Below are 72,089 nucleotides of genomic sequence, written 5' to 3'. Positions count from 1 at the left end.
AGGTAGTATATAAGGGCGTTCCCGAGCCCCCATGGCTATTCCAGAGAGGTGCATGGTCCTACTTCCTGGTCAGAGTGAAAGTAGGTTTATATATCTTGGTATGAGGCAGTTAGCACTGATGGTACTACTAGTTTTATTGCATGACTCTCATTCATATATGCATCGCCTATCACTAGCATAGTTGTTTGTACCTGTCGATTGTATGGGATGTCATACGGGTTTACCTGTTTGTGAATTAACCTCTTAGGCACACAAGAGCTCGGGAGGTATTGTTTGAATATTTGCGAACTCGTGGCGATATAAATGGTGGTCTCTTTTTGAAGGTATTTACTATCCTTTTTCTTATTTATCTAATTTTTTTGTGTAGGAGTTTAGTTGATACGGTCCATTGGGCCTTTATGTGATATTTGTTTTTACTTATGTTAGAAGGTTGTCACTTAGTTGTCCCCTTCATAGTGTATTGTCGTGTTTAGGTCTTGGGCTAGCGCTATTAGGTACGTTATTTGTTTCCTTGCTTGTTAAATATTTTCTCTCTTTCTTATATCCGATGCTTCTTATTGCAGGCTTCCGTATTATTCTTGTTAGTTACTTGTGATATATACTCCTTTCTCACATGTTCTTTATACTTGCTTTATCTTTGGAGCTTAGTCGGTCGATGCCCACTGAGTGCCACTTGTTGGTACACATATTATACTTCGGCACCCTGTGTCACGATCCGAATTCGGGTGTGATGACACTCATCTCAATCCACCAAGACAAGTCATCCTAAAACTCAACGGAAAGTAAATGCAGAAGTAATTGAGATAAAAAAGATTTAACTTAGTCAAAAATAAATAAATAATCTCAAAATCCCCCAAGACTGGTTGTCACATATACAAGCCACTAATAAATTACCGAAGTACGAAAGAAAATACAGTCACAATGTCTTTGTCTCTAGAGTAGGACTAAAACATAATAAAAGAGTAAGAGGTGTCCGCTAGATGGATGTAACAGCTACCTCAACACTCAAAATGATAGCCTCGGATGTGGTGGAAACACTAGGAGATCAAGCAAGTCCAGACTCACAACTTACACAAGTGTAGAAGTAAGGGGTGAGTACCAAACAATACGGTACTCAGCAAGTGGACAACTAAAACTAAGTAAAGCTCAATAGATACAAGTACTCATGTCCTCCCAACCAAACCTCCTTAACTACAACCTGCATAAAACCACCCCAGCTCTACACTTGTACAATAATAACAGTAATACAGTCCATGAATACTCATCAGTAGTCTCATCAATGAATCATATCAAGTCAAGTTCAGCATATATCGAGCAATAAAGGGGTAAATACATATTCACAAATATTAACAAAATGCGATGCAATGCAACGACATGATGCATGTCTGTCCTATCGGTACACATCCGCTGAATTACAGTTCAGAACCCATGGGGGACATTTTTGTCTATGTAACCTACCACGGAGCATGTGGCCCGACTCCTTTGTTTCATATCATTTTCAGTTTCAACGCAATATGTCAGAACCAATGCAATCAATTCATGTTCATATAATTCACGATAATAACATGACAACAACAATAATTTTTCCTATCTCACATCAACATAGTCATTTCACATATCCAAAATAAATCCATAATCACAACATATCAATTCCACCAATACATGTCATTAGTTCACCATTTTATACCCCTCATCTCCATGTTTAAGGCCAATCATACAGTCAATAACCCAGTCTAATTCTCATTACTCCCTAGTACACATAACACAGAAATACAAACATCTACAAGCTTAAACTGAGGTTTAGAAATTTACTTGCCTTAATTAATCAAGCAATCACTCTGTAACTTGAGCCTTCCCTTTTCGTTGGGACTCCAATTCAACGTAATCTAGTCAAATAAATAATCACAATAATATTTTGAAACTAACAACACCCTTATTACCATATGTCTAGCCTAGACCCAAAAAATTAAGCAAATCTATAAACACGTTTCTAATCTTGATGCCACTTAACATGTCAACTCCCATATTTTCTGAATTTCAAAACTAGAGTTAAACCTCAATTAAATTGAATAATTACTTTAAGACTTGAGCCTTTTGTAACGCTTCGTAACGATCAAAATCTATTTAAATACATAATCTTCATAAGAATACGAATCCAATGACACTCATATTGCTATATTTATTTTTGGATCAAAAATTGGGTCAAAAAGTCACCTCGAGTCATTGAAGTTAAATCTGAAATTTTCTTTCCTATTATGTTCACTCATGATAAAATAAAATCACATGTCAAATTTCAGCTAAAACGGATCGTTATTCGACCCCAAAATCAAGATTTGATGTGAAGAACCCTAGGGTCATATTTTCTTATTTCAGCGTTATTTCTCCACCAATATACCCTAAAAATATGTTCATAATCACATAAAAATTTAATGGAAAGGATGAGAATAATTACCTTGACGCTTTGGAATGAAAATCCCTATTTTTCTCTTCTCCTTTATTTTTCTTTCCCCCTTTCTTTTCTTTCTTCCTCCGTATTTTTTTTCCAGATTTTTTCTTTCGTCGGCGTCGCTGTTCTCTTTTTTTTCTCTCATTACATCTGATGGCATTAGGCCATAGATTATATATATATATATATATATATATATATATATATATATATATATATATATATATATATATATATATATAAAATTCTTTTCTTTTATTATTTATTTATCTTTTTTCCTTTTACAAACTAATTATGTATTAAAATTTACAAACCCTACTAACCTATTTTAATAAATATAAGAAAAGTGATATAGGGTATTAAATAAATTCACACTTTAGCCCATCAATTAAATTAATTCTCTAAAATTATCTCTCAACTAATTAACCAAAGTTACCGAATAGTCCAAATAACCCATTAAAATTTTACGGAAAGGGTCTCGTATGAAAGGAGGAGGACTCATTCTCAAAATGACCTAACGGGTCATTACACCCTGCAGATCATAGTACGGGTTTTCTTTGGTGATTTGAATATTGTGCGGAGCAGCTCTTGGAATTTGGAGACTTGGTGAGATCTTGACGTTCAGAGTTGCCTATCTCTTTCTATTTTGGGCTTGGACTAGTCTTTATTTTGTATTCGAAAACAGGCTGTATTACTATTACTATTATGGTATCTGTATAAACCTTGTACTTCCTTGTTTGGTTTAGTAGCTCGACTACCGACTGATACCAGGTCTTGAGGGTTATCTTATTGTTTTGTTCTCATTCTTCTTTTCATATTATTTATATTATTATTATTCGTTTCTTTCCTTTCCCTTGTGATGGTCCGTTGCCTATGGTTCCAAACTGTGGGGTTAGGCTTACCTACTGGTGGGTTGATAGTAGGTGCCATCATGATTTGAAAAATCAAGTCGTGACAATGTTGGGTGAACATTTGGTGATTATACATTGTACGATACAATGAGTGATCCAAAAAAATAATGATAGATTCAAATAATGTGTGCATTTACCTTAATTAGTATTGGAGTTGTGAGTTACAGCGTATCGTCTAAAACTAATTGCAGACTTATCTTGACATGAGTGGTTAATATGTGCATTTACCTTCCAAATATACTATGTGTGTGTAATTTTTAATGGATGGAAGAAAACCAATAGAGACAATTTAAAGATCTTCTGTGAGTTTTGAAATTCCTACACATATCTAGGTATGGGGTTTGACAATTATATTTCTCTAAATTGTCATAAGGTAATATTGTTTTTTTTTCCATCAGCAACTGTATTTATCATCATCTTCATTATCAAGGTTGGGTGAAATAGAAAATTTTGATGGCCTTAATCAACGGTATTCACTAATTTGTTCCTTCTATTTATGTATAGCTCTTTTATAAGTAATTAATTAATTGTTAATCCTTGTCATAGATCCTACGTGTATTCTGTGTAACAACTTGATTATTTTCTTGCAATTTATAAATTTTGATTGATTATTTTCATGAGTTATTTCTAGACATAGAATTATGAAATTTCTTGAAATATTTTGCTAAAAATAACTTATTATAACCATATGATTAAACAAATTATATTAGACATACTAACTTAAATTACATAAAGATACTTTTTACACACTTTTTTTTTAATTGAGTACGTCTCACATCATATTTGTATTTGAACTAAAAGATTTGGAGGGAATCTTTAGATTAAACAAGAGTATTAGAGTTATCTATATATCAGTAAATATATAGTAAGCCATGTGTAGAAAATTCTTAGATATAAATTGGCATAGAAGTTTCTTCATTTCTGTAACTACTTTCATTGTTGTTTTTAACCTTTTGATTTTCAATTGTTCTCTCATAAACTTTTAAGGTCTTGAATTAGTTATTGACCTATTTTTAAAATTTAATTTGATGTAAAAATAATTGTATCACATTTTGAGGAACTTTTTATAAGTAAAACCACTTATTTAAATAATATTTATATAAAGGGCAGCTCGGTGCACTAAAGCTCCCGCCATGCGCGGGGTCCGAGAAAGGGTCTGACCACAAGGGTCTATTGTACGCAGCCTTACCTTGCATTTCTGCCAAAGTCTTGAACCCGTGACCTCCTGACTGGTTTAATAGAAAAATCAAGTGTGGATAAACTTTTACCATAAAGAATTTCTAACAACTACGCTCAGTTATATATATTGTTGGAATTCTTTCAATCATATCTATACAAACTTCAGATTATTCTTTTATTACATCCTGTAACAAAAGATAATTAAATATAATATTAATTGTAAATAACAATAACAAAATAATAATAAATTTTAAGCATGAAATAATACATAAATGTATTCTTCAACTTGGCTTTAACTAGTATTTATGCCCTTTCCTTTTACGTGACATCAAACATGACAATTTTATCTCCTATGTAGCATCTTACGTGTATTATATCACATATGAAGCGTATGTCTACTTGTTCAATTTTATACAAATTTAAGTGCCTACTTGTGCACATCCAAAATTGAATGACATAAATGTCAACTGAAGCAACATTAAATGACATATTTATGTACTATGCCAAATATTATTTATGTCAATATATTTTACCTCATGATTTTCGTTGGATCCACTTTATTTGTAACCTTGCATTTTATTTTTGTTTTTTTGTTAAAAGAGGGACCTGGAGACCTCATATTATTAATCATAAAATGATTAATTACTTGGGTGAGTCTCTTATAATAAATAATCACTCCTTTTAAATATACTCTTTAATTATTATTATCTATAGAAATTTATAGCAATACTATGTATTTTATTAGATTTCTCTATCTCTCAATTTCTTTTTCTCTTGCGCTCTTCTCTCTTTCTTTCTTTGCACTCTTTATCTATGTGTTTTCTCTCGATTTAAGCCGAAGAACTAGGACTTATATTGTCGTCCATTGAAAAGTTAGGGCTATTTTCATAGGCCGAAGATTTGGGGTTGTTCAGTTTACTGGAGAAGTCAGTCAGTTTTTCATTTGCTACATTGGCATTGGCGGCGATTCCCATTCCGGTGACGATTATCTTAACAATCATGTTAATACTCAGTGAATATTTGAAGATACATGTTTAAAGATATAAAGGTTTGAAGATATAAAGATTTGAATATATGAGGATTTAAAGATATGAAGGTTTGAATATATGAAGATTTGAAGATATGAATATTTGAATATATGAAGATTCGAAAATATGAAGATATGAATTTTTGAAAATTGTATTAAAATTGGAATGATGTCTGCAATATATATTTAAAATTTTATATTGTATTATAAGTGTGTTATAAATTATTCTAATTGGTATCAATAAAAAGGGAGTGATGTTTGCAATATGTATTATTAATGTATTGTTAAAGAATAAAATATGTATTATATAAATTATTTTGATTTGTATGACTAAAAAATAAGTAATTTTTGCAATATGTATTAAAAATATATTATGCATGTATTATAAATATATTATAAATTATTACCTAAATTATTATGATTGATATCACTAAAAATGGAGTGAAGTCTGCAATATGTATCATAAAATTTGTTCAAAGCTAGTCCAGTCCAAACGAAGACTCAGTCCACAAAACAAAATAAAACAAAAAAGCATAAACACTATAAAAAATCAGACAAAAAGAAAAAGGGTACAAACGATTTTATCCCACTAATATCTCTCTAAGAGCTCTCACTCTTTTGTTATATCAGTGACTCGAACACACGACTTTAAGGTTGTACTTACCATCCAAGAAACTCACTCTTGTCCACAAAAATAACTAGATTTTCATTTAGCTTAATCCATCGGTGACCACCTAAAGTTGGCACCAACTTTCACTTAACACCTTAAGTATGCATTCATTTTAAACACCTCATGTCGGAATTCATTGTATCATTTTGATACTTTTTAACATTCAGTCAGAAATATGTGTAGTGTGTGTAACACACTCGCCGTTGACGTGTCAAAGTGGCGAATTAAGTGAAGACATTTGTCATTTGTACCTAAAATAATTTTTAAATAATAAATTTTGAGTAGAAAAAAAGTGACCAATAACTCAATGACATAATATTTTTAAGCCACATAATTTTCATTTAGAGAAATTAACCCCCAATCCCTCCCCTACACCAAATCAACTTTGTAACGCCTCACAATTTCTATGGTAAGGATCCAAACTATTCATCGTGAGCATATAAATTTAGACCGGAGATATCCTACTTTTACATGTGTGTTTAGGTCCATTACTAAGTGTACAAAGTGTACCGAATGTGTTTTAGGATCAAAAGGGGCCTCAAATACCAAGCCAAGTTCAAAGCTTTCCTACAGACTAAGTTTTCGCATGAGTTCATGTAAAGATCAAATTTAAATAACCGTATCTCTCAAAATATAAAGATTTAGGTGACCCATAACCTATCAAATTAAATGTCCATGAGTCTTCTTTCCAGCCACCAAGTTTGCATCAATTCGAGTTTGGAGTAAAAAGATATGACCATTTTATCAGAGACGTAGCAACCTATCAGTGTCTGACGAAAAATGTGATGGTCTGTCAAACCTGTGAAGGTCCTTCGAGTTAGCCATCACACTTAGGCAGAATGCTTATTTTTTTTGTTAGTGATGACGGTCTAGGTAATGGTCCTTCACCCAAATGATAGTCTGTCACTAAGATGACAATAAAATGATAAATTTGGCTGATTTTGGATTTCTATGAGAGTATTTTAGTCCTAAAACCTTTTAGGAGTTATCTAAATGGCCTTAAACATTTAGAAAATTAGTTTTCTTTATTAAACGTTCTCATTCTCAAAAGATTCTATGCTCAAGAACTTCAAGAAATTCAAGGCTAGGGTTCATCTTCCAAGATTTTTCTTGAGGTATGTAAGGCTATCTTCACGTGTGGGAACATCTTGTTCTTCCCCAAAAAATTTATTTTCATGGTTTTAAAGAATCCTCCATGAATGAATAAGGGTTAGGACAAAACTCCATATTCTTGAATCTTCATGCAACCCTAAGAACTCTCCATGAAAGTATTTCAATTTTTTGATAGTTCTTTTACCCATTAGTTTTCTTAGATTTTCTACAGAAAGTATAAATGATTATTGTAAGAAGAAATTATTATATTGAAAACTACTTTAATGGTTTTCTTTATGACTTCTTGATAACTCATTGGTGATATCTTGATATTTTCTAAAAAAGAATTCTTATGTTATGAACCCTAGAACTATGAGTTATGAAAGTTTTCAAATGTGAGACCTTATGATGCTATCTATGATTTTCTAACTTTATTATTATGATATGATATATATCTCTCATGAATGTCAAGCTATGATACATGAAATGTAACCTCATGATATGATGATATGAATGAAGTTTATAAACTATGGTCCTTTAATGTTATGAGTATGAGCCTTCAGGCTAACCCATGATCACATGAGCCTAAGGGATCTAAATAATTATCCGAGAAGACATAAGTCTAAATGACAAACGCTTGAAACTATGTTTGCCGATGTAAGATAAGGATCGTATCATTGGTTTGGGTGAATTCTTCTTTATATCTCTGGTAAGGGCTAGTTATGGATCCGTATAATATGTAGATGTATGTCTTATACCCAACAAGGTATGAGATGACTTAGCTGATTGGGTCACGTATGTCTCATACCCGATAAGGTATGAGATAACTTAGCTGGTTGGGTCGAGATCTGACTCCATGAACTCATATGGTGGTTTATGTTGGTTACACTATTAAACTCCCATTATGAACTAAAATATGATAAAATAAATATCCATAAGGTAGTTTGAACGATCTCATCTCTTAACCTTCCCATGTTATAACTATGACTATGACTATGTTAGCTTCTTCTATTGATCTAATATGTACGCTATGTTTTATTCCCTCATTTTACATATAGTACTATTCCATATGTACTTACATTCCTTTTGTCGGGGGCAATGCATATTTCATTGATGCAGACTCAGGTACGCAGACACGAGATCAGGCCGTTTGGTAGGTTCCATATTTTCTACTATTGGTGAGCCCCTTTCTTTTCCAGGGCTTAGTCTACATATTTTAGGAAGTTATTTTATTTTAAGGTATAATGGGGGCCTTCTCCTTTTGACATTATTCACTTATATTTAGAGACTTCATACACAGATGAATAGTTATGTTATGTTTGGACCTTTGCTTTCTTTGACAACGGTTTTAAATTTCTATGACTTACGCTATAAAACTTGTATCTTCAAATGCTTTCAAATTTATTCTTTTGCTCATAATTAGATGTATACTCTTGTCCAATGCCATATTATGGGTATGCTCGGGATAGAAATGACATCGGGTGTCGGCCACGTCCAGAGTATAGGCTCGAGGCATGACAAACTTGGTATCAGAGCACAAAGTTCAAGTGTTCTAGGGTGTTATAAAGCCTGTCTAGTAGAGTCCTACTTATGGGTGTATTTTACACTATCACGACCCAATCCCGTAGGTCATGACTCATGCCAGAGTTGGACACCCATACGTCTCCCTAATCCCAATTAGCATATTAGCAGAATAAAAAATATAGAAAGCAAATGAGTCTGCTAGATAGCACACGAATGTAGATGTAGCTCACAAAGGCCGTTAAGGCCGTCCTGGAACACCAAAATCCAAAACACATATACAGACCCCACAGAACATATACAGAACCCACAATACAAGTCTACAGACCTCTACAGAATGATAGTCTAATCATATGATAGGACAGGGCCCTTTTGTACCCTTGACCAACATGTATAAATATGCAAAAAAAAAGTTAGTACAAAAATAGGGCTACAGATAAAGAAGCATTGTCAAACAGCAGAGTGGACGTCCTAGGCAAGCGGATCGGCAAACCGAGCGTCTGTACCTACAGGCATGTAACGCATCCCCTGAAGACAGGGGGTCAGTACGGAAAATGTACTGAGTATGTAAAGCATGGACTGTAATAAATAAAGTCATAACTGGAGCAGAATGTGCAGAAAATGAGTAAAGTACCCAGAATATGAAAATGTTTATCACAAGCACAAATAATGCATGCGAAAAATAACATATGTCATATCCATCCCCATTACGGGATGCGGTGAACAAAATGTGTCGCCATCCCATCACCAGCGCCACAGCACAACAGCACAACATAACTCCAGAGTAGGAAATATCTCCGTAATAGATCATATTATATCAGATGGCCATATCATATCATCAGACATCAGCATATGTATACATGGCACAACATAACTCTACAACCCATGCATAGGGTGTACCTGCCCCCTCACATCGGGGCACGGCGAACAAGGCAGAGAAGTACACACGATCATATATATTCTGACCTGGGCTTAGTGGAAGACGCATTGAGGCATCCACGAGTGGAGTAGTGAGAAATTAAATGCAATTTAAAACATTGTCAAAGACTCAATGAAATAGTAAAGATGAATTGTCATTTGAAATTCAGGACAATAGTCATATCACTATTGATCATATCAAAAGAGCCTTAGAAATCATAGACATGAATCAAGATGATACAAAATAACTTATAAAAGTCAAGGACATTAGCTACCGGAGAATCTCTAAGAACACGAATCATGAATCACCCTCGAGACTTATGAATGGAATTACCCCCAAAGCTTATATTAATCCTTACTTAATTCTAATACATGCCAAAAGAAAGAAGGGAAATCTTTACATACCTATGTCAAACACATGCCAAGAGAAAGAAGGTAGCTTTACATACCTCTTATAGATTACCCTTAACAACATTCGCCTCGTTGTCTTTTGAACCTATTTAACATGAAAGCAATACTAAGGTTAATAACCTTTCATTTATCAATTTCCAACTCTACACCCAAGTATTCATAGGAATCATTCCCTTGTCCCTTTTCCTCGACTAGTTTATTACTAGTTCCGAAGCTACCGGAAATTGAGCAGCATCTCCCCTGCAACTTGCCCTATCCAACTGCTAATCTTAGCAGCCATATTACCAAAAACTACCAGCAGCTATATATAAAATCAAATCACTTCAATATTACTCAATACAACTCCAAACAACTAGCTAAAAACTACGATACTAAAATAGAGTTTTTAACCTTTATTTCATAAAACCTTTAACAATACGAAATGGAGGGTCGTATGGCTGCAACCAGAAGTAACCACACCCATTTTAAAACACTTACCATCCCTACAACAGCCATTCAACCATCTGCAACTGCAACACCACAATCACAACACACTACTCGACTTCGATTTAACTATAACGACTTCAATTTAGTTTGTTTCTAACGTCAAGCATCCTTATACAAGTTTTACACTTCTATACTTATTTAAGACATGTAATATACTGTATAAAAATATCATAAACTCCATTTTGAAAGGGAAAACCTTACCTTGCTCGAAACTCGCCAAAACTTGCCAAAACTCATCTCGAAAGTTCTTTTAACGCGACAAAAACTTCGTGGCTGTTTGTTAACCTTTTAGTGCTGCTACAAACCATAAATTTACATTACTAAAACTTTCATACCATCATGGTATACCTTAAATACTTAATTCACAGAATGAAATAAAAAAACTTACCTTTTTTCCCCTTGGCCGCCACTACTTTCTCTCTAGCTCTAGAGTTTCTTCTCTTCCTTTTTCCTCTTGAATTTTCTAGAGAAGTATGGAACTTATGAGATAAGGATGAAGCTAGAAGTCATAATATATATATATATATAGAGAGAGAGAGAGGCTACTGTAGGGGTGACACATGTCAACCCCTAAGTGGTGACACATGTCAAGCCCTTCTTGGGCCAACACACCACCTCCTCCAACCATGAGCTGACACATGGCATGTGGGGGCCCACCCCCTTGCTCCATCTTCTGCCATGTGGCACTTCCAGCTGCTTCCACATGGCACTCTCCCATGCTGCCATGTGTCACCTTCTTTTCCTCCTCGTGGGTTCATAATCTCATCTTACTTTACGAACCTATGTAATTCTTGCTACATAAGCTTGGAATGTACTCAAGTAGCTTAAGTATGTAATACTTCCAAGTTGGTAGCTTAAGTAAGTAAGTCAAGTCCTACTACTCATTATTTGGTCTCCAACTTCTTCTGAATTCTTACAACCCTATTTCCAATCTTCTCTATTATGGGGTATCTCCTTCTCCCTCGCTTAGAGGTTATAGATTATCCAGCTCACATGGTAACTTTTAAGAAGCTCAAGAAGCTTTAAAAAGCTCAAAGAAACTTAAGAATCCTTCCAGAAACTTAAGAACCTTTCAAGGCTTAAGAAGCGTTTCAAGTTACAAAAGTATGGGGTATAACATCCTTCCCCCCTTAGAATATTCATCCTCAAATGTGAACCAAAAAACCTCCTCAAGATCTTATACATACTATATGGAGAGTTTCTCTGTTCTACTGCAATAACATATACTTTCATCGAGCACTCAATATCAGAGTTCCAAGGTTGGAATTACCTGTAGACGTAGAGAATAGGTATGGGTACTTGTGTTTCATTTCCTTTTCAGCTTTCCAGGTCACTTCTTCACGATTTTCATTTCGCCTCAACACCTTGATAGAAACTATGTCCTTAACTTACAACTTCCTACTCTACCGATCCAGGATGGCGATAGGTTGCTTCTCGTTAGTTCAGATTCTTCCATGGTCCTTTGCTTAGATTTGGCTCCAATTCTCCTGTTGCATGTTACATTGCAATTCTTGCAATAATGTGCAAAGGTACTCACCTTATTCCCAAGATTTACCTTAGCGTCATTTTGCTAGTTTTTAGGTTCCGCCTTGCCCTCTCCTCTTTTATCTTACAATCGGTATTGGGGTGGATCTTTAGTTCAACCATGACCATGTTCTTTTTGGTAATTTGATTTAACTTCTCTTTGTATTTCTATGTAATGTATCCAAAATATCATAACCCCCTTTTCATCATGTACTCCTCCTCTTGGTCTTATGCTATATATATATATATATATATATATATATTCGTAGGTTGCACAACTACTTTTATACCACCGATATGAGGTAGACGCAGTCTTTTCATTTCCTGGTCCATTTTGCTTTATATATTGCCTTCACACTGGAACTTGCTCGCGCTGGCGCTATTATTTTTTACCCTTTTTCCTTCCTAGGTACTTGTTTGTCTCCTCATTTCCTACCGTAGGAGATTTTCTATTCTTTCTCCTTGCCACTTGTATGTCACCTCTCAGCGGCCAACAACTCTGTTGCCATATCTTAATCTTTACTCAACCATGGACTTGCTACCCTTTACATGGTCCTTAGATCGCTCAGTCTTACTCTCTTATTGTATTTACCCCTTTTTGTATGCACCCATCCATTTATTGCTGGCCTTCAACCCTTGCTAACTCGTGCCCGCATGGGATCTCGCTTAAAGTTTAAGCGTTCCCATTAACATGTGATAGTGTCAGTTGACTTTATCTCACACTTGTATTTCTCCTGTCCACTTCCCCTCTTTAGGTGTACCCATGTCATCCTCTGTTTATTTTCAAGTGCTCATACACATATGATTCTGTTCCAACACATTTGACATACTGCACCATATCTACACCTTCTGTTCATCTATACTTTAGGTTGCCCCAGTAAGAAATCTTAATACAACCATGGAGTGCTTAGAATTCTCGATAAATCGTACCCAATCTAGTCCAAGCACTAGTACTCAAGTCATATAATTAATGTAGTAGTTTATCAGAGCCACATTCCTATCTTCCCTATCAGTGATTAGCTAGCGCCCCTAACCATTTTAACTTCTCCATTCAGAAGTACTTGTACTCCAGTGACCTGTGTTTCTAGCTCTGCTACAACACTATCTTCATCCCAGTGGATACCACTTGTTCCTCTTAATGGACTCATAATGCATAAATGGTGTTTCAGAGCTACCCTCTCATCCTTGAGAAGTCTTTATATTTGCCACGGCAGAGTCACATATCCACAATACTTCCTTATATCTCATAAGCATTTATCCTTGTCGGGTACTTGAGGTTAACTTCCAATTCTTCTCAGTCCCATGTCAATTTTACTTTAATACTGGTCTTATCTTCTCGCCTTTTCGTACAACACCTTCAGTTCATAGCTATCTATTCCCTTTTACGTCCGACACTCGTACTTAATTGATCACGTCTATCTTAAGTGCTCCCTGTAGTATTCCTTCTACCCTTCCAGTCCATGGCCATTTTTGTGCTCGAGGAGTTTCATGTTACCCCTATATTCTTGGGAAAAATCATTCCTTGTTATCACCGACCCCTCTGAATCCTTCTAGTATGTTATCCAATATATGAAGCACATGATTTTGGACAGCCCATAAGTTCATGTCTTTCGTCCACTAGTTATTTTAGTCACTTAATAACGAATAAAAGGTTACCATAAAGCATCCTTTAACCACTACCAGAAGGAAATTAAAATCCAATAAGCACCACAATACCGTTTAGTGCCTAACACGTGTGATTTCCCTCCAGGTTCATTCTTGAGTCATGAACAACTTATCTAGTTCACCACTAATGGTTGAGGGTTTTGTGTTTTCCCACCAAAGTGGAACCTAATTGCTGGACACCTTGCCCTCCAACAGGAGTTTTCCTCCGACATAAAACTTCCTAAGTAAACATGGGGCCCCCTTACCAGTAACACGGAGGGTACCCCTACAACTTTAGTTCATCATAATAGAGGTACTCGGTATCAACTTCCAAACCATATGATGAACCTGTATCTCATTCCCTTATTATTCCAAAAATAATTTTGATAGAGTTTCCTCTATATTCCTTCCCATCCCAAACCTGTACTCAGGAAATACTAGCAATGCCACGCAAGGCCAATGTATATATACATGCATATCATATCATATCACAACCATAACGCCTCACAGGGCCAATATATACATAGGTTTTTAGCATCTCATATTACAGCCACACAGGGCTTCCTATCTTAAGTCGAAACCAAAATGACAAATTGCCCCATATAGCCAACAAAACTATACTTATCACTCTCCTACCTATAGTCGATCAGTTCCCAGTTCGACCCGGTGGCCTAGGAGGTAAAGTATACTCCCCATCTCGATCTGGTTGCCATTTGCTTGTCTGTCCCTCATCATCTTCCTCACTTGAATCCAAAAGACATCAATAGCCAGGTAATTCCTAGTTCACTGATGACCAAGATAGAGGGCTCAAATATACCGTAACACTTACCGTAGGAGCCGGCCTGACATAGTGCTCGGTCATAAGAGCAGCTGGCGTGGCTTCTAGAACCACTTCTCTGGTCATCAGATGCTCTGGGTAACCTATTTTTGGGCCCTCCGAGGGATCGGTATCCATAAAATAATTAGGGTCTTTAGAGGGATCAGTCTTAATCAAATAACTGGGGCTCCGCCTGCTTGGTCCTAGAGCCTGAGGTCCTATGTGTACCCTAAGGGCCTTCTCTACACCCCTTCTACTGTCTAGAGCTGGTCTCTTCATTTTCCACCACAGCTTGTACCCACTTGCAAGAAAGGAGGTCAAAAACAAGCTTTGTTTACAGGTATAGCCGCACACATAATAGTCTACTAGGGAGGGATTATCCTGATAGACAGCTTTATCGCATGATCTAAGACAAGAAAGAAAGGTAACATCCTAAATATCTTGTAGCCTCCTGTTTATAGATGTGGTGCATAACACATTGATAAACAGGACTCTACTAGACGTGGTCCATAGATATTCCGAGGACCAAACAGCTCTGATACCACTTTTATGAGGACCCAATCTCGTAGGTCGCAATTCGTGCCCGAATTGGACACCCATACGTCCCCTTAATCCCAATTAGCATATTAACAGAATAAACAAATATTGAAAGCAAATAAGTCTTCTAGATAGCACACAAATGTAGATGTAGCGCACAAAGGCCGTTAAGGTCATCCCGGAACACCAAAGTCCAAAACACATATACAGACCCCATGGAACATATACAGAACCCACAATATAAGTCTACAGACCTCTACAGAATGATAGTCTAATCATATGATAGGACAGGGCCCCTTTGTACCCTTGACCAACATGTATAAATATGCAACAAAAAAGTTAGTACAAAAATAGGGCTACAGATAAAGAAGCATTATCAAACAGTAGAGTGGACGTCCTAGGCAGCGGATTGGCAAACCGAGCGTCTGTACCTGCGGGCATGTAACGCATCCCCTGAAGACAGGGGGTCAGTACAGAAAATGTACTGAGTTTGTAAAGCATGAACTGTAATAAATAAAGTCATAACTAGAGCAGAATGTGCAGAAAATGAGTAAAGTACCCAGAATATCAAAATGTTTATCACAAGCATAAATAATGCATGCGAAAAAAAACATATGTCATATCCATCCCTATTACGGGATGCGGTGAAAAAAATGTGTCGCCATCCCATCACCAGCGCCACAGCACAACATAACTCTAGAGTAGGGAATATCTCTGTAATAGATCATATCATATCAAATGGCCATATCATATCATCAGACATCAGCATATGTGTACATGGCATAGCATAACTCTACAACCCATGTACAGGGCATACCTGCCCCCTCATGTCGGGGCACGGCGAACAAGGCAGAGAAGTACGCACGATCATGTATATTCTGGCCCGAGCTCAATGGAAGACGCATGAGGCATCCACGACTGGACTAGTGAGAAACTAAATGCAATTTAAAATATTATCAAAGACTTAATAAAGTAGTAAAGACAAATTGTCATTTGAAAATTAGGATGATAGTCATATCACTATTGATCATATCAAAAGAGCCTTAGAAATCATAGACATGAATCAAGACAATACAAAATAACTTATAAAAGTCAAGGACATTAGCTATCGGAGAATCTCTAAGAACACGAATCATGAATCACCCTCGAGACTTATGAATGGAATTACCCCCAAAGATCATATTAATCCTTACTTAATTCTAAGACATGCCAAAAGAAAAAAGGGATAACTTTACATACCTATGTCAAAAACATGCCAAGAGAAAGAGGGTAGCTTTACATACCTCTTATGGATTATCCTTAACCACGTTCGCCTCATCATATTTTGAACCTATTTAACATGAAAACAATACTAAGGTTAATAACCTTTCATTTTCCAATTTCCAACTCGACACCCAAGTATTCATAGGAATCATTGCCTTGTCCCTTTCCCTCGACTAGTTTATTACTAGTTCCGAAGTTATCGGAAATCAGGCAGCATCTCCCCCTATAACTTGGCCTATCTAACTGCTAATGTTAGCAGCCATATTACCAACAAGAAACATCAGCTATATATAAAATTAAATCACTTCAACATTACTCAATACAACTATAAACAACTGGCTAAAAACTACGATATCCAAATAGAGTTTTTAACCTTTATTTCATAAAACCTTTAACAATATGAAATAAAGGGTCATGTGGCTTCAAACATCAGTACCCACACCCCTTTTAGAACACTTTCCATCCCTGCAACATGCCATCCAACCATCTGCAACTGTAGCACCACAGTCACAACGACTTTAATTTAGTTTGTTTCTAACGTCAAGCATCCTTATACAAGTTTTCCACTTCCAGCCTTATTTAAGACATGTAATATACTGCATAACAACATCATAAACTCTAATTTGAAAGGGAAAACCTTACCTTGCTTGAAACTTGCCAAAACTTGCCAAAACTCACCTCGAAAGTTCTTTTAGCACGACAAAAACTTTGTGGCTGTTTGTTAACCTTTTGGTACTGATCCAAACCATAAATTTATATTAATAACACCTTCATACCATCATGTTATACCTTAAATACTTAATTCATGGAATAAAATCGGAAAACTTACCTTTTTCTCCCCTTGGCCGCCACTACTTTCTCTCTAGCTCTAGGGTTTCTTCTCTTCCTTTTTCCTCTTGAATTTCCTAGAGAAGTATGGAACTTATGAGATAAGGATGAAGCTAGAAGTCATAATATATATATATATATATATATATATATATATATATATATATAGAGAGAGAGAGAGAGAGAGAGAGAGGCTACTTTAAGGGTGACACATGTCAATCCCTAAGTGGTGACACGTGTCAAACCCTAAGTGGTGATATGTGTCAACCCCTAAGTGGTGACACGTGTCAACCCCTAAGTAGTGACATGTGTCAACCCCTAAGTGGTGACATGTGTCAAGCCCTCATTGGGCCAACACACCACCTCTTCCAACCATGAGATGTCATTCGGCATATGGGGGGCCCACCCCTTTTCTCTAGCTCCTGCCATGTGGCACTTTCAGCTGCTGCCACATGGCACTCTCCCATGCTGCCATATGTTACCTTTTTTTCCCCTTGTGGGTTTGTAATCTCGTTTTACTTTATGAACCTATGTAATTCTTGCTACGTAAGCTTAAAATGTACTCAAGTAGCTTAAGTATGTAAGAATTCCTAGTTGGTAGCTTATGTAAGTATGTCGAGTCCTACGACTCATTATTTGGTCTCCAACTTCTTCTGAATTCTTACAACCCTATTTCCAATCTTCTCTATTATGAGGTATCTCATTCTCCCTTCCTTAGAGTTATTTGATAGCATTATAGATTATCCAGCTCACATGGTAACTTTTAAGAAGCTCAAGAAGCTTTAAGAAGCTCAAAGAAACTTAAGAACCCTTCTAGAAACTTAAGAACCTTCCAAGGCTTAAGAAGCTTAAGAACTGTTCCAAGGTACAAAATTACGGGGTATAACACACACCACACTTAAATCAGGAGGCTACAAGACATTTAGTAGATGTTACCAATTCTTTCATACTCTAGATCATGCAATAGAGTTATGCCATAAGAAACTTATTCAAATTTTTGTGTTGCTCAAAATATGTCCAATTACCCCTCATACTCAAGATGTGGGAAATGCGACTGAGATGGTTTGGACATGTGAAAAGGAGAGACACAGATGCCCCAGTGCGGAGGTATGAGAGGTTAGCCATGGATGGTTTCAGAAGAGGTAGGGGTAAGCCAAAGAAATATTGGAGAGAGGTGATTGGATAGGACATGACGCAATTATAACTTACCGAGGAAATGACCTTAGATAGGAGGGTGTGGAGGAGCCATATTAGGGTAGAAGGCTAGTTCATAGTATCGTTATTCTTCCTTAGTAGTAGGCTTATTAGCGCACTATGATTCCCTGTGGTCTGATGTCTAGTATTATTTATTGCCTTCATTACTTTTGTTACTTTGATTATTCTATTTTATCTGGATTGCTTTTGCTTTTGCTACTTGCTATTTTCCTTCAAGCTTTGAACTTTTTATTCTTATCTGACTTCTTCTTTTTGATTCTATTTTGATTTTTCTGAGCTGAGGGTCTTTCGGAAACAGCTGTCCTACCATGGTAGGAGTCAGGTCTGCGTACACTTTACTCTTTCTAGACCCCACATTGTGGAATTTCACTGGGTCGTTGTTGTTGTACCCCTCATACTCAAGTGATAAAATATTAAATCTCAAATACTTATTGATGAGTTACTCTTATATAAAGTCATCAAATAGTAAAGGGACTGCACAAGGGCTTGAAAGGAGCCCCTTAGTATGCTTAAGTTTATTGATTTAAAAGAATGTACTCTTATTCATATGAATCATTCATTTGATCCAAAGCAAGATGTGCTCTCAGAATCTCTTCTCTAACCTTATTACAAATGATACCCTCAAGGTAGAAGTTATGTCTCCAAATGCTTGGGTGGTGTTATCACCCGATAGACTGTGATTTGGTACATTATAAGCTATAAGTAGTAGAATGATCCTAGAGCTTGAAATATGAAATTAGAAAAGTAGAAACCAAAAAATTAAGAATGGTGGTTGATTAAGGCATGTAGCTATAGTTATGTATTTATGAGGCAAATAATGGGTGATAAGTCAAGTCCCTTTATTTTTACTAAAGAGTAATGAGTTTTATGTGGATTTTGTGGTAGAATGTAGAGAAGGAGTTATTGGTTAAGATGAGTTAGAGTATACCTGAATCAAGAAGGGAGTTTATGATGAGGTGTCATTATGTTATTAAAGATCAAGTATAGGTTTTGAACAAAAAATAAAGTAGCTAGGTTTTAACAGATTTAGGCTATACCTTATGATATTTCATGAAGGGAGAGCCCCATGATATTCAGAGGACTATGAATCTAATTACGCAAGGAAGTATAATGAATGGATAAATAGTACTTAGGTTGTGAAAGAAAATGTGATGATATATTGTAATTAGGTAAACTGTGAGATAAATATTGATTACTTGTCATAAGGTCTTAGTGGACTGGTGTTTCTCTATTTTATCTAGTAGTTGTAAATTAATATAGTTTGTGAGAAGTTGTGTTGATCTACATGTTTAATACTAGATACTAAGCTTGAATTTTATGATCATTATGATAAAAAATATATGGCATTATGAGGGTGATAATATTAGTTTTTATATTTGCTCTAGCAGGCTTGACTTAGCGTATATGAGAAATTAAGATGTTAACTTGCCAGGAGTGTGATATTACAAGTGCGGCATGTGTGACTGTAATGACCCTCCAAGTCATTTCTTCCTTTTCTGATCTTTTCAGTATTTAGAGCTTTCCTGTAGTGACCCCAAGTCATTTATGACTTATCTGCGTGTAACACCCCCTAAAATGTTGTATGTGGTGTTTCAATTCTCAATGGAAATGATACTTCTTCTGTATTATGGGCATAACTTTTCATAAAATAGTTCAAATTAGGTGATTTAAATTTTTGAATAACCCAACGGCATTACCTACAACTTTCATGAAGACCATATCTTAAGATTCAGAGGATACATAGGTCAAATAAATTAATTTTTGCAACATATGGTGCTGTGATGAAATAGAGTATTTTTAAAAGAAAAATCATATCTCATGGTAGGATTCTCCAAATTGGTTTATTCTTCAACGAAATGAAAGTATACTTCTAGATCTACAATTCATATGAGACACCCAATCCTAATTAAGAAGTTATCTTGCTCAAACGTAGCTCCAAAAAAGGATATTCCATTATAGGAAGATTCATCTCACTAACCATGAAAACATCTAGATCCATTTGACATCACCATGACATCAATAGTCCTCCATTTGACATCATTCATGAGATCACAATCCTCCATTGAATTTTCAAGATCATCCTTTATAATTATTTTTATTTATTGTTAGGTCCCTCCTCCAAATCTATAAATACCCACCTTATTTTCTCATTTTATTCATCAAGCTTTCTCAAGCAATTCTTTTCTCTATAAACTTCTTTACTCATTTTCAAATATAGTTTTAGTTTTTAGTAGTGTAAAAATACTATTCTGGTAATTCTTATACTCCGGGTAGTACAAAAAATGCTCCGGCGAAGAGAAAAGGCTAGGGGTTCAAGAGTGGTCATTGAGTTCTTCAATTCCGAGTAAAACTTCAAATTTCAGGTATGTAAGACTATTCATAGCATTGGATTGAGTTCGTCCATGCTCCCAATATTTAAATTCATCGTAATTGAGTTATAGTTGAGTTTTACCCAAATCTTGAATTCTAAATGAATTAATTCTTGTTCTATTAAGTTAGATATATTTATGGATTCAGATTATTATTATTTTTATCTCTCATATTATTGGAATTATTATTCATGGCTACTTTTCCATGAACCCTAATTAATTTGATGGTCATGAATATTTTTACACGTATTTAGAGTAAAGATGTTGGCTTTTAATATTTATTGATAAAAAGAGTGATTTGAATTAATACTATATATGTATTTTATTGAGTTTTGAAAGAGCAAAAGAATTGAGTTTAAATGAATTTGAGTAAATGATATTTTGAGGAAGATGTTTTGATGAGATGTAAATAATTTTTTGAAGTGTTATGATTGATGAAGAAGTAATAATATGAGTTTGATGTTTTTCCAATAAGACTAGATGATGATGTTAATATGAGCATATATTTTGAGAGTAGTATTGAGCACCGAGTTGGGTAAGAGTTTAATTGACTCAAACCTTAGAACTACGTAGCCAGCGTAGGATGAAGGCTATACCTCTTAGGTCCCAAAAAGAGGACTTTGATGATTGGATCCAAGATAGTAACGTCCTTTACCCTGGCAAGGTATTGGATGGATGTGGCAACGACATTTGATATATGTCCTTACTTTCCTTCCATTTTATATACTCGTACATTCCATGTACTAACGTCATTCAACCTATATCATTTTATGATGCAGATACAGGTGTTAGAGATCCTCAACAGGCGCATCGTTGAAGATCATTACTTTTTAGCTATTTGCTGAGTCCTTTTTGTATTTGGAGAAACTCTTTATCCTTTTATTATTTTTGAGTATTATGTTTCTTTTGAGGTAGCCATGGGCATTTTATTGGCACCATCTGATAGTGTTAGATGCTTCATAGATAAATTTTGATGATGTAATTGGAGTAGTACTCCTTTGAAACTACATCTTCTAAGGATTATTTTTTTTGTTTGATGTTGATGATGGCGATCCCACATAAGTATTCTTATTTTTACTTAAGTTTTCCACTGATGAACGAAGGAGTGATGAGACCAAGTGGTTCTCTCAGAGGCCAGAGATGATTTTTGAGTGTCGGCCACGCCTAAGGTACCCTCTCAGGGCGTGACAAACTTGGTATGAGAGCACAGAATTCAAGAGTTCTAGAGTATCTATGAAGCCATTTCTGGTAGTGTTTTGCTTATGGGTGTGTAGTGTACCACACTTATAATCAGGAGGCTATAGGACATTAGGAATTATTTCACTTTTTTCATAATCTGAGTTCTTACGATAGAGTTTAACTCTATAAAACTTCCTTTCTAATTCATACGTTTATATGTTGCAGACCATGCCTCCTAAATATACACCCAATCAGAGAACCGCTGCCAGCAATGAGGTTCTACAGTCAGAGATGCCTCCACCGAGGACTAGGGGCCGACCTACAAGGTCTGCTGGGGTACCTTAAATACCTACTATGTATACCACTCCTACTTTGGAGGTAGAATTCAGAGGATCTATTGCCATGCTCACTCAACTGGTAGCTGCCTAGATGGGTAACCATAGTTCACCAACTCCTATCTCTATCTCTCAAGAGTCGTCTTCCACCATAAGGATTAGAGATTTTCTGAGGATGAACCCGCCAGTCTTCACAGGGTATAAGGTTGATGAGGATCCTTAAAATTTTATTGATGAGATATGGAAGATCTTGAAAGTGATGCATACTACCTAGGTTGAGGGTGTTGAGTTGGTTTTCTACCAGCTCAAGGATGTGGCGAACGTATGGTATAACCAGTGGGAGAAGAGTTGCGGTGAGGATGCTAGACCTGCAGTTTGGGATGAGTTTGAAAGCACTTTTATTGACCACTTCTTTTCTTAAGAGCTACGGGAAGCAAAAGTTGAGAAGTTTGTGAACCTCAAGCAAGAGAGCATGACTGTAAAGGAGAATAGTTTAAAGTTTATTCAGTTGTCAAAATATGCCAATTCCTCATATAAGGTACAAGATGAGAAAGTTTGTCTCTAGCCTAGGCAAACATGTAAAGAGAGAATATAAGGCAATGCTAATCATTTCTGACATGGGTTTTTCTAGATTGATGGTGTATGCTCAGCAGGTTGAGGATGACAAGAAAAATGATTGAGAGGAAGCAAGGGAAGGGTAACAAGTCCTTCTTTCAGAAAAGATCTTCTAATTATGCACCTTCTTCAACAAGTTCTTTTACATCTAATTAGAGGTTGCTGAGTTACTTGATCTGGGTGCTACATTATCTTTTGTGAGTCCTTACTTGGATAGTAAATTTGAGATCCTTCCTGAGTGTTTTCTTGAGCCTTTTAGCGTGTCTACTCCTATTGGTGAGTCTATCTTAGCTGAGAGAGTCTATAGAGATTGTATTATGTCAATCTATCATAGGAATAACATGGTTGACTTAGTTGAGTTGGACATGGTTGATTTTGATGTGATTCTTGGTATGGACTGACTTTATGCTTGTTATGCCTCAGTTGATTGTAGGACCCAAATTGTCAAGTTTCAATTTTCAAATAAGCCTATGTTAGAGTGGAAGGGGAGTTTTGTAGTGCCTAGGAGTAAATTTATTTCCTACCTTAAGGCCAGAAAGTTAAACTCTAAGGGATACATATATCATATAGTCCGAGTCAAAAATATTAATGATCAAGCTCCATCTCTTGAGTCAGTTTCCATTATGAGTGAGTTTCCTGAAGTTTTTCTTGAGGATCTACCAGGAATCCCTCCTGATAGAGAGATAGACTTTGGTATTGATGTCATTTTTATACACAACCTATATCCATTCCTCTTTATATGATAGCTCCCACTGAGTTGAAAGAACAGCTGAAAGTCCTCCTAGATAAGGGATTTATTAGGCTAAGTATCTCACCTTGGGGAACTCCTATCCTATTCGTGCAAAAGAAAGATGGGTCCCTTAGAATGTGAATTGATTACCCGCAATTAAACAAGGTCACTATAAAGAACAAGTATCCTCTCCCTAGGATAGATGATTTATTTGACCAACTTCATGGTACCACATGCTTCTCTAAGATAGACTTCAGATCAGGCTATCATCAGTTAAAAGTGAGAGAATGTGATATCCCGAAGATGGCTTTCCAAACCCGCTATGGTCATTTTGAGTTTCTTATTATGTCACTTGGATTGACAAATGCTCTTGTAACTTTTATGGACCTCATAAACTGGGTATTTAAGCCATACCTGGATACATCTGTGATTGTATTCATTGATGATATTTTGGTCTACTCTAGAAGTAAAAGTGAGAATTCTAACTACCTAAGGATTTTTATTCAAACTCTTAAGGAGAGGGAGTTGTATGCTAAGTTTTCGTAGTTTGAGTTTTAGGTTGCGTCTGTAGAGTTCCTAGGCCATATTATATCTGGTGATGGAATTCAAGTTGATACTCAAAAGATTGAGACTGTTAAGAACTGGCCCAGACCAATCTCTCCAATCGACATAAGGAGTTTCTTAGGTTTGGCCGGTTACTGCAGGAGGTTTATTGAGGGATTCTCATACATATCCTCACTATTGACTAAGCTGACTTAGAAAAAGGCTAAGTTTCAATAGTCTGAAGCTTGTGAGAAAAGCTTTCAAGAGTTGAAAGCTAGCTAGATTGACTACTGCTCCAATACTCACCCTACTCGAGGGAACGAATGGTTTTGTAACCTATTGTGATACTTCCAGATTTGGATTGGGATGTGTATTAATGCAAAAAGGTAAGGTCATTGCCTATGCCTCTAGACAGCTTAATACTCATGAGAGGAACTACCCCACTTATGACCTTGAGTTGGAAGCTGTGGTGTTTGCTCTTAAGATCTGATGTCACTATCTTTATGGTGTATATGTGGATGTATTTATGGACCACAAGAGCTTGCGGTATATATTCAGTCAGAAGAAGCTGAACTTAAGGCAAAAGAGATGGCTGGAATTGCTCAAGGATTATGACATGAGCATTCTCTACCACCCAGGTAAAGCAAACATAGTTGTTGATGCTCTAAGCAGGTTATCCATGGGGAGTACGGCCCATATGGAAGAGGAAAAAAAGAAGTTGGCAAAGGAAGTGCATAGACTTACGTGTTTAGGAGTTCATCTTATTAACTCTAGTGAGGGCGGTATAATAGTCCGGAATAGAGATGAATCATCTCTAGTTGCAGAGGTGAAAGGAAATCAAGATTAGGACCCCATTCTCCTTCAACTGAAAGATGAGGTTCACAAGCAGAAGGTAATGGCTTTTGCCAAAAGGGGAGATGGAGTGTTGAGATATCAAGGGAGATTATGTGTTCCAAGTGTTGATGGCATTCGAGAGAGAATTATGGTAGAAGCCCATAATTTCCAGGTATTCTATCCATTCAGGTTCAATAAAGATGTACCAAGACTTGAGAGAAGTATTCTGGTGGAGTGGAATGAAGAGACATATAGCAGAGTTTGTGTCTAAATTCTTGAACTGCCAATAAGTTAAAGTTGAGCACCAAAGGCCTTATGGAGTGGCTCAAAATATAGAGATCCCATAATGGAAGTGGGAGATGATCAACATGGACTTCATTACTGGTTTACCGTGAACCCGCAAACAACATGACTCTATTTGGGTAATTGTGGATAGGATGACAAAATTGACTCATTTCTTGCCAGTTAAGACTATGGACACCACAGAGGATTATACCAAACAATATCTTAGAGAGATTGTTAGACTGCATGAACTCCTTTGTCTATCATCTCAGATAGGGAAGCTCAATTTACTACTCAGTTTTGGATGTCATTTCAGAAGGGTTTAGGTTCAAGAGTGAACCTTAGTACTTCTTTTCATCCACAGAAAGATGGCCAGGCAAAGCATACGATACAAAATTTAGAGGATATGTTAAGAGTCTGTGTCATCGACTTCAAAGGTAATTGGGATGATCATTTACCTCTTATTGAGTTTGCATACAATAATAGCTTCCATTTGGGTATTCAAATGGGTCCTTATAAAGCTTTATATGGGAGGAGATGTAGATCACCAATTGGTTGGTTCAAAGTTGGTGAAGCTGAGTTGATTAGACCAGACTTGGTTCACCCAGCTATGAAGAAGGTGAAAACCATCCAAGAGAGGTTGAGGATTGCTCAGAGTCGCTAGAAATCCTACACTGATGTTAGAAGGAGAGATTTGGAGTTTGAAGTGTATGATTGGGTATACTTGAAAATTTCACCCATGAAGGGTGTGATGAGATTTAGAAAGAAAGGAAAGCTTAGTCCCTGCTACATTGGTCCCTACATATTGTGAAGAGGGTTGGTAACGTAGCCTATGAATTAGAGTTGCCCCTTGAATTAGCAGCTATTCATCTCGGATTTCACATCTCTATGCTTAAGTAGTATTTGTAAGATACTTCACTTGTTGTCCCGACTGAGAGCATTGGGGTGAAAGAGAGTTTGAGTTATGAAGAGATTCTAGTCTAGATTCTTGATCGTCAAGTTTGCAAATTAAGAACTAAGGAAATGGTATTTGTCAAAGTCCTATGGCGAAATTAATTTGTTCAAGAGGCAACATGGGAAGCTGAAGAAGATATGAAGGCAAAATATCCTCATCTATTCATGCCTTCCAAGGAAGATATTCAAGGTAATATTCCTTACTTCTAGCTTTGAGTCAATTTGTATTCTTGAGTTTGAGTCATTGATTATTTCAGTATATGTTGTTTGAACATTTGAATATTAGAGTTTTTGAGAAATTGATGTCTTGATGATATTCGTTATTCATGTCCCCTAGTTTCATCTTCATTTGAGGATGAATGATCCCAAGGGAGAGATATTGTAACACCCCCTAAAATATTGTATGTGGTGTTTCAATTCTCGACAAAAATGATATTACTTTTGTATTTTGGGCATAATATTTCATAGAATAGTCCAAATTAGATGATTTAAATTTTTGAATAACCCTAACGGCATTACCTACAAATTTTATGAACCATATCTTAAGATTCGGAGGATACGTAGGTCAAATAAATTAATTTTTGCAACATATGGTGCTTTGATAGAATGGAGTATTTGTAGATGAAAATTCATATCTTATGGTAGGATGCTCCAAATTGGTTGATTCTTAAATTAAATGAAAGTATACTTCTATCTCTACAATTCATATGAAGATACCAAATCCTAATTAGGAAGTTATCTTGCTCAAACGCAACTCTGAAAAAGGGTATTCCGTTAAAGAAAGATTCATCTCACCAATCATAGAAAAATCTAGATCCATTTGACATCACCCATGACAACAATAATCCTCCATTTGACATATTCCATGAGATCACAATCCTTCATTGAATTTTCAAGATCATCCTTTGTATTATTTTATTTATTGTTAGGTCCCTCATCCACATCTATAAATACCCACCTTATTTTCTTATTTTATTCATCAAGCTTTCTTAAGCAACTCTTCTCTCTATACACTTCTTTACTCATTCTCAAATATAGTTTTAGTTTTTAGTAGTGTATAAATACTATTCCGATGATTCTTATATTCCGGGTAATACACAAAATGCTCTGACTAGGAGAAAAGGCTAGGGGTTCAAGAGTGGTCATTGAGTTCTTCAATTTGGAGTAAAGCTTCGAATTCCAGGTATGTAAAGTTATTCATAGCGTTGGATTGAGTTTGTCCATGCGCCCAATATTTAAATTCATTGTAATTAAATTATAGTTGAGTTTTACCCAAATCTTGAATTCTAAATGAATTAATTCTTGTTCTATTGAGTTAGATATATTTATGCATTGAGATTATTATTATTTTTTATCTCTTATATTATTGGAATTATTATTCATGGCTACTTTCCCATGAACCCTAATTGATTTGATGGTCATGAATATTTTTACACGTGTTTTGATTAAAGATGCTGGCTTTTAATATTTATTGACAAAAAATAGTGATTTGAATTAATACTATATATGTATTTTATTGAGTTTTGAAAGAGCAAAAAAATTGAGTTTAAATAAATTTGAGTAAATGATGTTTTGAGCAAGATGTTTTGATGAGATGTAAATAATGTTTTGAAGTGTAATGATTGATGAAGAGGTAATAAGATGATTTTGATGTTTTTCCAATAAGACTAGATGATGATGTTAATATGAGCATATATTTTGAGAGTAGTATTGAGCACCGAGTTGGGTAAGAGTTTAATTGACTCAAACCTTAGAACTACGTAGCCAGCGTAGGATGGAGGCTATACCTCTTAAGTCCCAAAAAGAGGATGTTGATGATTGGATCTAAGATGGTGATGTCCTTTTACCTTGACAAGGTATTGGATGGATGTGGCAACGACATCGCTTTGTTGTATCATCACTAGCTCATAAGTGATGGTTGTCGGTTAGAGAAACTCGCAACTGAGTAAGCATTGCTTTTTCTTCTTCTTCTTCTTCTTCTTCTTCTTCTTCTTCTTCTTCTTCTTATTATTATTATTATTATTATTATTATTATTATTATTATTATTATTATTATTATTATTATTATTATTATTATTATTATTATTAGTATTATTATTATTTTTAAACTTAATTTACATATTGATTTTGAGATGATATTGAGTTCTGAGCCGAGTCTTCCTGAGAGGAGTTTCTTGATATCTGTCTTTACTTTTCTGCCATTTTACATACTCGTACATTCCATGTACTGACGCCATTCAAATTATATCATTTTATGATACAGATACAGGTGTTAGAGATCTTCAACAGGTGCATCGTTGAAGATCATTACTTTTCAGCTATTTCGTGAGTCCTTCTTGTATTCGGAGGAACTCTTTATCCTTTTATTATTTTTGAGTATTATGTTTCTTTTGAGGTAGTCATGGACATGTCATTGGCACTGTCTGATAGTGTTAGATGCTTCATAGACAGATTTTGATGATGTAATTGGAGTAGTTCTCCTTTGAAACTACTTCTTCTAATAATTATTTCTTTCATTTGATGTTGATGATGGCGAGCCCACATAAGTATTCTTATTTTTACTTAAGTTTTCCACTAATGAACGAATGAGTGATTAGACCAAGTAGTTCTCTCGGAGGCCAGAGATTGTTTCTGAGTGCTGGCCACGCCTAGGGTACCCTCTTGGGGAGTGACACAACACTGGCAGTTCAATCGCCTGGTCATTCGTTTGAGTATTCTGCTCGCTTCTCTATTTGGGAGCTCTTAGAGTTTGAACTGTTGACTTTGGTCAAAACTCTATAAAAATGACCTCATAATTGAATTTTGATGGTTCCATTAGCTGCGAAATAGCCAAATTAGGCTAGTAGCATAGTTGGCATGAGTATCGAGGCAATCGATGCCAGTTTGGGGCCATTAGGCATTTTAGCCTTTAAGTTTTAGCCTAAGGTTGACTTTGGTTAATATTCTTGGTAAACGCACTCGGAATGAAATTCCGTTAGCAAAATTAGCTCTGGATTATTGAGTTTGGTCTAGAACAATCCTTTGTGTAGTTCCCGAGGCTGTTGGACTCATTTTAAGCCTCCTTGTAGAATTGACAAAAATGATGCATGGATGTGGGATTCACTTTTTTCTTGAAATGAACTTTGATTGAAATTTTAACTCGTCATTGAGTCTGGAATGCTGAATTTGGTGGGGTGGCATAGTTTTTTTGCATGCATAGAATTCCAAACTAATCCTGAGCACCTCATCGAAGTATTTTTCTAACTCCAAACTCAGCTGATGCAGCCCTTGTTGGTGCATCATGAATCATTCTTCATGTTCGCAAACCTGGTCTTCGCGATCGCGAGGAATAGTCCAGTAAACATTCGTATTCACGAACTTAGTCTTGTGATCACGAAGAAAGGTCAGGCTGGCCATCGCAATTGCGAACCTGGTCCTTTTAATTAAGGATCAACTTATTTTCAGCCCGACCCCTCCACTTGTTCTTGTGATTATGGGAGCTAGAAAGCTCCGAATTGAGTGATTCTAAGTCTTGGAGCTTCATTTTGGTTGTAGCTACATGGTGGAGTGTCCATGGGAGCATGAAGATTATCGATTTGAGGTAAATGCTGCTGCAAAAAGGCTGCCCAAGCTTAGTTAGGGCTTTAATTGTGAAATTATTTGTTGGGTTATTTTCTCTTATTTTGAGCATCGATTTGTCCCTATTTTGGGGTACAAGCTCAATAATGCATTTAGAACCTTTTCACGAAGTCATTTTTAGGATTTACATGTGGGTCCCATAATCTCATTTTTGACCTAATTTTGGGTCCGTCTCCAAAAAATACAATTTTGATGTCAAAACATTCGTATTGATGAGATGATCAATATTTTGAGAACGTTGAGGCATTTGGAGTCATTTTTGGAGTGAAACTCTATCGAGAAGTTAATTTAGAGCGCGCATGTTCGTCTTTGAGGTAGTCTTTTGATTGAGCTTCATAAGTTGTTGTTTAGTATAAATAGCTCATAGTTTGGATTGTATGTGACGGGTTAGGATCAATTCCAATTTTGTGTTTCTTATTCCCGATGTGATCCTTATGCTAGGTTTTTTATGAGACTTCTAGTCTAGTGGGTTGAAATATTGATTATGGCTTGGTTTGTTCATGATTAGCCTATTTTAGGGGATTTATTGATGTTTATGGTGTTTGGCAGATTTGCACCTTAGAATTGATTTTGGGATGAAACTTAGTTGATGTAGCCGTTGTTGGTAGGAATCTCTTAGACTTAGTGTCCTTCTCTATTGTAGCACCTATTTTGAAGCCTTAGTGTAGAGATTACCTCCAGTTGGGTCATGTGAATTACTGTTGGATCCTATTTCTGGATTTAGAGCTAGAATCCCCTATGCTTTCTTTTGCCATTTGGCGGGGTTAGCTGTATTTGAAATCTCTAGGTTGTATTCTCAATTTTATCTGGAGGTATTGATTGACTAGCTGAGCATCTGTTTCCTCATTTCCTTCTCTTTGTTACCCAGTTAGGGTTGAGTTCTATTTTGGGCCTTATGATTGAGTTAGAGGAGTAGAGTTGAGTTTTAGGCCTTGATTGGAGGTCGATCGCATTTATTAGCCCCATTTTCATGATATAGAGGGTAAGGTATTTGTGGTGCCATTATTGTATGTGATTATGCATGTTGTTTGGGTGTTGGTAATGGCATGCATTATATGGGATCATTGTTTTCTCATGGATGTAGTCGACCCCGATGCATGCATTGGTTTTTGGCATTGATTAAGAACGCTAGGTTGTAACCCAAACTATTTATATTGATATTTGAATGGGGGGTCGTACTACCTTTATTACTACTATTTTCAGTAGACTGGAGGTATCAAGGATGCACTCATTTTTGTGATACTAGCCCAATCATAGAGATTTCCAACTATTTCTATATTGATTTGACTTTTTTATCTCTGGTTACCATAAAAGATCAAACTTTGATGATTGAACATATAGATAGATATCTATTTTGATAAAAGACTTGGATCGGAACCAGGCAGGTATATAGGGGCATTCTCGAGCCCCCCATGACATTCCTAGAGAGGCGCATGGGTCCTACTTACTGGCCGAGACTAGAAATATATATATATATATATATATCTAGGTATGAGGCATTTGACACTAATGGTACTACTAGTTTTATTGCATGACTCTCATTCATATATGCATTACCTATCACCAACATAGTTGTTTATACCTGTCGGTAGTATGGGATACCGTGTGGGTTTACCTATTTGTGAGTGAACTTCCTGGGCACACAGAGGCTCGGGAGGTATTTTCTTACTATTTGTGAAGTTGTGGCAGTATAAATGTGGTCTCTTGTTTGAAGGTAGTTACTGCCCTTATTCTTATTTATCTAACTTTTATGCAGGAATTTAGGTGATACGGTCTTTTTTAGGTGATAACTGTGTTTACTTCTGTTAGTAGGTTGTCACTTAGTTGTCCCCCTTCATAATGTGTCATTGTGTTTAGGTCTTGGGCTAGCGCCACCAGGTACGTCCTTGGTTTTCTTGTTTGTTTCACATCTTCTCTCTCTTTCTTATACCTAATGCTTCTTATTCCAGGCTATCATATTATTCATTTTAGTTACTTGTGATATATATTCCTTGCTTACATGTTCCTTATACTTGCCTACTGTTTGCTTGACAACTTTACTTGAAACTATGTGTATGTGTTTATCTCCCTTAGGTGATTTCTTTTAGTAGTGGATCATATTGGTTTTACTGTAATGTGGTAGTAGTGGTAGTGTTATTCCCTGTGAATATTGAGCTAGTTGATTTATCTGGTGGATTTTTGTTTAGCCATTCTAGAATTTTCTTGGTTTTGTCATTTCCCTTCTTAGTTTGCCCCTAGCGTGCTTCGCTGGGGTGAGGTTGTTGCCGAGAGAAAGGTGTGTCAGTAGTTGTGGCCCTTGTGTTCTACTGTAGATCTCGTTCATCGATTTTTTCTTTGTTCGATTTCCTATTCTTAGTTCCTAAAGTGGCAAAGTTAAGGTTTACCCTTCGGATTTGCTGGGTTGTCTCTTCGTGGTAAGTTTGATGGTTAAATTATCAGTATCAGATGGTTATGTTTGAGTTAGGAAGGCTAGAGCTGGAGTTATCCCTAGTTATTTTATGTATGGTGATATTTTAGCTTGAAGCATTAGGTAAAAAAGGTTTTGTTCGGATTCATGGAAGATATAGAGTAATATTGTTATGATCAACCAGCGATTAGCTAAAAAGGGGTGATTGTGGAGCGAGAAAATTCATACTGATGAGTCATGGTTTATCAGATTGGCCTTGGTGTGCTCTTATGACTTATGGACTTTTAGGTGGTTAATCATTACGTCTGAGAAATTTTAGTCACAGGCTTGTTTTACCTTACAACCAGAACTACCTTTAATCTCGGTGATTCTGTATTGTGCCTTGGTTTAACCGATAAATTACAGCGGGTGTGTCTGATGGTTTAGGAGTCGGATTGTTAATTTGGGTCTTCTGTTGTGGTGTGCTTTGACTAATTCAGTATTTAGCTTCCATGGGCGAATGGAATTTCTCTTAGAAAGCTCAACCTCTAGATGACGTCAAAGTAGTTCATGGAATCTTTTATTGATTTCTTATTCAAGGTACGAGGTTCGTGTGTGTCATTATGGTTAGCTGGCAGAGTTCCTTGTGGTGTACCTTGTAGTGGTTCAGCTCTATTTGGGTTGCTTCTAATGGGTCAAGATGTTTAATCACTACCTGCCAGCTCAGTTACACTTGGATTAGGGTGGTTAGGTCAGATTTCCACTTGTGGAGTGATACATGGACTCATGGTAGTAGTTCTCAATTTCTTTGGGGTCAGATTCTTATATTGGTTCAGTTTTCTTGAAGCTCTGTTGGTACCAGAGTGACATTTGAGTTGGTCTCAGTGCAATATTTTTACTCGTGAATTTGGTTATCCCTTGGGGTAGCCTGTCCAACTTTGAAATAAAGATTCAGACTCAAGTTAAGTATTTTAGGAGTCATTGGGTTAAAATATGGGCTTGTGCCCTAGGTTAAGTGGCTTATTTTGAGTTCTTGTCGCTCTTTGATGTTCAAGTGGTGCTTGCATATCCTTCGTGGTTATTTGGGCAATGTTCAGATGGTGCTGGAGGCTGCTATTATGGTTTAGAATGGGTAGTATACCCATGATGACTAAAGATTCTTGAGTTTATAGTATAAAAGAAAGAATTTGACTTGGGAGTTATTTAGAATCTTCTCTTGTCTGTTGGTCACCTAATTCTGAGAAATCTGTGTGGTTTTGGTTGATCTCGAATTAGTTTGTTGCGTTCAATTGAGTTTCTTCTTATTGAGTGGAAGTCGGTATCAAAATAAAGGAATCAGAAGTTGGTTTGAGTTTGTGATTGTGCATGTTGTTTGGGTGTTGATGATGGTATGCATTGCATTGGATCATTGTTCTCTCTCAAATATAGTCGACCTTGGTGCATGCGTTGGTTCTTGGCATTGATTGAGAAAGTTTGGTTGTAACCCAAATTATTATTGATTTTCGAATGGGGTGTCGTACTATCTTTATTACTACTATTTTTAGTAGACTGGAGGCATTGAAGATGAGCTCATTTTTATGATACTGGCCCGCTCGTAGAAATTTCCAACCCTTTATATACTTATTTAAATTTTTATCTCCGGTCAACGCGACAGAGAAGACTTTGATGATAGGACATACAAATTGATATCTATATTGATGTAAGACCTGGATCAAGACCAGACAGGTATATAGTGTTATAACCCATATTTTGCATATTTGAACATTTTGGGATAATTGTAATAAGTTAAGGATAATGCTATGTTTTAATCTTGTTTGATACATAAGTTGGTTATGAAAATTTTGGATGTGGAAATATTATAAAAGGTTTAGGGCAAAATTGGAATTTTACATAAGTGGTTATGAAATTTTTGATGTGGAAATATTGAAAAAGGCCAAGGTAAAAGTGGGAATTTTAAAAAAAAACTTAGTTCATGAATTACCCAAAAAAAGATATATGGACTAAATGATTGGGCTTGGAATTTTTGGACAAAAAAAGACAAGAGAGGCCCAGCCATAAGGAGTGGCCATGGTCCAAAAAAAAAATAACCCAAGCCCAAGAAATTCATCCATGTGATGAATTAATAAAAGGGCCATTTAAATCATAAAGTTCCATGAAACTTTCAAGACGAGTTAAGAAGGGAGAAGAACAAAAGAAAGAAGAGAAAAAAAAAGAGAAAATCGGCCAAGCCTAGGGAAATTTTGGTCCTTGAAATCTTATCCCAAAAATTATTTTCTTCTAGTATTTCCACTAATTCAAGGGTCCTCTATAACGTGGTGTAGTTATTTCGGAAGATAGGGCGCTTGTTTCATAAATTTAGCACCTTGGTCAAGTGAAGAAGTTAGGAAGAAAAATGTAAGAATTAATCCCTTTTTAATATGTTATGAAGGCTTGTTTACGTTGTAGTATCTAGAAATGGGTAGAATTTATGGAAATATGGATGTTTGCATGGTGGGTTGCATATATGTATATGGCCGTATATATGTGTTATGGTAGGGGCAAAATGAATTAAATTTTATGTAGTATTCTAGTAGTAGTTATTGTGGATTTTATATTGGAAATGGAAGTTGAATGAATTTGGTTGAAGTTGGAAATGTGGCGTAGGGTGATGAGACGGAAATGAATTAATTTTGTTTAGTATATTAGTTGGGTTGTTGTGATTCTTATAATGTAAATGAAGGTTAAATAGTTTAAGTCGGCCTTGAAATGGATTGTAGGGAATTATGTCATTTTAGCATGATTTTATGATATTATGGAAATGAAGTTGTTAAAGTGTGGATTGTTGTTGTTGATTATGAATTTAAAAGTAGAAAATGCGTCGTGATAGTTTTGTTGCATATATAGAGATTTCGGGTGAAATATGGAATCGGTGAATATTGTCTAGATTGCTTGGAATATTTTTGGCCTATGCTTGAATGATCTTAAATTAATATAGGAACATAAAAATGTTAATATTGATTTGAAAATACAAAGTTGGATTGGAAGTTGTAGCACTATTTAGAAAAAAAGACAACTTATGTTACGATGCATTTCAAATTGATTGTTGATGTTATTGGTATTGTTGTTGGTATGGTTGTTGACATTTTTTCCTAGTTGAAATCTCCGGAATGTTATATGTATAGGGAAGATGCTGCCCAAATTTTTGTAGACAAGTATTGGTTAGGATTGGATTCTTAACGCCTTATAATTAGTATTTGGTAAATGTGGCTAATTGTAGATTTTGGAGGAAACGGGATTTGAATTTGGACAAGCGTAAAAGGCCAATAAGGTATGTAAAGCTTTACCTTTCCTTTTCTTGGTATGTCCTAGGTGTAATAGGTTTGGATATGAGCCTCGGGGACGACTCTACTCTTCGAAATTGATGCCTAAATTTGCCTCATTTCCATTCAGTAAAATTGAATTAAATAGTTATGAATAGTTTGGAAAAATTGCCTAAACATCTAGAACTTGTACAAATAGGACCCGACTACCTTAAAACTCTTATAAGTAACGTCATGAAGTTTAACACACACACGTAATTTGTGTACGCCACCTCATTTGGCCCGAGGTGGGCCCACTATTCCCGAACTTTTCTTTGTTATTCTATTTGATTTATATTGGGTAGAATTCAAAGAAAACTCTTTGCTACTCTCCTAAATATTAAATGACGGTTATTTTAATTATTCCATTGAGCCCCATAATATATTTTGAAGTATGGAAATGAATTCAGAAAGACTATTTTGATATAGATCATCATGACATCAGAAAGACATGTACTATGATTATTGCTTAATTGTTTTGTATATGATTTGTCACCGGAGTTATGCTATCGAGTCTTTGTAAATATTTTGTATTTTATATTGCATTTAGTTTCTCATTACTCCACTCGTGGATGCCTCAAAGCTTCCTCCACTGAGCCCAGGCCAAGATATGTTATCAAGCGTACTTCTCTACATTATTCGCCGTGCACCGACGTGAGGGGGCAGGTATGACAGGTACATGGATTATGGTGTATGTTGTGCCATGTACACACATGGTGATATCTGGTATATGATATGATATGGCTATTTAATATGATATGGTTTATTACAAAGATATTCCCTATTTTGGAGTATGTTGTGCGGTGGCGCCAGTGACGGAGTAGTGACCATGTTTTGTTCACCGAGTCCCATAATGGGGTCCGCTATGGCATATGTTGTTTTGCATGCATTATCTGTGTTTATGATAAACATTTTGATATTCTAGACATTTTGCTCATTTTTTGCACCGGCTGTTTGGGTTATTACTTCATTTATTACAGTTCATGCTTTATATATTCGATACATTTTTCATACTGAACCTCGTGTCTTCGAGGACTGCGTTACATTCCCATAGATAGAGACGCTCGATTTGCCGACCCGTTTGCTTAGGATATCCACTCTGCTGTTTGGTAGTGCTCTTTTATTCGGAGCCCATATTTTGGTACTAACTTTTCTATTGTCTATTTGTACGTGTTGGTCAGGGGGTACGACAGGGCCCTATCCTGTCCTATGACTAGGCTATCGTTCTATAGAGATTTGTAGATATTTTTTGTGGGTTCTGTATATGATCTGGGTTTTTGTATTCCATGATGGCCTTATTGGCTTCCATGTACTATATTCGTTTAGCGATTTTATGTGACTTCCATATTTGTTTATTCTGCTAATATGCTAATTTGGGCTAAAGGTACGTACGGGTGTCCAATTTGGGCACTAGTCGCGGCCTACGCGGTTGGGTCATGAATAAAGTGGTATCAGAGCAGTTTGGTCTTTGGAATATCTACAGACTGTATCTAGTAGAGTCCTGTTTATCAGTGTGTTGTGCACCACATTTATAAACAGGAGGCTACAAGACTTTTAAGATGTTATCTTTCCTTCTTATCTTAGATCGTGTGATAGACATGTATTATTAGGATGATTTTTCCCTAACAAAATGAATTATTATGTTCCAGTGATGCCTCCGAAGAGAGCGACGGCTAGCTAGAAGGGAAAATCAGCAGCGCCCGGTGAGGCTAGTCAGGCCTATGGAATTACCAGGGCCCGACCTCAGCGTGAGCTGGAGACTGTACCCCTGACAGCCAACTCTGCGACACCTCCAGTATTAGAGGAGATTAGGGAAATCCCAACTGTAGATCAAAGGGCGACTTTACTACCAGTTTTTGGTGCCCCAGCACCCGAGCCTCTAACTCCACAGCCAGGAGCTAAGGATAGGGCTATACGATGCGGTCCAACTATTGACCAGATTGGTGGCAGGTCAGGAGCACAAATACAATTTAGGTGGTGATCAGGTACATAGGACAGATAGTTCGAGGGCTCGTGAGTTTCTGACCTGCAATCCTCCAGAGTTCTTTGGGACAAGCCCGAGGAGAATCCCCAGGGGTTCATTAGGGAGATGCAGCGTACATTACATCTGATTAAAGTTTCTATGATAGAGTCGGTTAAGTTTGCCTCGTATAGACTGCACGAGGTAGATGTTAAATGGTATGAGTCCTAGGAGTTATCTAGAGGCAGAGTTGCTTCTCCAGTAGTATGGAATGAGTTTACGGAGGCTTTTCTCAGTATTTCCTGCCTCTTGAGATGCAGAGAGACAGAGCAGACAAATTTTTACTATTGAGGTAGCGAGGCCGCAGTGTTCACGAGTATAGTATAGAGTTCGACTCATTGGCCCAATATGCACCTACTTTAGTAGCTAACATGACTGACAGGATATATAGATATGTGATGGGACTAGATCGGTATTTGGTTGATAGTTGTTTGGGGATGGCCGCCTAGCCAGGGATGGACATCGCCCGTGTACAGGCACATGCTCAGGGCATGAAGGATAGACATAGAAGACACCAGTCCGACCAAGATTTTGGCAGGAGTTAACCCAAGAGGGCCATATCAGCTGGGTATTCTGGAGAGTTCCAGAGCAGGCCATCCTAGAAGTAGGGTAGCAGACAGCCCACCCATCTAGCATAGAGTATGTCTCCATAGTTCTCAGGCCAGAGATCAGGTGGAACCGGACATTTGGGAGCAGGTCCGAGCTCTAGGGCTTCTAGTTCGCAGCTAGATAGAGGCTCTGGTCAGATGAGGCCACCCAGGCCTCATTGTTCTTATTATGGAAGATATCATCTAGGAGAGTTCTACCGTGCTATAGGGGCTTGTTTTTCTTGTGGCCGTCAGGGCCATACGATGAGAGATTGCCCATATAGGGGTAATTTGGGCATTGTAGCTCAACCTACTAGATTAGATGCTAGATCATCGTCTTCTTCGGTAGCTATGCACCCTATGGGGTAGGGTGTGTCTACACCAGCAGGCCACGGTAGAGGCCATGGTGGGATCTCTGGTTCTAGCGGTCCTTCAAACCGTACTTATGCTTTAGCCACCCGACAGGATCAAGAGGTGTCTCCATACATGATCACAGGTACATTGTTGATCTTTTCCTAGATTGTATATGCATTAATAGATCTAGGCTCTACATTACCATATATTTATCCATTGATTGCTGATAAAATTAGGGTAAAACCCAAACCGATAGAACCAAACAAAGTAGCTACTCCAGTAGGAGATTCTATTATAGCAAAGCAGATATATAAAAATTGCTCGGTAATTATATATGATCGTTACACTAAGGCAGACCTAATAGAGATGGAGATGACTGAATTTAATGTGATTATAGGTATGGATTGGCTATCTTCCTGTTATGCTAATGTTGACTATCAACGGAAGGTAGTTTATTTCTAATTTCTGGGAGAACCAGTGATTGAATGGGTAGGTAATACAGCATCGCCGAGAGATAAGTTTATTTCATACCTTAAGGCGAGAAAAATGATCAAAAAAGGCTATATTTATCACCTGGTTCACGTATAGAATTTGAAGGCAGAAGTGCCAACCCTCCAGTCAGTTCCAGTAGTTAATAAATTCCCAGATGTATTTCTAGATGAGCTTCCAGGACTTCCTTTCGAGTGGGAGATAGACTTTACTATAGATGTGCTGCCGGATACCCAGCTGATATCTATTCTGCCGTATAGAATGGCACCTCAGAATTAAAAAAAACTGAAGTAGCAGTTGAAAGACTTACTGGAAAAAGGCTTCATTAGACCTAGCACTACGCCTTGGAGAGCCCCGGTATTATTTGTGAAGAAAAAAGATAAGTTGCTACGGATGTGTATTGATTATAGGCAATTGAATAAGGTAACCATAAAGAATAAATACCCGCTCCCCAAGATTGATGATTTATTTGATCAGTTGCAGGGTGCCAAGTATTTCTCAAAAATAGACTTATGATCAGGTTATCATCAGGTGCGGGTAAGAGAATCAGATATTCTGAAGACAATATTCCGGACCCGATATGGCCATTATGAGTTCAGAGTGATGTCTTTTGGGATGACGAATACCCCGACGGTATTCATGGACCTAATGAATTGGGTATTTAAACCATTCTTGGATATGTTTATGATTGTGTTTATTGATGATATTCTAATTTATTCTCGATCAGAAGAAGAGCATGCAGATCATCTGAAAGAGGTACTTGCAGTACTCTGACACCAGAAATTGTATGCTAAATTTTCTAAATGTAAATTCTGGTTGACTTCTGTGACATCTTTGGGACATATTGTCGGGGCTGATGGTATTCAGGTAGATATATAGAAGATCGAGGCCATAAACAACTGGCCTAGGTCGATGACACCCACAGAGGTGCGCAGCTTCCTAGGATTAGAAGGATATTACAAGAGATTTGTAGAGAAATTTTCTTCAATTTTTGCACCATTGACAAGATTAACTCAGAAGGGAGCCAAATTCCAGTAGACTGATGCCTGTGAATGAAGCTTTCAGTTATTGAAAGAGAAGTTGACTACAACTCCAGTTTTAACTCTTCTTAAGGGACCAGATGGGTATGTTATCTATTGTGATGCTTTGGGCATGGGAATCGGGTTTTTCTTAATGCAACACGGCAAAGTTATAGCTTATGCTTCCCGGCAGCTTAAAAAGCACAAAAGAAATTACCCTACTCATGATCTGGAACTGGCAACAGTGATTCATGCTTTAAATATATAGAGACACTATTTATACAACATTCATGTGGATATCTATACAGATCAAAAGAGTCTTTAGTATATTTTTAAGCAGAAAAAATTGAATTTGCAGCAGAGGAGATGGCTGGAGTTCCTAAAAGATTATGATGTCAATATTTTATATCATTCTAGGAAGGCCAATGTCGTGGCAGATGTACTCAGCCATAAGTCCTTGGGTAGCTTGGCAGATGTTCCACTAGAAAAAAGAAATAGTTCATAAAATTGGTCAGCTAGCCAGTCTTGGAGTTTGCTTGGCTGAATCTGAAGGTATTGGGGTTTCAGTCTGAGAACTTGCTGAATCCTCTATTATAGAAGAAATAAAGTGACATCAATACGAAGATCCTATTTTGGCACGGTACGGAGATGCAGGTCTTGATAGAGAAAATACCCCATTCAAGATTACATTTGATGGGGTATTATTACACAAGGGCAGGTTATGTGTGCCTGACGTTGCCGAGCTATAGCGAAAGGTTATGGGCGAGGCATATTATGCCTAATATTCTATTCATCTGGGGACAACAAAGATGTACCATGACCTTAAATGTTTATACTGGTGGGATAGTATGAAAATAGATGTTGCAGAGTTCGTTACCCAATGTCCAAACTATCAACAGGTCAAGATTAAACACCAAAAACCAGGTGGATCATTACAGGAGATGGAAATCCTGACGTGGAAGTGGGAGATCATTAATATGGATTTCATTACAGGTTTACCTCATACTCTACGGAAGAATGATTTGATATGGGTTATTATTGATAGGTTGACTAAATCAGCCCATTTCCTCCCGGTTTGGATCACTTATTCTACTGAGGATTATGCCAGGTTGTATATTAAGAAGATAGTAAAGCTACACAGAGTTCTAGTATCCATTATCATCGACAGAGGTGCCTAGTTTACAACTAATTTTTGGAGATATTTTTAGGAAGGATTGGGGACCCAAGTTAGCCTTAGTACAACATTTCATCCTTAGTTTGACGGGTAGGCCGAACGCATTATTTAGATACTAAAAGATATGTTGCGGGCCTGTGTTATTGACTTTAGAGGTAGCTTGGACGATCATCTACCACTTGTTGAATTTGCTTATAATAACATCTATCATTCTAGCATTCAGATAGAACCGTACGAGGCACTGTATGGAAGAAAATGTAGGTCACCTATTAGCTAGTTTGATATGGGGGAAACAAAGTTAATTGGACTGGATCTGATTTAACAGGCAGTTGATAAGGTGAAGCTTATTCAGGAATGATTATTGGTGGCTCAAAGTCGGCAGAAAGCATATGTAGACAACTGGCGTTGACCTTTAGAGTTCCAAGTAGGTGACTGGATATTCTTAAAACTGTCACCTATGAAGGGCGTCATGAGATTCGAAAGAAAAGGGAAGCTTAGTCCGAGGTACATCGGACCTTATTAAATCATTTATAAAGTAGGTAAGGTTGCCTATGAGTTGGACATGCCAGCTGATTTAGAAGTAGTACATCCGGTATTCCACGTGTCTATGCTTCACAAATTCATTGGCGACCCTTCTAGAGTATTTCTCGTGCAGGACATTCAGGTGACTAAAGAGTTGTCCTATGAGGAACAGTCGGTGGCTATCTTAGATCGCCAGATAAGGAGATTGCGCACCAAAGATGTGCCCTATGTTAAAGTACTATGGCGCAATAATCACCGAGAAGAAATGACTTGGGAGGCTGAGGAAGAAATGAAGAAGAAGTATCCTCACATATTTCCTGCACCCACAGGTAACCTAAACCCTTTATTTACCTATGTTGGTTAATCAATAAATTATATGAAATAGTCGTAAAAAAAGTCCTCCCTAAGATATTCATAAACCCCTATAGGATCAGTTTAACATTCGGGGACGAATGTTCTAAAGAGGGGGAGGATGTTATAACCCGTATTTTGCACATTTAGACATTTTGGGATAATTGTAACAAGTTAAGGATAATGCTATATTTTGATCTTGTTTGATACATAAGCTGGTTATGAAAATTTTGGATGTGGAAATATTAAAAAAGGTTAAAGGCAAAATTAGAATTTCACATAAGTGGTTATGAAATTTTGGATGTGGAAATGTTGGAAAAGGCCAAGGGAAAAATGGAAATTTTTAAAAAAACTTAGTTCATGAATTACCCAAAAAAAAAGAAGATATATGGACTAAATGATTGGGCTTGGAATTTTTTGACCAAAAAAAAAGACAAGAGAGGTCCAACCATAAGGAGTGGCCATGGTCCAAAAAAAAAACTCAAGCCCAAGAAATTCATCCATGTGATGAATTAATAAAAGGGCCATTTAAATCATAAAGCTCCATGGTACTTTCAAGACAAATTGAGAAGGGAGAAGAACAAAAGAAAGAAGAGAAAAAAAAGAGAGAAAATCGGCCAAGCCTTGGGAAATTTTGGTCCTTGAAATCTTGCCCCAAAAATTATTTTCTTCTAGTATTTCTACTAATTCAAGGGTCCTCTATAACATGGTGTAGTTATTTTGAAAGATAGGGCACTTGTTTCATCAATTTAGCACCTTGGTCAAGTGAAGAAGTTAGGAGGAAAAGGTAAGAATTAATCCCTTTTTAATATGTTATGAAGGCTTGTTTACATTGTAGTATCTACAAATGGGTAGAATTTATGGAAATATGGAAGTTTTCATGGTGGGGGTGCATATATGTATATGGTCGTATATATGTGTTATGGTAGGGGCAAAATGAATTAAATTTTATGTAGTATTCTAGTAGTAGTTATTGTGGATTTTATATTGGAAATGGAAGTTGAATGAATTTGGTTGAAGTTGGAAATGTGGCGTAGGGTGATGAGACGGAAATGAATTAATTTTGTTTAGTATATTAGTTGGGTTGTTGTGATTCTTATAATGTAAATAAAGGTTAAATAGTTTTAGTCGGCCTTGAAATGGATTGTAGGGAATTATGTCATTTTAGCATGATTTTATGATATTATGGAAATGAAGTTGTTAAAGTGTGGATTGTTGTTGTTGATTATGAATTTAAAAGTAGAAAATGCGTCGTGATAGTTTTGTTGCATATATAGAGATTTCGGGTGAAATATGGAATCGGTGAATATTGTCTAGATTGCTTGGAATATTTTTGGCCTATGCTTGAATGATCTTAAATTAATATAGGAACATAAAAATGTTAATTTTGATTTGAAAATACAAAGTTGGATTGGAAGTTGTTGCACTATTTAGAAAAAAGACAACTTATGTTACGATGCATTTCAAATTGATTGTTGATGTTATTGATATTGTTGTTGGTATGGTTGTTGACATTTTGGCCTAGGTGAAATCTCGGGGATGTTATATGTATAGGGGAGATGCTGCACAAAATTCTGTAGACAAGTATTGGTTAGGATTGGATTCTTAAAGCCTTATAATTAATATTTGGTAAATGTGGCCAATTGTAGATTTTGGAGGAAACGGAATTTCAATTTGGACAAGCGTAAAAGGCCAATAAGGTATGTAAAGCTTTACCTTTCCTTTTCTTGGTATGTCCTAGGTGTAATAGGTTTGGATATGAGCCTCGGGGACGACTCTACTCTTCGAAATTGATGCCTAAATTTGCCTCATTTCCATTCAGTAAAATTGAATTAAATAGTTATGAATAGTTTGGAAAAATTGCCTAAACATCTAGAACTTGCACAAATAGGACCCGACTACCTTAAAACTCTTATAAGTAACGTCATGAAGTTTAACACACACACGTAATTTATGTACGCCACTTCATTTGGCCTGAGGTGGGCCCACTATTCCCGAACTTTTATTTGTTATTCCATTTAACTTATGTTGGGTAGAATTCAAAGAAAACTCTTTGCTACTCTCCTAAATATTAAACTACAGTTATTTTAATTATTTCATTGAGTCCCATAATATATTTTAAAGTATGGAAACGAATTCAGAAAGACTATTTTTACATAGACCATCGTGACATCGGAAAGACATGCACTATGATTATTGCTCAATTTTTTCGTATATGATTTGTCACCGGAGTTATGCTATCGAGTCTCTGTAAATATTTTATATTTTATATTGCATTTAGTTTTTCACTACTCCACTCGTGGATGCCTCAATGCTTCCTCCACTGAGCCCGGTCCAGGATATGTTATCAAGGGTATTTTTCTACATTATTTGCAATGCCCCGACATGAGGGGGTAGATATGACAGCTACATGGGTTGTGGTGTATGTTGTGCCATATACACACATGCTGATATCTAGTGATATGATATGATATGGTTTGTTACGGAGATATTCTCTATTCTGAAGTATGTTGTGTGATGGCGCCAATGATGGGGTGGCGACCACATTTTGTTCATCAAGTCCCATAATGGTTCCGACTATGGCATATGTTATTCTGCATGCATTATCTGTATTTATAGTAAATATTTTAATATTCTGGACATTTTGCTCATTTTCTGCACAGGCTGTTCGGGTTATGACTTCATTTATTACAGTTCATACTTTATATATTCGGTATATTTTCCATACTGACCCTCCTATCTTTGGGGGATGCATTACATGCTCGCAGGTATAGACACTCGATTTGCTGACCTGCTTGCTTAAGACATCCACTCTGCTGTTCAGCAGTACTCCTTTATTCGGAGTCCATATTTTAGTACTAACATTTCTATTGTATATTTGTATGTGTTGGTCAGGGGTACGACGGGGCTCTGTCCCATCCTATGACTAGGCTATCATTCTGTAGAGGTCTATAGATATTTGTTGTTGGTTCTGTATATGATCTGGGTTTTTGTATTCTATGACGGCCTTATTGGCTTCCGTGTACTATATCTGTTTAGTGACTTTATAGGACTTCCATATTTTTTTATTCTACTAATATGCTAATTTGGGCTAAGGGTACGTACAAGTGTCCAATTTGGGCACTAGTCGCAGCCTATGGGATTGGGTCGTGATATATAGGGGCATTTCTGAGCCCTTCATGGCGACCCCTGAGAGATGCATGGGTCCTACTTCCTAGTCGGGACTGGAAGTAGGTGTATATATCTTGGTATGAGGCACTTAGCACAAATGGTACTAATGGTTTTATTGTATGACTCCCATTCATATATGCATTGCTATCACCAGTATAGTTATTTGTACGTGTTGATAGTATGGGATATCTGGGTTTACCTATTTCTAAGTAAATTTCCTAGGCACATAGGGGCTCGAGAGGTATTGTCTTACTATTTGTGAAATTGTGGCAGTACAATGGGTGGTCTCTTGTTTGAAGGTAGTTACTGCCCTTGTTCTTATTTATCCAACTTTTGTGTAGGGATTTAGGTGATACGATCCTTTGGGCCTTTATGTGATATTTGTGTTTACTTTTGTTAGAAGGTTGTCACTTAGTTGTCTCCCTTCATAGCGTGTCTCCATGTTTAGATCTTGGGCTGGCGCCACCAGGTATATCTTTGGTTTCCTTTTTTGTTTCCTATCTTCTCTCTCTTTCGTATACCGGATGCTTCTTATTGCAGGCTTCCATATTATTCTTGGTAGTTACTTGTGATATATATTTTGTGCTTACATGTTCTTTATACTTGCTTTATCTATGGAGCTCAATCGGCTGATACCTATTAAGTGCCACTTATTGATACTCATACTACACTTCTGCACCCTGCAGATCATAGTACAAGTTTTGTTTGCTGATTTGGATATCGTGCTGAGTATCTCTTGGATTTTGGAGACTTGGGTGAGCTCTTAGCATTCAGAGTTGCTTGTCTCCTTTGCTTTTGAACTTGGACTAGTCTTTATTTTATATCCGCAGATAGTCTGTTACTATTATGTTATATGTATAAACTTTGTACTTTCTTATTTTGTTTAGTAGCTCGACTACCGACTAATATGAGGTCTTGCGGTTATTTTGTTGTATTGTTCTCATTCTTCTTTTCTTCTTAATATTGTTATTATTAATATTATCATTATTCATTTTTCTTCTTCTGCTTGTGATAGTCCATTTTCTATGGTTCCGGACTGCTGACCTAGGCTTACCTATTGGTGGGTTAATAGTAGGTTCCATCATGACTTAATAAATCGGGTCGTGACAGTGACCCTTAGATGAAAAAATGAATTATGGTGAAGTCAGGAGATAAAGAAGAGTCTTAATATGTGTACCAAAGAAAATATATGTAGTTATTTGAGGCTCTATGTTTGTGATTTTTTTTATGTGTGCCTAGCTAGTCCTTGATTTACCAATGTAGAGTAGGCTAATATAAGCATTTTATGATATCCATAACAGTTAGGTCTAAGGAGTTATATATAGAAGATGATTAGCCTCCTATTATAGTTTAAGTTTTCTTTAGTTAGATATATAAACTTAGAAGAGGAGTGTTAAAAGGATAAGAAGAAGAATTTAGACCATAAGAGGTAGAAGAAGAAGCTATGTAAGAGTGTGGTTATGGAAAGATGACTATAGAGATAGAAGGAATTTAAGAGGAGTATCTCATAAAGAAGTCCTAGAAATGATTTTGCATCTACAAAAATAGTCTAATGGGAGATTTTAAGCATTTTTGTGCATAATGAAGCCACGACCATGCAAAGTCTGTGCTTATAACTTTGTACAGAGAATCGGTCTACAAACCCAGGATGACAACCTTCGAATTAAGGGGGAGATAATGAGGTAATAAACCAAGATAGGTCTTGAGTTTTAGGTAGTGATGAGTTGGCCAGGATGAGACATTGATGCATTTCCATCTCAATATATTCCTTCTACTTCAATCAAGATAACATCTTACTCTTGTCTTTCTTATCAACTTCATACCTATGGCTCGGGGTTTCATTCACTTCATATTGATTTATGTACATGCTTAGTTCCTGCAATGAGAAGCAATAACTTCATTCATTTATCCCAATTTTACTCCATGAACGTAAGAATTTCTAGCCCAGTGTTATACGAATCATACTATATGCATAGTATGATCAGTCCCATAAACTCGTGATATACCCTAAATGTCTAGTGAAATCATGCTACATCATGTATGTTCTTAGATCAGATTTCTTGAACTACTCATTCCTATGATCTCTTTGCTCTAAAGTCTTATGTACATCTGCTCATAATGATAAAGGATGGCTATGTTACTTCTATGCTCCAAATGAATCTCTTTTCATGCTTTTTGAATTCATTGTATGAAGTACTTATGCTATCGTACTCTCTTTCACATGCCCCATCTTGGATGACCAGGTTATGATAAGAATAAGTTATGATTGAACAATGTCTCATTCATCCCAGATTCTTATGTACAAGATAATGCTTCATATATGTCCTATGTATATGATCAAGAGCTATACCCCTATTCGTATTTTATATAATTCATAATCCTGGTCTATTACTCCCATCTATGAAATGAAAAATGAGTATAAAAAGAAGTTAGGTAAGGAAAGAGATATGAGAGAATAGATATTACCTCGTAGTGAATATTATAGTGTGCTTTTTCCATCTAAGCTAATAAGTATGGATGACGTAAAGATGAGGTTTATTTAAGTGTAACAGTTAGATGGAAATATATTGCGTGTTTCTTTATAGAAATATGTGTGATTGTTTATTGTTGTAAGACCTCGAAAGTTGAAAAGTCAGAAAATAGAGTTGGAAAGAAAATTCTCAGAAAGTTGCAGCTTTTGGACTTTCTACGAGGCCTTAATGGGATGTATAAGACACCATGGCATGTGGAAAGTGATTGTGGAAGCTGTCTGAAAAGGGTGATAGTGGGAAGGGGTAGTGCAGACCCTTTTGCAATTGTGAAAGGAACCACGACCCATGATGGTGTCCCGTGGAAGTGATCGGGAAGACGAAGATATAAGGCGAGCCCACGAGAGGGTCTACGACCCGTAGAACTTCTAACGAACCATAGAATGGTACGTGAAAACCCAACCTTAGGGTCCTAAACTCTCCATTATTCATGAGATTCCCCACGACCCGTGGAACCTTTGACGATCCATGAAGGGGTTTATTGAAGGCAATCCCTCAAAGCCCAGATTCCCCCTCCAACTCATGAGCCACTTCAAGGACCGTAGAGGGTTTAATGGTCTATAAAGGGCGTCCATCCAGGTGACCCATTCAATTATTTTCAAGGGGTGTTTTGGTCTTTCCATAAATTTAATATTGTATTTGGATGGTAAATAGGGTTAATTCCTATTCTACTAACTACCCCAAAACCTCCAAAATCCCTCATTCACTCTCATTCACCCTAACCAAAAATCATCTCTTTAGAATTTCTCTCCCAAGTCCATCTTCTTCTCTAAGTTAACAACTCAAGGATCTTCAAGTTCAGGTCTCCAAGTTCCAATTCCATTTAGGTCTTCGATTAACATAGGTATGTGGAAATTTCATCCATGGATCCTTTTCATCTGTGGAGTCACAAGGTTTTCTCAATTATCTTTTCATGAACTTCTCCTAAATTCTAGTTTTAATCAATTTGCATTAGGTCACTTCATTTATGATTTTATTAAACTTCAATGATCTATTCATGCATGATTTTAATTTAATTACATATTTTCAATGAAATTTATAAGGACCCATGCATTATGCTATCAAATTCAAGTATGAATTATGAATTTATGTCACGGCCCAAACTAGGGCCTAGATGTGACATGGGATTAGGATTTTTGAAGAAACCCCAACCAAGCCTCTTACCATATCATAAGCATACATAAGGTAACAAATAAGAGGAAACTCATAAAACTCTAAGAATGTAGCATAGCTAGAATAAAGTAAGATGACATACACTCCATACTGATATCCAACATGCCTCTATATGACTATATAGGTGGGCACACAGGAAAGAAGTGACACAACATGAAATAGTCTGAAAACATCATCATAGTCTAGAAATGACAATAAGAGAAAAGATAAACTTGGTTTGGCCTCGGAGAATGAGGACTCACCACACTAATTTTTAATAGATCACTAACTAGCCATGGGAAGAAGATGGAGCATTCATTCCTACATTATGATATAATGTAGGCAAAGAAGTATGCATTAGTACGTTTGAATATACTAAGTATATGAGAAGTATGAAATGCATGACATAAATATGGTTGTGCAATGACCAAGCTTTAAAACATCATAAAAATCCTTTAAAAGCATTATAAGACATAATACATGGTCAATGCAACACTCATAAGTAAATCATAAGTAGTCATAAGAAGTATCAATACACAATAAACCATAAGAGTATCATATAAAAGTAAAGAGAGGATTAGTCATTTAAAGCATTATGAGGACTATACATATGTTGGAGATATCCGTAACCGACATTAACACCACGCGAGCTATAACATGAAATCCCGATGTATTGCCCCATCAAAAAAGGGCCCAGTATTTCTTGTCAGGACATAAAGGCATTATCATTATTTGACCGGTTACTCGCCTCTAGTCCTTGAGATTGGGTACTCGCCTCTAATCATTGAGATTGGGTACTCGCCTCTAATCTCTTGAGATTGGATACTCACCTCTAATCTCTTTATCTACAATGGCACGCAGTAATGGGACATTCCACTCAGTGTTAAGTACAACTCTCAATGGAATATCATTCATAATAGACATATATCATAAGAGTAGCTCATATGCCATCATTCATTACTTTTTTATGAGTCATACATAGGCCTTGATAATCATTCATAAAACTTATTCATAACAGTAGTTCATCATCGTGTGATTCATATAATGTGGGTGTAGACCTTCCATCATTATGAATCATTTTCATAAAAATATCATTAGGGTCTTAAGTCACCCTTTTCTATAAAACTTGCTTGAAATATTATTAAAAAATTATTCAAGACCTTGTATCAGTCGTTCATAATCATTCATTGAAAATTCTTCGAAATTCATGATCAAGACTTATACTTGAAAATATGATGAAAACATGAATATGATCAATTGACTTAGAAATCATGAAATTGGATTGAAAACATGCATGATCATATACTGTATATCAACCCATACATAATTCATGAAAATAATATCAATTGAAAGTATAATGAAAAATACCCATAATCCATATCGTGAACCCAAAAGATCAATGTAGGAAAATTAATAGAAAAACTTTTCAATTCCATGCAATAACCATCAATTTACATTAAAATAGATGCATAATCATAATTTGAATCATAATACATATAATTGAAGTAGAGATCATAAAACCCATAAAAATACATACTTGATTTGATAAAATAAAATAGAGAATTTGTTGGGCTCCATGGTTGAAAGTTATACTTGGATGAATTACCCACATACCTTGAATGAGAAGATCAAAGAAGCTTGACAAAATTTGGACTTTTGATGGAGAACATGAGAGAATTCCTAATGGAGTTTTTGAGAGATTTTGTAGAGAGAATTTTTTGAATGGATGAATTATGGTAGAATGAAGAAGAATAGGGGTTTAGGTTAGTTTATACAGTCGAATTAGGTCCTAAAAATATCCAGATTCACTAACTAATATTTAGGAAAATGCCTAAAGTGTCCCCACTTAAATATTAAATTCAGACGAAAAATTTAACATAGTTTGCGATGCAGACTTATTCCTTGACAGACCAATTTTGAGCGAATGAGAATTTGACCTGGTTTTGAATTGGAGGAAAATATTTACTATGGGGGATTAGGACCGCTATGCGGACTGGTCGCACACTCTTCTAGCAAAGCAATTTTTTGAAAAATTTATCTTCCGAGATACTTGACCTAAAAATCCTCTGAAGCCATTGTTGCAATGCTTAATGTTATAATAACATATTTCAACCTTCAAAAACACAGGATATTATAATTTATGATCATGGAATTGATGAATTCTTATGTATTATTTATGAAAGCAATTTATTATTATTCAAGTATGTTTTCAAGTATAAAATCATGAATTGTTAAACATTTTCTCATATTATGCAAGATGTCATGATTTGGATGCTTAGAAAGGTAAGTATCCACAAGTTCAAGTTATGATCATGGTTTTCAAGGAGCTATTCTTATGGATTCTTATGATGTATTTTCATGATGTTGAATTGGTTGATTTAATTTTTCTAATGACTATGTTTTATGTCTTACATTAGGATTAACTTAGCACAGCGTGAACTTTGTGGTGGGGATCCACAAGGAAACCTTAGTAGCAACCCTTAATTCCAAAACTACGTGCCACTGTAGGTGCTTTTCTGGCTTAGATAGTGAATTCACCTATACCTCATGTTATGTTTTTGGCCCTCCTCAAACACTACTCTAAACTTTGATTCCACATCATACAACCTACAACTCGTTACACTCTTTTTCTTTTGCTTTTTTCTTTTGCTTTGGGTGTGGCTTTTATTTGTTCATTTCACAATATTTTTCTTCTGATTTATACCTTTTAATTATATCTCAGCCAAGCACCCTTTTTTCTTCTTTTTGTTCTTCATTATCACACCTCTCTTTTCACACCTTTTATTTCTTGCTTTTCTTTTCTCATACCCCTTCTCTTCTTTCTTTCTTCTCATAGTAGCCACCCTTAACTTAGGCTTTTAGCCTGAGTTGAGGTTCACATTGTCCTAGGATAGACCAGAGCCAAAACAAAGAATTACAATTAGGGATAGAGACATTTGAAACATGTGTTTTTGAATCAAAAAGTTCTTTTAAAAGGCTAAAATTTTTGGTTCAAAGGATAAAACAGTCTTTGGTTGTTTCATTTAAGGCCAAGTAGACTGATTCAACAATGGCCTATGATCCTTTCCTAATCAACAATTCAATTATCATAATACGACCAATGGGACAAGTTCTACATTGACACAAATAGTCCGAACACACAAAATACCTCACACACACTTTGCATGTAGTTTCATTATCAATTTTCAATGTTTGGTTCATGTTCCCATCTAAGTCATGTGTTATCATATCAGCTTACATCATGTCATACAAAGATCCTACATAGTCAATGTATCGAAGAAGCAGTCATAACATTTTAAATAAATTTTGGAGTGGTCTATTTTCCATTTAAAACTTTCTAGCCATCATACCATAACACAGGCAAGAAAACCCCAAGGATTTAATCGAGTGTACTTAGAATTTGCCTAGATACTCATACATTCATGACCACCTCACCCTACTCAAAAATCCTTGCATTGTCCTCAATGCAATACAACAATAAGTAAAAAGTGTGGGGGAGAACAAAAAGAACTTGTGGCGCATATGCGCCAAAGTCTATATAGTGGCATCCAGGTCTATCGGTGTGGATCCCAGTATAGTTGCATGTGGTACCATTACAGTTGTGAGTCATCATGAGAGTCGACTTGTGAGCTCAAAGCTCCAATAGAACATTGCCTTTCCTCTTCATATTGCAGCTCCTTGGTCATTATAGATGCCTGTGTGGCCTCCTCTAGATCATGGAGCTCCTTACTCTTTCTCTTTCTACCCTTAGCCATGTCCTGAGTGTCATCATCTGTACAAGGTCATTATTCTCTTGATACCTCTGACTCATCATCCTCAAACAAATTAAACAATATTGGTGCTTGGACAACTGGAATAAAAAATGATGTAGGAGCTGGCGTGGCCAAAGATGTGACCTCGGCACGTAGTGCTCCAACCTCTGTCGGGATAGAAATGATGCCAGCACTCGAAAAAGACTACAGCGTCTTACTAACTCTATGCTCAAAAGCATTAATACATGCAAAAATATGCCTCTATCAATCAGCCAAGGCAGCCTTAAACTTTGCCGCTATGCACTCTTCTGATTTAGTAATAACCTTTTTAACACATGGTTTGAGCAGCAGAATCAACTGTCCAAGTAGGGTTTCTATCTGCGTTTGTCGCTACATCAAAGTCTGGAGTGCTTCAATCAAGATAATGACCAATCCTGTGGTCTGTGGACACAGCGTAGTAGCAGATGGGACTGTTTAGGTAGTCGGGAAAGCTTTATATGGCTCCATGGAGGGTGTATCATCATCTGGAAAAGTTATTGGATTATCTTGTGTAGGCTGTTGGATGCTCTCAAAGTCAGGTATTCTCATCTTTGGATGTAGAGCATGCTGTTTTCTGATAGGGCTTGTATCATCCTAAATAAGCCCAAGGTCTATTGTCATATTCACTCTAATCAATGGGTCAACCCCTGCAATTATTGGGAATATGGCATCCCGATAAAATACAAACATAAGACAAGAAAAAGGATCGTGGTGTTCTACCGAATGGCTCACTCATGTATCCCTGCAATGATGATTTTAATGATGTCCACCTCATATCCCTCCATCTAGATAACAATGATTACTGGCCGATTCGGAGTCAAGTGATTATTGGCATTGGTCGGGCAAAGTTTGTGACGTATGATAGCCTACCAAAACTTTGCTACAAAGTTCAAAGATGCTCTCTTGATCGAAGTCGGGTGTGATACCCAATCCGCTTCTATGCCATGCTCCGCTATATAACCAGTCACCCATCTAAGTAGATTTTTATGTTGCATCGGGTCCCTCATGGCATTTTTATCCCCTACCACCATTATTTTATGATCAAACTCAGTCGTTGGGGCTACCGGTGGGAAGTTGGGGCCATAGATGACCGTCGTACTATCTCCTCAGACAAATCTACCGGGACCTCCCAGACCAATATGGTCAAAACCACCAGCTGCTCCAACTCCTTTACCTTAGATGGAGCCATCTATTTTATCATTGCTATGTACAAGGCATAGAACTCACGCACCATGGCAATGTTGTAACTACCTAGATGCTCAATCATCCACTCTAATATATGGCAATAATATAAGTCACGGATCTCCGGGACTGCCTCCTAACTAGTAGTGATAACACACGGCTCCTCAGTAATGGGTCTCTTGAAATTTTGATGATCGTTCCTCTCTTTCCTCATCTTATAAAAGTCAAATAGCACTTCAACACACCAGTGGTTTGGTTGTCCTTCGATGTGGTATGGTATCGAGGAATGCTCGGGCATTGAATTGCCCTCGTACACTAATCCTGAAGTAGATTAGGGTATGGACTCATCATTGCTCTCTCTTGCCTCAGCTGAATCCCCCTCTTCAAAATGGGGGGGGGTAGATGCTGCTAACGAATGAGGAAGGGAAGAGCCTACACTTGGTTTCAGCACCGAGATGATTTGTTTGGAGCCTTTTACTTTGGATTTCCACACAAGGGTGTATTAGGGTCATGAGAGTACTCCTCGGAACCACTAAGTTTGACATATATTGGCGCATCCCGAATGCATTGTTTTAAAGTTTCTGTGACTTCTTTCTTTGAAGGCTTTTTCTTTCCACCACCCTTCTTCGGTGTTCGTTTGGGAGGCATTGTACCTGAAGAGTAAGAGTTAGTACATAAACATAACAAGAAGAACAAGAAAGGGAAAAAAAATTAACTAGGAAACTTAATATTTTTAGGTCTACGAAAAGGTATCTATGAGCCTTAGAAGGGTCTACAACTCGTAGAACAAACTCATAGACTCAAGCCTGCAGGTTTTGGTCTAAATCTTGTCTACAAATGGACCTTATAACTCGTAAAAGTCTCTACGGATTGTAAGGGTCACTTATAGACTCAATTCTATGCCATCGAGTTTTGGTACTACTTGACTTGTACGAGTCGACCCTATGATTTGTAGATAAGTCTACGACTCGTAGGATGTAGTCATGCAAGTTAAGTGTCCAAACACTTAGGTACTATAATTTTATCTTTTAAATTGCTGGTTCCAATTGATAAGCCGTAGAAGATTCTATGACTCATAATTAGACTCGTAAAGCTCATTGCTTGTGAGGGTTTAACCACTGATCTAGAGGTCTCATTTATAAGGAGTAAATACAAATCATAGAAAACCCTTATCTGAAAAATTTGCAAATTCAGTGATTCCCCTACAAATGCAGTTCAACCACAAGTTCAATATCCCTCTCTTATTTAATTCATTAAATTTAAGCAACAATTTCATAAAAGACCCAGTTCCCCAATTCAATGCCCTAATTTTGTAACACCAGTTCCTTTCGACCCACATCAATACGAAGTCAGTTAAAACTCATCCTTAGATGCACATATCATGGGGAGGTAGACTTACTAGAATGAAGATCTAATCCTTTTGAGTTTGTTTTCAAATTAATATTGTGAGGCACTTGGGAACTGAATGGAGACATGTGCTTTGAACAGAGTGGTGTTTGTGTAAGGTGATAAGGAATAATGGAGTTTCATAAAGGTGATGAGGGATGGAGTTTTGGTACAGGGGTCGTTTGGATGTTGTTGTACTAGAGGGAATGGTTTTGAGAAGAAGAAAGGAAGGGAACATTTAAATTTCACGTCTTTTATGTGTTTTAATAGTGGAAATTTAACTGGATGTGGAAAATAGCTTGTTATGACTTGTAGTGGTTTCAACGAGTCATAAACAAGCTTCGTTATTTCCTTTAATATATGAAGGGGTTTAGAAAACATACCTGGAGTCTACAAGTGTAGTCTATGAGTCGTAGATATTTCTACAAGTCGTAGAGTACACTTGTAGACTTAAAGCTACTTCGTGTTCTGTTGATTTGAAGTTGACAAGACCAGTTTACGAGTCGTAGAAATATGTACAACCCGTAAAAACAAACTCGTACGCCTCTCGATTGCTTTTTAATTTCTAGTATTTTCATTTCGACATAGGTATATACTCATATTTTGACGTATTTGTTTATACTTTTTATGACTCTAATTTAACACGGACCCTAACATAATCTATGCTATCCTAAAAACTGATAAGTGAACATAAAAACAAAAAAAATTAAACAAACAAATATCTTGGGTTGCCTCCCAAAAAGCACTTGATTTAACATCGCGGCATGACGCATATATGCCTAGTTACTCAGACTTCACTAAGCTTTCATGCTTCCATAGTTTTGATCTCTTCCTCTGTACCCATGTATGCTTTAATCCTTTGACCATTAACTTTAAACTTCATACCATCCTTTTTTTAAGTTCGACTGCACCATGTGGAAAGACTTGACCCACTCAGAGTGGTCTTAACCATTTTGATTTGAGTTTGACAAGAAATAAATGTATCTTTAAGTTGAAATGAAGGACTAAGTTCCAGGTGCAAATATTTGCTTTTCAATCTTTTGGTCGTGGTACTTCTTCATTCGCTCTTTTTACAAGGCTGCGCTCTCATATGCATTTAGGTGAAACTCATCAAGCTCATTTACTTGATTCATTCTTTTCTTTGATGCGGCGTTCCAATCCATATTCAACTTCTTCAAAGCCCACATAGCTTTATTTTCTAGCTCTACGGGTAGAAGGCAAGATTTCCCAAAGACAAGTTGATAAGGTGGCATACCTATTGGAGTCTTGAATGCAGTGCGGTATGCCCATAGAGCATCATCAAGCTTCTTTGACCAATCCTTTCTATTTGCGCTCACCGTCTTTGCAAGTATTTGCTTAATTTCATGATTAGAGACTTCAATTTGTCCACTAGTTTGTGGATGATAAGGATTTTTTATACTATGTCGAACCCCATACTTTTTGAGTAATACTTTGAACAATCGATTGCGAAAGTGGTAACCTCCATCACTAATTATTGCCCTTGTTGTACCAAATCTTGAGAAGATATTTAGCTTGAGAAAGGTGGTGACACTTCTTGCTTCATTGTTGGGAAGTGCAATTGGGAAGTGCAACAACTTCTAACCACTTAAATACATAGTCAACCATAATAAGGATGTACTTCATTTCACTCAAACTCATAAAAGGACCATGAAGTCAATTTCCCATACATCGAACAACTCAATAACTAGAATAGGAGTGAGTGGGAGTTCATGTTTCCTTCAGATTCCTCCTACCCTTTGACAAAGGTCACAAGACTTGGCGAACTCATGAATGTCTTGATGTATTGTTGGCCAGTAGTACCCACATTGTACAATTTTGTAAGCTATCCGGATACCACTATGATGACCTCCAACAGGCGATGAATGGCATGCCTCCAAAATACTCATCATCTCATCTTCGGGTATGCAGAGATGAATAATACCATTGGAATAAACACAAAATAAGTATGGTTCTTCCTAAAAGAACTTCTTCACCTCGTACATGAATTTACAGCATTGGTGGACATTTAATTCAGACGGCACTATATGACTTACCAAGTAGTTAGCAACATCGGCAAACCATGGAATCAAGTCGTGTGATGCTGCCAATACTTGTTCATGTGAAAAGGTTTCATCTATCTCAACTCCATCTTCCAACTTTAACATTGCCTCTTCTTCAAGCCTAGAAAGATGGTCAGCCACTTAATTTTCAGTTTCTTTTCGGTCTTTCACTTCGAAGTCAAACTCTTGTAACAATAATATCCAATGAATAAGTCTCAGCTTAGCATCATACTTTGCTATGAGATATCTCAATACTACATGGTCTGTGCGTATAATGACTTTGGTGCCCAACAAGTAGGATCTAAATTTCTCGAAAGCGAATGCAATGTAAAGCAACTCATGTTCGGTCATGGCATAGTTTATTTAAGCAATATTAAAGGCTTTAATAGCATAGTATATTGGATATATAATCTTCTCACGCCTTTGTCCCAATACTACGCCAAGTGCTACTCAACTAGCATCACATATGAACTCAAATGATCGCTCCCAATCCAGTGCAATAATGATTAGAGCCAATACTAACCTTTGCTTCAACTCTTCAAATGCTTTTAGACAAACCTCATCAAAAACAAACTTTGTCTCTTTCTCTAGTAATTTGCATAAAGGATGAGCTATTTTGGAGAAGTCTTTGATAAAGCGATGATAAAATCTGGCATGTCCCAAAAAGCTTTGAATGTCTTTGATGGAGATGGGAGGGGGTAACTTTGCGATTACCTTAATCTTTGCTTGATCTACCTCAATGCCTTTGTTTAAAATCTTGTGACCAGCACTATGCCCTCTTTCACCATAAAGTGACACTTCTCCCAGTTGAGCACAAGGTTTCTCTTTTCATACCTTTTTTGTACATCTTTGAGATGAGCCAGGCAATCATTGAATGAGTCACCAACCACTGAAAAATCATCCATGAAAATTTCAGTTGTATCTTCCACCATATATGAAAAGAGAGAAATCATATAACATTGAAAGGTCACCGGAGCATTACACAATTCGAATGGCATCCTTTTGAAGGAGAATATCCTATATATATATATGTGAAAGTTGTCTTCTCCTGGTCTTTGTGTGTTATAGAGATCTGATTGTAACCCAAATATCCATCAATAAAACAGTACCATTATTTCCAGCAAGATGGTCAAGCATTTAATCCATGAAAGGCATTGGAAAATGATCTTTTTCTGTCCATGAGTCTAGCTTGCAATAATCCATATACACCCTCCAACCAGTGACAGGCCTCATTAGAATGAGTTCATTCTTTGTGTTTGGCACCACACGAATACCACCCTTCTTTGGTACACATTGGACAAGACTTACCCAATTACTATCTGCAATTGGGTAAAATAACTCCAACATCTAACCACTTGATGATCTCCTTTTTAACTACCTCTTGCATAGGTGGGTTGAGACGTCATTGGTGTTCAACACTTGGTTTGAAATCCACATGAATTAGATTTTGTGAGTATATATGCCTGGTTTTATGACTATGATGTCATTTATGGACCATCATGTTGCTCCTTTGAAATGCCTCAAGCTAGATGTAAGAGCTTCCATTTTCTTTTGGTGAAGATCGGCATCTATTATGACCGGTAATGTGTTGTTCGGTCCCAAGAATGCATATTGCAAGTGAGATGGTAGCGCTTTAAGTACCAAAGTTGGAGGTTCCTCGATGGATTATTTCACTAGCGGGGTTGCTATATTTTTCAAGTCCATGTCGAGTCTCTTTGATGCATGATTGAAAGTCCTAAGGACATTTAGTGCATAAACTATCTTATTATACTCTCTGATATGATCTTTATCAAAGTTCATGATGATAATAGTTAGAGATTCAACACCCAATCTCTCCTTAATATGTATTTTTGGTTGCAAATCATCAACAACATCAATCACGGACACAAATCGTATGTCAATGTGATGCTTCCTTGCTTAAAAATGTCGAAAACCACTATTTTATTATTTATTCGAAACTTCAGTTGGCCCATTTGCATGTCCACCAAAACACGTCCAGTTGTCAAGAATGGTCTTTCTAAGTATACCTCGTAGTCAAGAATGACGAAATCAGCAGGGAATATGAATGATTCGACCTTCACTAGAACATTATAAATAATGCCCATGGGCTTCTTCACAGTACGATCTACCATCAAAAGCCTCATTGACATCGATTTGGGGCTCCTAAGCCCCGTTGTTGAAACACTACTAGCGGCATCATGTTAATGCTAGCACCAAAGTCGCACAACACTTTTGCAAAGTTGAATACCCCTATGGCACATGGTAGGGTGAATGTGCCTGGGTCTTCTTTCTTTTTCACGAGTGAGCGAGTGGCGATTGCGCTGCAATGATGTAAGTTATTAGCCGTTTTAAAATTTACCGTTCTCTTCTTTGTGACAAAATCCTTCATAAACTTGGAATATCCAGGCATTTGTTCTAGTGCATCTATCAAAAGAACATTCACCAAAAGTTTTTTCAACATGAAAATAAACTTAAAAACTTTCCATCTTTGACCTTCTCTTTCAATCTTTGCAGAAAAGGTGGAGGAGGTCGTAGCATTAGAATTGGAGTTAGAGTAGCATCTTTCGCATTGCTTGCTTTCTCACTATGTTTTTTTCTCCTTTTTCAGGTTGTTTGGTGCTTAGCTCTTCACCTACTGCTTTGATTTTCCTTTCTGTTTCATCTTCACTAACAGCAGAGTCGTGTGCATAATCCTCAAGTTTTGGCATAGGTGGATCCATTGTTTGAATGCCACTTCGGGTGGTCACAACCATGCATTACCCATTATTCTTTAGATTTTGAATTGTATTACTTGGGAGAGTTCTTTTATGGCGTGGATTCAAAGACGATGAAATCTACCCCAATTGTTGCCCTATAAACTTTAAGGATGTAGAGTTGACTCAAATTTTTGATTCATTCCGAAGAGATCATTGTGTATCTCCTTAAGATTATCTTCTGTTGCGTCATACTTTTTCATCATCTTTGTCATCATGTCTTTTATTCTTACAAGTCCAGATACCCCATCTCAATTTTCGAGAGAGATGTATGCATCACTCTTGTTGTTATCTCTCCTTCCCTAATCACCTTCTTTGTCTTGCCCGTTGTGGCAATCATTGTATCCATTCCGGTTGTAATTATTCTCGCGATTGTAGTTCCTTTCATGATTATAGTTGTTGCCGTAGTTGTAATGTCCCTCTCTATTTAGGTTGTTATAGTTCCGACCTTGATTTCTTGACCTTGGCCCCAAAAATCCTGGTTGGATGCTTGGGTGTTAGTCCAAAAAACCCCAACTTGATCATTCACATAGTAAGCATCTTCCTCATATCCATAATCTTCATAACTTGGTTCCCTACCTTGATGGTCGATTGCATTGATTTTCTCTAGTCCCATGTTTTTGAATGCCAGTTTGATTTTCATTTATAATTGAGCGAGCACTTGTAGTACTTCTTCGTTTTGTATCTTGGAACCTTGATTTATGCTAACAGTAAAAGAGCTTTATGAAGTTTCCATATCCCTAGTGCTCAAGCTCGTTTGGTCTTTGCAACACGATCAAATATCTCTGTAGCCTCTTAAAAAGTGTTAGCCAAGAATGTTCCGTCAGTGATGGTATCTGCAATAACTTTTACATTATTATCAAGTGCGCAGTAGAATATATCAAGACATGAATCATCAGAAATTCTATGATTAGGCACACTTCGTAGATACTTTACAAATCTCTCCCAAACTCCATTAATTGATTCTTCGGGTATCTGTTGAAAATTATTGATTTGTTCTATTAGTTTTAACTTCTTGGACAATGGGAAACACTTCTCCATATATGTATTGTGTAATTCATCCCAAGTTTTGATGAAATTGTATGGAAGCTCGGACAGCCAAATTGTAATTTTGCAGTAAGTGATAATAGAAAAACACGCAGTCTGATGACATCCATAGCTAATCCTAGGTCACCAACAGTGCTCTTGCAAATATATACCATATTATGGAGATGAGTGTGCGGATCCTCGGATGCCAAGCCAACAAACAGTCCTCTACTATGAAACATTTTAATCAGCCCACTTGTGATGCTAAACATAGTTCCAGACGGCAGTGGAGGTAAAACAATAGCACTAGTAGTTTCGATGGTGTCAGGGTTGACCCTATAGTTATTCCATATGCCGAATTTAGGGCGCTGTATGGGTGGTGGATGTTGTCTTGCTATTGGTTGATTGTTAAGAACATTATGTGGTTGATGTTGTGGAGGATGTTATGGTGCATTATCATGTTGCCCTCCAAGATGTTCCTCGTCATCACCAAGTGCATGTTTATCGTTGTTATTGTTGTTTCTCTCCATCGTACGAAGCGTTCTTTTGATTTCATGAATAAAAGAGAGTTAAGGAAATGCCTTGACTCCTCGTATTTGTCATGCACTAGGACTCAAAACCTATTTTAGTACAAAGAAAAAGAAAAATAACGTAAAATAAGGAAATAATGACTAAAAATCAAATAACAACAATTAATCTAATCTAAAAGTTGTATTCCCTGGTAACGGTGCCAAAATTTGATACGCTCAAATTACACCTCCCTAAAGAAGTATAAAGAAATCGTTGATCAAATATAGAACCTAACAAAGGTTAGGGTCGATCCCACGAAAAATATTGTTTAGACTTTAGATTAATCGTTTATTATTTATTTTAGTAATCAATTTATTTCGGTAAATAAAGGAGGGATTTTTATAAAAACTAATTAACAAATAAAATAACAAGCATCAACGAACAAAGTAACAGTTTTAATGTGGTTTAAATCAATATGAAGTGAAACTAGGGTTTTATGTGTTCCCCGCAAATCCTTAACTAAGTAGACCTTTTTAATTAGTAATCTTTTCCTAGTGTGTTACATGTAGAATCGGTAAGTTTATTTCACCTAAGTCCTTGATCCGGCAAATAAGTGAATTTCACTATGCAACGTGATTCGTCTACGAGTGTATGCTTTACTAACACTTACCAATGATCCCAGATTTAGCTATCCCTTGATCTGTTCAAGCTAATTAGATGAGGATGATTAGCCCCAAATCTCATTGTTTTATCCCTTTTCTCATATGTTACCTCCTTGATCCGACAAGCTAGGATAAGGCAAGTTCTAACGTTGGCCACCATTAAAAAGAATTCAAAATGAAGGGAAAAATAATACATGCATGCACACTATTTATGCATTACTTTTTATTAAGTTCTACATTATTAATTTTTCATGGTTCCCACAACCCTAGTTGTGGAATTAGCTTGTCATAACTATCTAATCACAATCAATAATATTTAGGTTAAAAGAAACCATGAACTTACATTAATAATTGTGAGAATCCAAAATCTTCAATAAAATTTAAACGTAAAATATCGATAACAAAAACCAGAATTCAAGAATAAAAGCCCAAAAATAGTTCAAGCTCTATTCTCAAACCCAAAATGTGCATAAAGTAAATTAAACCTAAGAAGTGTATTTATAGACAAATAATCCTAAGTAAATATGAATTTGGAAAACATAGGAAATTATAAGTCAGTTTGGGCTCTACGACTCGTTTCTACGAATCGTAATAACTTTGATGAGTCGTAGACCCAACTCGTAATCAATCACATTGCACTGCGGAACTCTTCTTCTTCACGACAGCTTTCTACGACTCGTAACTCTGAGAATGGCTCATCAACTGGGGTCATAGACACAGTCCTGGTTTCATCATCAGTACTTCTTCTATGAGGTGTTCTAAAACTCGTAAAAATGTGAACGAGTCCTAATATTTACTCGTTATCTTTTACTTTGCCTTCAATCTTTCACTTCTACTTGACGACTTTAACTGACCACTCGTAAGGATAAGAAAAATTCATAGACTATACCCGTCCACTTCAACTTTAACTTCATTCCTCTTTTCTATTTAGATGATTGATACCTATGACCCATAGAAATAACTACGAGTCATAGGATTGACCCGTAATCTCCAAAACTCCTCACTTCAATGTTGTGATTCCTTATTCAATTCTCCGAATCAGTTTCCTGCAAAATAAACATAACTTACATCAAATTTGGTAACAATAACTTTAGAAAACATGCAAATTCTCAAGTTTAAAGCATTAAAAGTACTGTAAATCCACGGTACATCAGTTAGATACTTCTATTTATCTGATATGTACATTATGTTTCATTCTTCCTTTTTAAATACAGTACTATTCCATATTTACTTATGTCCCTTTTGTGGGGGTGCTGCATCTTTTATTGATGCTGACTCAGGTATACAAATACAAGATCAGGCCGCTCGCTAGTTTCCATATCTTGTACTATTGGTGAGCCCCTTTCTATTTCTGGCTTAGTCTACATATTTTAGGAAGTTATTTTATTTTAAGTTATACCAAGGGTCTTTTCCCGATTGACATTATTCAGTTATGTTTAAAGGCTTCAGAGACAGATGAATAATTATGTTACGTTTGGAATTTGTTTTTGCTGATGGTGAATTTAAATTTCTATGACTAAGGTTATGAAATTTGATCTCCTATGAAACTTGTATCTTCAAATACTTTCAAATATATTCTTCTTCTCATGTTTAGATGTATGCTCATGTCCAATGTCATGTTATAAGTACACTTGCGGAGTAATGCCATCAGTGTCGACCACGTCAAAGGCATAAGCTCGGGTCGTGATAATCTTCTTCATCCCCAACCTCTCCCCTACCCAATTCATATTCACCATTACCCAACCCTAATACCTCCCCACCTAGTTCATCTTTTTCACTCCCTATAATGACCCTCGAGATTTTTTCATCTTTTCTTAATATTTTCAGCATTTAGAGCTTTTTTGTAGCGACCCAAAGCAATTTATGACTTGCTGGTACTGATCATTTGGTTGCCTAGTTGTTCGTTTAGGTTTTATGCCTATTTTCCTATTTTGGGGCTCTAAGAGTTTTAATGGTTAACTTTGGTCAAAACTCTAGAAAGACGACTTCAAAGAAAAATTTTGATGGTTCCATCAGCTACGGAAGGTCCAAATTAGGCTAATAGCATGGTCATCATGAGTATCGAGGCAATCAATACAAGTTTGGGGTCATTTGGTGCTTTAGTCTTTAAAACTTGGCCTAAGATTGACTTTGGTCAACATTCTTGGTAAACATGCTCAAATTTAAATTTTTTCAGCGTGGTTAGCTCTGAAATATCGAGTTTGGTCTAGAATGACCTTTCGTTTGTGTTACGAGGCTTTTAGTCTTGTTTCGAGCCTCTTTGTAGAATTGGCAAAAACATTATGCTTGGGTATAGGACACACATTTTTTGAGACAACCTCAGATGGAAATTTTAACTGCCCCATTGAGTTTGAAATGTCAAATTAGGTGGGGTAGCATAGTCCGTTTACATGCACAAGATTCTGAATGAATCCTGAGAACCCCGTCGGAGAATTTTAACTTGGTCAAAATGTTGTTGCAGCACCTTGCTAGTGCAGGCCACACTTGGCCTTTGCAATCGCGATGCTTCCTGTCGTGATCGCTACCCTCTACTCTTTAGGCCTTCGCGATCGCGAGGTCAATGCCTCGATCACAAAGGGAAATTTCCTTATAGCTCGCGATCGCAAGCATAGTGTTCCACAATCGTGATGCATCATTTGTCTGGTATTTTAATTTAAGACCAGACGCAAACTCATCCCTGACCTCCAAATTCATTCTTCGTATTTTGGAGCTAGCGAGCTCCATTTTTGGCAATTCCAAGTGCATTGAGTTTGTGGAAATTGTGGGTACGTGTTGTTAGGTTTGGGGAAGCATGCAAGGTGGTGTTTTGAGGTAAAATCTGTCCCAAAGTGTCTTCCCTAGCTTAGGTTTAAGCTTTAATGGTGAAATATATTGTCAGGATGATTTCTCTCATTTTAAGCATTGATTTGTGCCCCATTTTGGGGTACAGGCTCAATAGTACGTTTAGAACGTTTTCACAGAGTCATTTTCTAAATTTTTATCGCAGTTCCCACAATCCTATTTTAGACCCAATTTTAGGTCTATCTCCGAAAAATACAATTTTAGTGTCAAAGCATTCGTATTGACAAGGTGATCAATATTTTGATAGCGCGGAGGCATTTGGAGTTTTGTTTGAGCGAAAAGCTACCTGGAAGAGGACTTGGAGCGCGTGTGTTCGGCTTTGAGGTAGGCTACGGTCTCCTTTCTTTTGATTGAGATTTTTGAGATAGTGTATAACATAAATTTCATGTGGTTCGGAATGTATGTGACAGGATAGGCTTGATTCCTAGATCCTTGGTTCTTTGTCCCGGTGTGAGCCTTAGGCTAGGTTGCCTTTGTGAGACTTCCAATCTAGTTAGTAAGATTGGTTATTATGCCTTAGTTTGGGCTTGGTTAGCCTATTTTAGGTGGCTTGATTGATGGTTATGGTGATTGGCGGATTTGCGCCTTAGGATTGATTTTGGGATGAGACTTAGTTGATGTAGTCATTGTTGGCCGGAATTTATGAGGCTTAGTGTCCTTCGCTATTATAGTACCTTTCTTGAAGCCTTGGTGTAGTTATTTCCACCCGATTAGGCTTGTGATCTACTATCGGATCCCATTTCTGGATTTAGAGCTAGAATTTCCTATGCTTTCTTCTTACCGTTTGTCGGGGCTAGCTGTGGTTGTATTCTCGGGGTTGTATTTCCAATTAGATCTGGAGGTTTTGATTGACTAGATGAGCACTGTTATGCCCTATGTTTACCAGGGTTAGATAAAGCACAACTTATAGACTCTAAAAGGATTAATCATTGTATAGAGTCGCCACCTAATTTATTAAGAAAAATAAGGAAAACCTATTTGATGCATGGCATGTATGATTCACGTTTCAATCTGTCAAAAACCAGTTTAGATTCTAGGTAAGGGTTTACATTATTCTTAAGGGAAGGTGTTAGGCATCCTTCGAAATCCACAAAATATGGTACCCGGTTAGACTTAATTTATTAAAAAGGGAGGAGGTAAAATTATTATTTGCAAATATAATACCTATATATATAAAGAAATATGTACTAAAATTATATAAAAATATATGTATAAAAGAGTGTATCAAGTAAGTAATGTGTATTATCGTCAATTATGTGTATGAAAATATGAGATAGACGATATAAATGTATATAAAAATCGGAAAAGGGCCTAAAATTTCCCTCAACTATTTGAATTTGTACAAAATTACGCTCCATCCACCTTTTAGCTCCCAAATACCCTTGATGTAAATATTTTTGCTCAAAAATACCCTTATTTTTAACGGTCCACACTCAGAAGGTGGATGAAGGGCAATATTGTACCAAATCTCATAGTTTAAGGGCACTTTAGGCCCTTTTTCATTAAAATAATTTAAAATTACTTAATATATGGCTTATATGATTGGCTTAATTTTGGATTCTATAATAAATTAAAAATATAAAAAAAAAAGCTTAGTCCTCTACTCTCTATGAAATGAAATTTTTCTCATATCCTCATCTCCACCCCATCATGATAATGATACAAATTAAATGAATATGAACATATAAGTTCATTTCAAGTTTGAGTCCCTGATATCCTAATTAAGATTAATAAATTTAAAAAAAAGAATAAAAAGTGGGAATGAACAATATATTTGGATAATTGATAGAAGATTTTATATTAATCAAAATAATAAAAAAATTAAAAGGACAATCAGACGGGGCAAGTATTAATTTTAGTTGAATCCCTAATTATGAGGGGGTTATAATAAATCGGGAGTTGATTTAAAATCGGCCAAATAGGAAGATATCAGGAAATTAATAAATTTTTGAATATTATTTTCAAGCATATCGTGTCATAATATGGATCGTATGTAGTTTTTATTATTTATTTGAGAAGTATTTAAATTTGGACCAATCATATTAGACAACATAATAAATAAATATTTAATGATTATACTTTAGGGAAGTTGATAAAAACAGGTGTGAATATGAACCAAATGGTTAATATCGAGGATATTTTTAAGCCAAAAGATTAACGTCAAGGATATTTTGAGGCTGAAAGGTGGATGAAGGATAATTGTGTACCAATTCACATAGTACAGGAGCATTTTAGGCCCTTCTCCGTATAAAAGAGGTAGTTTTTATGCAATATAAAAAAAAAGGTAGTTTTTATGAAATATTAAAAGAATTGCCATTTATTAATATGAAAAAAGGGAACTCTTTTACCATATAAAAAAAATCTTTTGAAATGTGTGAAAAGAAAAATATTTCTTTTATAGAAGAAAAAAAAGCATTCTCAAATAACATTTTTAACTTATAATATCAATGAGAGGATAAATTAAAAAAATATTTTAAAGGAAAAAGATTACTTAATATTGTCTAAAAATGTGAATTAACTGATTAAATGGTTAAATCAATCAAATTTCTTTATGTTAGTATTTACGGCCTAAGTTTTTCTTAACATCAATAATATACACAATACTAAATTAAAAATAATATTCGAACTTCATTAAATTCGAATAGCTTCCTCGGATAACAACTCTAGGTTGGGTACCTATAAAGACACTTAGTAGAAGTATTAGTAAGGTATAAATAATAATTAAAAAAAAATACGTCTTATAAACATGGAAAGCCTTGGAAATCGATGATAATTTGTTCATCGGCCAATTTCAACTAGTAATATATAATATGTAATGTAAACTTAAATTAAAATTTTCGTCTTTTAAAATGGAGAGGCCTCAAAAATCGACGGAGGGATTTTTTCATTTGCCATTGGACCTGCAAACAGTTTAAAAATGAAACAAACAAAATTGCGGTAAAAGAATAACATTACAGACTTACAAACTAATTAAAAATGTCGAACAAAATAACCCAAAAAAATAGTAAATAAAACTTAATGGAGAATCATTAATAAATGACCTGAGAATAAGAAAACACAGAAAACAATGGTTGTAGTTTGAACCCCTCTGTCTAGATCTGAAATGGATCAAAATATACTGGAAATGCAACTAAACATAGCAACAAGACAAGAAAAATCATAAAACAAAGTGAAGCAACATTTATATCTAGTTAGATTTGGGAAGGAAAGCTCAAACCTCACCAAAAATAAAGTGTGTTTGGCTGGAAAAAAAGAGGATTTTGGTGGGTTTAGTGGTTGTTGGTTGGTTTTAATGGAGAAATGTGAAGGACATGTATAAAATAGTGAAAATGAGTTAAATTTTGTGTTATTTATAATGAGGGTGAAGGAGAGAGTGGAGAAGAATAATAAATATTATGGGTGTGTTTTTTTTAAGAAGATTAGAGATAAGAGAGAAAGAGTTTGAAAATAGTTGTATAGGTGTAGGAAATTGTAGTGTATAGGTGTGTTGGAATTTTGTTGTAGTTGTTGATGTGTGTGTTTTTTAGGAGGAATAAGAGAGGAGAGAGAGAGAGAGAGTTTGAAAATGGTTATATAGGTGTAGAAAATTGTAGTGTATAGTTGTTGGACTTTTGTTGTAGTTGTTGATTGTGTGCTTTTTTAGGAAGAATAAGAGAGGAGAGAGAGAGAGAGAGTTTGAAAATTATTATATTGGTGTAAAAAATTATAGTGTATAGGTGTTGGACTTTTGTTGTAGTTGTTGATGTGTGTGTTTTTCTTTTATAAAGAATAAGAGAGAGGAAGAGAGAAAGAGAGAGGGAGTTTGAAAATGGTGATTTGTGTGAAACATTTTGTGTGATTAATGGGGTTCGTAAAATTGTGGAAAACATTTGTGTGATTAGTGGGGTAGGTAAAATTGTGTGGAAACTTTATGTGATTAGTGGGGTAGGTATAATTTTAGGGAGAATTTAATATTTATCTATATTTTAATATATTCCTAGACTGTGCTAAAAATACTAAAATGAATATGAACAAATATAACAAATTACATGTAAAAATACAAATTAACGAACTGTTATAAAAAATAGCTATAATTGAAATTAAATAAAATAAACTGATAAAAATCTTAAACTAAGGATAATTATGGATAAAATTAATTTAAAATTGTAAAAATGCACTTTTGAACTATTTAACAAATAAAATATTTAAAAGTATGAACATTGAAAATATTAGGCCAAAATTTGGTGTCAACTGTTCCGACTTTCTATATCTACGGACTGTGCTAAAAGTATAATTAATGTAAAAATAATATGTATCGATATATAACACAAAAAAAGTAAAAAAATATATATAATTTAATCAATATTTTGGAAGATATACTATGTTGTAAAGAATAAATTACAGCGCTATGTTGTGTACGTTTGTTGATGACTGTAAAAATAGTGTGACTATTAAAATTTACAATGACAATAAATGGATAAGAATCCTATTATTTATGAAACTAAGAAAAGTACATCCATAAATTATTAAAAAGGAAAAGATGAGAATAAATTCACGAAAATCCTAAAATAAGGATACTTATTAATAATTCAAAAAAAAATGACAAATGTGTAAAAATAATAATTTGTATTTTTTAACGATCAAGAAGTTTGAAGACATTAATTTTGAGCACAGAGAGTCAAACTTGGGTGTCAACAGTTTGCCCCTTTTCGACCCGAAGATGACGTAGAAGTCTTCGGGCGAAAATGTTGACATACGACCATTTTTGCTCGACAAAAGATTTTTTTATATACATTTTTTATTTTTTTAAAAAAATGAATAAATTGATTAATCTTTGATTCTACGTTGCCTATATACCTCGAGCTGCATGAGGGTTCGGCCATGTATAGTTTGAAAGTTGAGGAAAATAACCTCTTGTCTTGTTGTTTGGAGTTGACGACTCTGGTCCTAGTAAAACGTTTCATATGCTCTCGATGTCTCTTCCAAAATTGCCCAAATATCAAGTTGTGATAGTTGTAAAAGCAAAGATTGTGCACTTGCTGGAGATAATGAATGATTACATCCTTGTGATGACCAAACTTTGCATCGAGTTTCCTACATATCTCGAGTGTCATGAGAAAAGTTAATGTAGTTCAAAAGGCAAAGTTGTGATAAATTTTGATTGACTCTCAAAATTTGCCCCAGTATTGAATCATGATGACATTGTTTTCTTTTGTGATAATGGTAGAAAATATTTAGTACAAATGGAGGGATGAAAATGTGATGTAAATGGCCTTCGACTGGCGAGGCAAGCATGTAATGTAAAAGACCTTTGATTGGTAGGACGACAAAATGTAAAAGCTATAGTGTGGATACACGCATTAAAAGGTGGGTGCATATAAAAACATACTGAAATACCTGCATTAGAAAGTGGGCACCTATAAAATATACTGTAATACCCGCATTAGAAGGTAAGTGCCTGTAAAATGGATTGAAATACCCGTATTATAAGGTGGGTGCTTATAAAATGTAATGAAATACCCGCATTAGAAGGTAGACACATGTAAAAAGTAATAAAATACCCGTATTAGAAGGTGGTGCCTATAAAATGTGCTACAATACCCATATTAAAATGTGGGTGCCTATAAAATATGCTGAAATACCCATATTAGAAGATGAACGCCTATAAAATGTAATGTAATACCCGTATTAGAAGGTGGGCACCTATGAAATATAATGAAATACCCATATTAGAAGGTGGGCGCCTATAGAATGTAATGAAATACCCATATTAGAAGGTGGGCGCCTATAGAATGTAATGAAATACCCACATTAGAAGATGGGTGCCTATTAAATGTAATGAAATACCCACATTAGAAGGTGGACGCCTATAGAATATAATGAAATACCCACATTAGAAGATGGGTGCCTATAAAATGTAATGAAATACCCACATTAGAAGGTGGGTGCCTATAAAATGTAATGAAACCCTGTATTAGTAGGTGGGTGCCTGTAAAATATACTGAAATACCCGTATTAGAAGGTGAGCTCCTATAAAATATAATGAAATACCAGCATTAGAAGGTGGGTGCCTATAAAATATAATGAAATACCCGCATTAGAAGGTGGGTGCCTATAAAATGTAATGAAATACCCGTATTAGAAGGTAAGCGCCTATGAAATGTAATGAAATACCTGTATTAGAAGGTGGGTGCCTTCATTTGAATTTAAAATGCCCGTATTAGGAGGCGGAAAACATGAGTCTTTTTTAAAAAAAAATTATTTTTTGTTTGTTTTTTTCAGAAATGTTGAAAAGTAAAAAAGACAGAATCATATCTTGACTTCAGTTGGTACCAACAATTAGTATTGTGCCTAAGAATTCCTCCTTCTATTTTTTAGCTAACCGAGATCAACATCAAAGTAATTCCTATCATTCCAAGTGGTACCTCAAACATACCTAAGTGTCGACACGATTTGCTCGTCTTATTTCCAATAATGTTTGGAACTATATCTGTCCCTTATGTTTCAAGTGCTCTCACCACAAAGAAAGTCTTATTTTTCAAATATTTGAATATTATAATTTTAGGACATTTTGAAAAGTACACTCACGCTCAGAATGATATTCATGCATGCAATTGTGATATCATAGGCTTGGCCTTCATGTAAATCTCCACTGTGAGAATATTTAAAATAAAATCATGTAGGACTTGTTATTGGCTTGTAATGTAGGCTTATGGATGGGTGGAGAGTCATTTGGGATAAAAGTGATTTAATTCATTCTTGAGCATTGCATTGAATTTGTGCTTTCAACATTTTGTTATGCTTTTAGCGCTTAATCCTCATTGTTGTACCTTTCTTGTTTACTTTTGGACTTCTTTTGA

The sequence above is a fragment of the Solanum dulcamara genome, chromosome 7, assembly GCF_947179165.1.
Source record: "Solanum dulcamara chromosome 7, daSolDulc1.2, whole genome shotgun sequence".
In the NCBI taxonomy this organism is placed as follows: Eukaryota; Viridiplantae; Streptophyta; class Magnoliopsida; order Solanales; family Solanaceae; genus Solanum; species Solanum dulcamara.
The sequence above is the reverse complement of the archived record's forward strand: the minus strand, read 5'-3'. Positions refer to the sequence as shown.